The sequence below is a fragment of the Vidua macroura genome, chromosome 1 (genome assembly GCF_024509145.1).
Source record: "Vidua macroura isolate BioBank_ID:100142 chromosome 1, ASM2450914v1, whole genome shotgun sequence".
Lineage (NCBI taxonomy): Eukaryota > Metazoa > Chordata > Aves > Passeriformes > Viduidae > Vidua > Vidua macroura.
Window position 1 is genome coordinate 124,746,161 of NC_071571.1, and position 60,948 is coordinate 124,807,108.

A 60,948-nucleotide genomic window follows, 5' to 3' on the forward strand; every position below is an offset into this window, starting at 1 on the left:
AGAAGAGGGATTGGAAGAAATTTTCCATGACTGAGAACTGAGAACCATTCCCATTTATTTAATGACATAATGCATTGATGGTTAAGCAACAAAGGAAAGTTGATGGCAAATTATTTTTTCACAAATTTAATACACCTTAAGCAACATGTATTTCAACAACAACAACAACAACAACAAAACATAAAGAAATTTATTTTAGCAATATACTCGCAAACTTAATGTAGCTCAATATGACTTTCAAACTTAACATTAATGTGTCAAAAAAAAAAAATACCAACCAAACTCCAAACTCCAAACCAGTATAAAGTAACTGGTTTACTTCTCAAAAAACTATTACAATTATTGTAAGGTTAGAGTCTGAAAGAAGATTGCTTGCATAAGGAACATTTTAATTGAGCGTCAACAGTGTATGAAAATTAGTAAATTAGGAATTTTACTATCTTTATATCAGATTTTCTCAAGTAAACAGTCTTGGGAAGACTGCAGAATCTTGCTAAATATTAATTCTGTTCAGGTTGAATTTCAAACTGATTTCAACTACATATTTATATACTAAATATTTTTGGGGAGTGATGCTTTGAAATACATTAAAACTGGAAACTATTTAAATAGTAATTTGACACATGCTGAATTGTATATATAGGAGCAAGAAAAAATATATTTGAGAGAAAATGTCCTAATAGTCTGAAAACATGGCAGTTTTTTTCCATAATGACCTTTTTAAACATAATCTTCATATTCTTAAATTTTCCTTGTATCTCTGTGCTTTTTCCCCATCTCTCTGGAAGATTCCCTGAGACCTCTGCAAGATCCCAGTAGCTCTCACAGTAATTCCTTACCATGCAGACACAGGTGTTCAGTGTTCCATGAAGGATGAATTAGTCAATGATACATAGTTTCTGCAATATTGTAACTTAGCAAAGTTACTTATAGATCTGGAATCTGATTTTAAACTTTTTTTTTCTTCTTTTATATCATCATCCACCAGCCCATTTGGTTATATGTAATAGTGAAGGGAATTTTCACATAATTATTTATGTCGGAAAAGATCAAGTCCAACCTTTAATCGACTTTACCACAAACAATTCATTGCTCCTTTCAGCCAATACAAAACAACCAATTTGAGTTCAATTTTTCCAAGGTACCATCACTATCAGCTGCAGACTTTCCCTTAGTTTTTTGGCATATGCATAGGCCTCTAACAGCTGCTTTAATATCATGGTTCATTTGATGTCCCAACAGCCATACTATGAATATGAAATTTCTCAATCTTTGAGAAAATTACAGAAGTATAATCTCATATGCTTTCCTACAACAGTGAAGGGGGGCTCCAGGATTGCACTTCTCAACAAAATTGCTGACAATAAAAAGATCTTAAAATGTCAATATGGGCTTAGACCCTGCCAAGTACTTTTGAGTTTATGTATAAATAGGCACTTTTTCTTGTTCCTGACATTATCTTGAGTATACTGTAAATCTTCCATTTTTACTCTCCTTCTTTGAATACTAAAGGCTGCAGACTATCACATCAATCCATTAGTTTCTGCATTAAAAAAACCCAGATCCTGAAAAAAACTATCAGTTCCTGAGAGCAAGAACTGGAGTGTGGGTGAATTCCAACAACTAACCCTGTGCAAACAGCATTTTCACAGCAAGTCAACTATACTGCTCTTGATAAATCTCTTTGCAAAAAATATAATCAAATAGCAACCAAGGTTTGGAGAATCCAAATAAATGTTTCTTACTTCCTGTTACAGATACACAGGCATAAGGACCAGAAGCAGAACTGTAAAGTTAGTATATGAGGATATGTTTCACCACGAAATAATTAATGTTTTTTCTTGTTAATTAATAAATAAAAACAATTAATACCATGTCATATTAACTTCATAACATTTATAAATTTTTATTTAGCACATTTGCAAGCTAACTACTAAGGATGTCTTAGCATCACTTTTACACATTAATGAACTTTGGCTGTGTTCTCTATAATTTTCACATGGCATATATTAGAAAATACCACATGCACATAAACAAAGAAAGACAAAACTAAATTTTATCAACAGATTAAGGATTATTAAATACAGTGCAAGATATATACCTGATGAGTATAGTTTGCAAATATATGCATTAATAATTTACTAGGAATAATTCAAAATTTTGCTGTACTGATGTTATTGTTTCCATGGTCCCTTCTGAGCTGGAGGATTCTCTTTTGTGTATGGTATATAGATATATTCTACTGACTCTTGCACTTGGAACAATCCTTTGTAGTTACACTACCATATTTCAGACATCAGCATTGGATGATCTCATGTTTACCGGTGTGGTTTTGGCAACACAACTTTATGGATTCCAAAATTGGCCTCTGTGTCTTCTTTTTGTTGCAGATTCTATTTTCTGAATTGGAAATTGGCTTGGGGTTTGTTTTGGTTTGCTTTTTTTTTGCTTTTTTTTTTTTTTGTATTCTCTCACGCTGATGCTACCAAGAATTTAACTTTGTTCCGTAAGTTTTCACGTGGGTTGACAAATTTACTTTGCTTGGCAAATTTAAATGACTTTGATAAAAATTAGTTCTTTGTGTTTGAGACCTAGGACAAGTTATAACCTAATCTTTTATAAAACCCCCAGCATTCTTGCATTGTTAGGTCAGCTGTATTCTTTCTTTTACATGAAAGAAATTCTTGCTTTTACACAGTCTTTAAAAAGGTTCAATTCATGTATGCCATTATAGGTTTTCAACTTACTGAAAAAAAAAAGGAAGAAGGAACCAAACCCAAAGTGCGTACAAAATGTTTTGCTGTGCTCATAATAGGCATTTCTAGAAGAGTCAAAACTCAGAGTATCACAGAATGGCTGGGGTTGAAGAGAGCTCTGGAGGTTGTCTGCTCACACTCCCTGCTAAAGCACAGTCACCTGAAGCAGGATTGTAACCAGCCAGGTTTTAGTAACTCCAGAGAAGACCCCACAGCCTCTTTTCTCATTCTCTTTGCTGCTGCTTCTCACTGTGCCCTCTGAAGGACAAGTTGGTGTGACGAAGGCGCCCTCCCTGCAGGAGTGAAGAACACCATGGTTCAAGCACCATCAACCGGTGGGCCTGGACTTGAACCAGCCCTGCTGGGCAGGCTGTGAGTTTTGTGCTGGGCTGCATCTTCTCAGGAACAAAGGAGTCCAGGCCATGTCTCATCAGGAGCCAGAGCTGGGGCTGGACAGAACTAAAACTGCTACAGCCACACAGCTGTGCCTACACCAAGGGAAGAGGCTGCCAGGAGTCAAGCACTTTACTCTAAATCACTGTAAAAATACCAAGTGGCCCACCCAAGCACCACTGCGCTCTCCTGCACCACTCTCCTGCTGGAGGCACAGCAGCCATCTCAACCTTCCGTGAGCAGGGCCACTGCTCAAGGCCCCAGCATCTGATACCTGTAACAAGGTAAGTAACACATCACATTAGGCCTCAAATGTATGCTAAAGTCCTTTACATATATCCAGCTGTGGCTTAATTATTAGAAGTGTGGTAAGTAGCAATGTTTGACTACTGTCTAAATTGTTGTCTAAATCAATGTCTTATCACCATCTAAACTATCATTTCAATGAACCATCATGTAAATAATTCTCTATCCATTTAACATCATGGTTTAATTAACATTAAGCTAATTCTTTATCACCATTTTTCATTCAATCATCAATTAATTACCATTTGATTATCATATGATCATTAATAAAAACTTCTCAGTTATCCACATAATTATGACTACTCTTGATACTTTATTTACAACAGTTAGACTTTTTAATTTTTTAAACAGATGGATAATGCAGCTTTTCTTACTTTACTAGGTGTCCCAGGGAAAAAAAAAAAAATCTTTAGCCATAAAATTCATAAATTCATACCCTGCATTACATGTGTGTGTGTATGTGTGAATTTATAGTGCATGTTTCTCACAGACAACAAGGTCTGTTTTTCACAATTATTTTGCTTCTTCTCCTGAGGCTTAGATATGAAGGTTGCCAATAAAATATAGATTTTGATGCATATAAAAGCTTCAGAATATTAAAGCACTGGATCTAGACACAGACAAGGCATCCACTGTAAAAAATATCCATGCAAAGTGTTCAGACAATGCATATATTGTAAATCAAACAAGGGAGGCAAGAAACAGAGCTGCCCAGTCCATTCTAGGAGAAAAAACATGCCTTTGTTTTCCCATGGCATTGTTAGACACAAAGAATGCTGAATAAGTGATGAACTTAGCTTTTGTGTGATTAAGTGCACAAGCTGTATTTCTGAATTTTAACAGTCAACTAGATGACTTTCAGTAACCTTTTAATTAAACATTAATTCTTCCATGATGTTCTTTCACATAATGTAGATTTGAATAGCCACATCCAGCAGCTACCTATTCCAGAACCAGTGAGAGGTCTCAAATGTTGTGCTGCTTCAAATCAAGATAATTTGAGGTATCAGACATCAATGAAATTGTGCTTACTAAATATGACAAATGAATTCAATGATAAATGAATTCAACATAGTCTAAAAAATACTAGTCCTCTCAATCGCTTTATTTCATATTACTGGCATAATCGAAAGAGGCTAAGTCTTCCCTATCAAATCAATATAAACACCCTTCTCAAAAGACTATTTCTCCAAACACTAAATAAAAAGAGAAATGAAAAAAGAGAAACCAAGCAACATAGGAGAAATAACTTTGTCAGGGAATGCTCCCTACACAAATATGCTTTACAGATTTTTTCACCTATACAAGCACACAAATACTGCATAACATTAATTATATCAAGACTTCTTTTACTTGCTAAGTTTTAGTTTCCTCATCCAAAGTTATTCTGTGACAAAGGAAAAAGACGAAAAAGCTCCCTGGTAGCATGCAGGGAATAACATCTCCTGAAGGGGAAGAATGGCTACATTTAAATAGCTGAAGACATGCTGGTTCCAATGCCTGTTTTTCATGTGCAAGATTAGGACAGAGATTCTTTCACTGTCACCCTCTTACATAAATATTTCCTTCCCTGAGGCTGTATTCAGTTTAGAACTGGAATAACAAAAAGTCAATAGTGGCCTGACAGGGACAGGCACACATGATAAATTTTGGCACTGTCATTATTTTGCATTCAGTGAAGCTTTGAGGAAACGTTAGGAAAAGCTTTAAATTCCTACCTACCCAGAATGGCAAGCTGAAGCAGACTTATTCAGCAGATTCCAAACCTTGCTCAAATTTTAATGTGCTCCATTGGTAAAGAAGAAATGAAAGATTCCTTTTCTCTTTCTTCTACCTCTCTGTGAATTAATGATTCAGACTATAAGATATCTGAGATACACACCCCTATAGACATCATTTATACACTAATACCTTTGTAGAGCTGCAGGAGGTGAGTACTGTGCCATGCTTTTCAGTGACATCAGTGGTGTCAGCACCAGTTAACTGCTCTCCAGGCTGCAAGGCAGGATTACTCAAGGGCTTAAGTAAGCAGGCACAAACTGTAGACTGCATAGGGCTTAGGCAAAAGGCAAGGATTTCCATGCTCAATCTATCCATACCCTCATTATATCCATACCTTAATTTTAGGTATACAAGGAATTTTAAGGGCAGTAAAAGAGATTAAGTATTCTTTGGAGAGTGACTCCAACTTGGACTTGAGGAAAATTTAAATACTGAGAGTCAAGGCAAGGCAGAATCTAGGTGACATGGATGTCATTTTTATCATTATGTGTATGTATAACATCCAAAACACTGTGGAGTCCAGACTTCCTTTGAGAACTTTATTGCATACCAGGGGATGAAAGTACTGGTTTTGTTTCTATAGATTTGCTAGTCCCATTGCCTACTCAGGGTTTTAGACAGTATCTCACAGTTTGCCCAGTACAGTTTCTTCTTGATGAATATGAGCAATAATGACAAATCTATGAATAAACAAGTTGATAGACAAGTCTTTTAATTTTGTCTCTTTTAAGATAGAAACTACAATTAATCAACTAACTTAATGAAGATTCTTGTAGCTGCAAAATTAACCAAAAGGCATTATCTGTGCAGAACATTCACAGATAACCAGCATCAGACACTTAAGGCACAGAAATGTTGCTGTGGCTGTTTGTAAAAGGATTTTCTTTAATGTTTCACTGCCTGATAATTATCTTTGACAGTTCATAAGTATTACTAAGCCCATACTACCAAGGTATGTTACATTTTGGATGTAGTTTTAGAAAAAAATTTTTAGAGTCATTAAATGGAAGATCATAATCCAAAGTCTCTCAGAGACATTTGAAATAAAATAACTGTAAAAATGGAGAATCTATATCCCTATCTAAGGAAAACTTTTAGCTGAAAAGTGCTGCAATATAGAACAATATATCCACTCATATTCTAGAGTAAACAAAAAAAAATGAACAGTATTATTGATTTATGCAGTAGCTGTATTAAAGAACCAAAGGAGGGGAATTTTTATGGGAGGAAGGAAGGGAAAAGCAAGAAAAAACAAGCTTCTGCTCTTTCCTACCACCATTCTACCAAAATCTCAGAACTAGGAGTACTTCCTATTTCCCACTGATTTTTAACCTGTTTATCATGGAATCTTGTCCTTTCTTCATTTGTGTGAAACAGCATCCTTGGTCTCTTCCCAATTCTTTTAGGATGGCCTTCAATGTAGCTTTCTTATCTCCTATCTTTGCCTTCTCAGAGTTCTGTATTTATTCTTCTTCTGTTGTCCTTTCAGATTTTATTTCAGCCATGGTCTGTCTTCAAAACATTTCAACTCCAAAATGTTCCTAGGATTTCTTTTTACTCTTTTGCTATGCAAACAGAAATCTCATTTATGTTCTTATGAACTACCACAATATCCTTTTTTTTTTTGTTTTGCCACATGCCCTACAAAATCATAACACTGTTACAACAATGAACTTTCTATCCCATAACTTTGATTGCAGCATTCATTTCTGTGCATTCCTACATCGTAGTTTCATATGCAAAGGATGATAAAAATTGTTGTTGCTCATAAAACTGAAGTGAATAAAACTGTAACTTTGGGCATCAGCATCAGAGGTCAGATTAGGGGAAAAAAGATATATTTGGCCTACAAATTGAAAGTTACAAGTCTGTGTTAGTCAGCTATTTATCCACTTAATTAATCTTTTATTGCCTTGAGATAAAAGATTAAGTTGGACAGTCTATGCCTGGCATACACTGTCCAACTGCACTTCTCAGGCGGAGCATGCTCTCCTGCTCCACTGTCATGCAATTTGATATTACCTCTGGAAGATACTGCCTGTACAACCAAGGCTCATTTCATATAATTTTATCTGTCTGAGTGTTCATAGCTCTACAAGTACAATGAAATTCCACACATTATAAAATGTCAATGTTCCACTAATAGTACCATTTTATTCCCCTGTTTATCACAATAATAATATCTGAGCTCATTAAAATACCTACTACATCTCTTACAAATTGTTCCTTGGTAATCCTTTCTTTCTTGACTGGAAAAAAATGTCCTTGCAGAAGAATTTTGTGACAATTGTACCTTCCATACAGCTCTTGCTGAAATGGTCTAATTTTCCAGCATCTCTTTTTCCCCCTCATAACACAAAACAATGTCTCATTAACCCATTGTTGAGAAAGTAGTCTCCAAAAGACTATTATTTCTTCTCTTTCATGTCTGACACAATTTTCTCTAGGAACATAAACAGACTCAAAGAAATCCACAAACATAACAGAAGAGTGATTTGAAAGTGGGATTCCTATATAGGCATCAAGCTTGTGAGTGGGCAGGCACAAGTAGCAGTTACAGAATTCTCTAACATACACTTAGAAATGAAATAACAAAATTAAACCAAAACAAATTACAAGTCAATTAGTTTTGATACAATTATGTTTTGGAAAAGAATATTCACTAGCACTGATACAAAAGCACTAGAGTACTTGGTTTGGGAAATAATTATTTTTAAGAAGAAAGACCCAACACCCTAACTGCTTTAGCAAAACCATCATACAGCTTTTGGCACAGCAATTATTAATTAATTTTCTTCTTTTTAATCTATAGGGGAGGAAAAAAAATCACAAAATATATACACCTGTACAACTGAGAGAAGATTTCTCAGGAAACAGGCAGCTGACTTAACTGGTAAAATATATTTCTAATGATGCCTATCAATCAACTTGAACTTCAGATGTCCAATTTTGTCTTGACTGCACTAAAGTCAAGAAGAATTACATTTGTACAAGAAAAGGTAGGAGGAGGGACCTAATCAAAAGTTTCAAAAGATGGTACCCAAAGAATCAACTAAGAACTATAAATGCCTTGAAAACCAGGAGAACTAGATATGTTTAAATGCCACCTACTCACCAACATTTGAAAAACTACAAGCAACCCACAAGCTTCTTTTATTTAGCAAACTAAGATTAGTTACCATCCATAATCATTGGGGTTTTTATTTAATTCTGAACTGATTTTTTTTTTGCTCAAGAATATTTAACAGAAAGGGATACAGAAAGGAAAATGGGAAGCAAACCTAATAAACAGAATGAAAACAGGCATTAAGTTTTAGAAATTGCTTTAGGCAAAGTTTATGTGTGCTGAGACATTACTGGGAAATGGGTTGCGCTAGATCTGGAATTAGGAAAATATACATTTTCTCTGGTCAGATGGACAGGATTCTCATGTTTCTTGGCTGGTTTTTATTGTTTTGGCAGTGAATAATAATCAAAGATACACAGAAACACTGTGACACATTTTTGCTGTCAAATTTTCTGCATCTGCAAAGGCACCGAGTTTTGGTAGCTCTCATGGCCTTTGCTTCTCTCTTCCTTGTTGTGCACTGCAAATTTTGGTAGCAATCTTTTGTTTGTTTGTTTGTTTTGGTGGTTTGTGGGTTTTTTTGTTTGTTTTTTTTTTTGGTTTTTTTTTTTTTTCTGTTTAATTAAAGATATGTGTTGCAAGAGGCTCTCTGCTGCATAGTATATGAAGAGAAGACAATCTTTTGGACACATCTCTTTTTTAAGACTTTTACATAACAATAAGCACCTGGACTCACTGACTCATCTTAAATAGGTTCCTCTACTAAAACAAACGGGTGTAAGAGAAGAAATCTGAAATCAGCATTAAAACTTTACAGAATTTGAAATTTTTATTAATGACAGTCAAGGAAATAGACTGATACAAGAAACCTGCAAATGGGAATTAGGTTGAAGAACCAGTAGGATGCAAAGACAGTGTTAGAAGAGGGTATGCAACAACAAATGTCAGGATTCTCCCATTTTTGTTTTTGTACTGTTGACAAACAGTAATGGAAGCAAAAGATAAAGCACTACACCTTACTTTAATACCATAGAATCACAGAATTGTTTGGGTTGGAATGGACCTTTATAGATCACCTAATCCACACCCCCTGCCATGAGCAGGGACAACTTTACACCAGGTCACTAAATATCCATTCACATAAGTAAACATACTGAAGACATATGTAAGTATCAGAATTGTCACGACAGTATTTTTTTTTCTTTAAAAAATAACAGATTTCACAAACTACTTTGAAAAATGTGAGAAAACAGAGGCTGACAAGTCAAGAAACAAAAAAAATTGTGGCTAATGCCAGAATTGAGATTGCTTAATGTCTTAATTTCTCCCCTTATGGCATATGCATTATAGCAACATTATATTGTTAAAATTTATTTTTCCCACTTGGAGGGATGCTTTGTATTACAATTCTAGTAATGTATTTTTAAGCTATAGAAAATGCTATGATGGGACTATTATTCCTACCAACTTTAGAAAACATATAAGCAAGCAATGAAGCTGACAGTGGAAAATGAGAAAACCCAAGCAGATTTCAATTTAAAGCATTAAGAAATTCAGACTCTTTTGAAATAAGACAATGCTGGAAGCCCCAGGAGAGAAGAAAGGAGAACACATCTGTCCTACTGATGTCAAGGAGGATAAGGGTCAGGCTCTGCCCCTGTGCACACACAACTACCATTACTGTCAGCTGAAGTAACTTGTAACTTAGGGTTCAGCTGAGTCCTGTGCATCGAAGCCAAAAGTTCATGGTATTGTTAAGTGTCATAAATTATTATCAATGCATTTTACTCGTGCCTAACAACGTTGAACAAGCTGAATCTTTGACTGTCCCTGCCTTGAAAATTTGAGTCTAAGAAAATAAGCAACTAGCATTAAGAGGAGGATACTGAGAAACACTGGCAGAGACTGTCTGCATCCAGAGTCTGGTTATTCTAAACTATGTACAAACAAATCATATTACTTCAAATGTCTATTGCTGAAGATTAGAAAATAAGATACTGAATGCGTTTTAATTCATATTCTTTTGTTACTTGTTAAATGATCAACCAGAATTTACTTTAAAAATTATTCCCTTACAAATGGTTTGGAAATTATTGGAGAAATATATCACTACATTAAAAAATGTTTTCTTGATAACAGTTCAGTTATAAAGAAGTCTATTTGAGTATTGCTGACATTGCAGCTCATCTTGCAATATTCTTCATCATAGTACTTTTGAGTCACTGTTTTTGGCATATATATGTTACACCTCAACCAACTGAACAAAATGTGTTAATTTACTTAATTTGCTTAACAGCTTATAAAGCCATAATGGAAAGAAAGAATAAAGAAAGAAAAGAAGAGTGAGAAAGTGAAACAGTGGTCATGGAAAAACAGCTTAATCTACTTGCTTTTAAAAATATCTGCAGACACCATACTTCCAATATCAAGACTTTTAAATATTGTCTTTTCTCAGTAGAAAGCCTATAGCAATTTTTATTTAGTGCATAATTTTATTTGTGGGATCTCAAATTATTTCAAATAGACAGATGGATCAGCTGGATATTAACTTATTAAGGGGTGTAACTAAGGGTTCTTATGGTGCACTCCTACATTGTATTTCAACATGAGTAAGACTGTTTTGATATCTAGTAGGAATATTGCTGTACTTTACTATACTATACTCTATTCTCCATGGGAACCATAAAATAATGCTCAGTATCTTAAACTGCACTGCTGTTGACATGTGACAATTGTTTTTTTCAGTCATTTTTTGAATGTTTATGTAAAAAATTTGCCCACATCTGTTAAAAAATTGGCAAAAATTCATAAGAACTGTTTATTCATTGTCTTGCTTTCATTTAAATGCAGTCTGAGGAGATCCAGAAAAACCCTGTTATTAAAGTGTACAATAGGGTCCTCAGTTTAATATTAAAAGGAAAAAAAAAAAAGCTCATGGCAAACTGACAAATAAACTGGTTATAACAGTTATAATAACTGTTTATAACAGTTGCAATATAATCTATTGCTCTTCAGGAAGCAGCATATTGGCTTGCACTGCAGAGACTCCCAAAGAATCTGAATCTGAATTTTGGAAGGTATGAAAATAACTTACCATAAATAGTTGCCACATAAGCAGGTTCATAAGAAGTAGGCTATTTTAGGCAGGAAAAAAAAGTGGGTGAGAGATTTGAGCTCTTTTTTATAGTCAGTACAACCAATTTTCTCTAGTTTCAGGAGTATAAACTTTAAAGAAGCCTGTGTGCAGTGGTCCTTGTCTCTTCTAATGTTCTTGTACTACAGGCTGTGGTGTTGCATGCTACCACCAACTAGGCAAACTAGTAACTGTAAATTCCTAGGTCTCTTTTTATTTCATAAATACTGGTACTACTTGACAATCTCTAAGAATGGGGCAGCATCTCTGTCTTCACAAATTTAGATGAAGCTTTACTCCTCTGAACACACTCTTGATTTTAATCTCCCTGTGAAAACAGTAACATCCATTTGAATAGATTCATTTATTCCCCTTCATTGTTTTTCTTTTGCTTCACCTTTTACTCCAGTCAGCAGTTATCAGGAAAACCAGTACTCAGTTTGAGTAAGAGAGCCTTGATTTTTCACCCCTTCCTCACTAAAAAAAAAAGAACTCAACTTCTTATTTTCAAGATTTCTTTACATTTTTACAAGTGATGCACCTTTTGCTGTTTATTAATTATTTTAACAATCTAATTTAATTTGAATGTTGGCAAATCTTACCTCATCCTTGTTGTTTCTAACCTCTAAGACACAACTTTCTGCTCCTACTACTTCTGTAATCCTGTTTGAAGTCACACGCTTTGCAAATAAGCAGTCTTCCTCATACAATATTCTCACTTACTAAAGACATTTCCAGACTTTCCCTATATTCAGATATTCAAGAGATCTATTTCCTTTTATTTTCCCTACAGCATACTTTCTAAAGCTGAAATGCTTAGATTTCAATCAATTTATATTGATATTCTTTTTAAACTGATTGAACCCATGATTGCTAAATCAAAGATTATATAAAGTAACATTTAAAGATTATATAAAAGATTACTAAAATAGGCTTTTTGAACGTTGCTAATATCTATATGTTTTTTCTACTAAAATAAAATCCTGTGTGTCTCGTTCATTGCCTTGATTTTTCAATCATGTATATTGAATAATATTTATTAAAACCCTTGGGCCAAGAGCATTTGCTTCTCTTGACTCTGAAATTTACTGCTACCAAAGAAATAATAAAAATTAAATACTAATAATTCCTGCTTTTGCACAGATCTAGGATTTTCTAGTATGCTAATTATTTAGTGAATTCTGTTATGAGTTGCTGAACCATATAGCCCAATAGAAGAGAGGCTGCCATAGCAACGTTTTCCTAGGCCTAGTCAGTAGCAAGTCTGAACACATATTCCTAACAGGCATACACACACAGAAAGTATGTACACACAAATATATATATATATAAGCACAAGTCCAACCACACAGATCAACATAGACAGAAACACTCAATCAAACACAGACAGCATGAACTGTGAAATCCTGTCCTCCCCTCTGGCATGAGTCCCTGTAACCTGAGGTGTGACTTGCTGCTGGCACTTACACCCATGCAGAGGCACACATATAGCACAGGGAGACCTCTCACACAGTAAGGTTTACAAATAGAGTCCAGTCTAGGAGACCAGTCTAGGAGAGACTGTGCTTATCAGGTGCAGGGCATAACCAGACAAGCAGACTGACCAGCAGTTTGTTTACACCAGACCAGACCAGACCTATTTACCTCCTCATCCCACTATTTTCTCTCACATGCTCATTCCCATATCACCTTGATTACTTCTTTTCCCTGTCTTTGGTTCTTGCCCTAAACACCTCATAAATCTTAATCCCAAAATGCTCCATTATCCTTTCTTACAACAGCCCTAGGCAGTAACACCCACACAGAAATTTTTGGTTCACTGCTGGGAGTGTCCCCCACCTCCATGGGAGCTGAGGCTTTCCTGGGAGAGGCTGGCCATGGGCTCCCTTTGCCCAACCTGGCTCCCCCACCTGCCCAAGTGCCCCTGAACTCCTCTCTGGATGTAGAGATGAGTGTTCAATCACCTAACCTAACACACTGACAACTGAGATTAAATAACATTAAACATTAACATCTCAACATTAAATAAATGTTGAGATGCTGCCAGTGCTGCACATTCAGGTCTGCAATGCCAATCAACAGAAGAGGTTCAAGGCAGGGAGTAAACAGGAGCAGCCCAAAATAGAGGAACTGTAGAACTGCACAGGTGAAAAGCCGTACCATAACCACCATAAAAATAAACACAATGAATTTCCAAAAGGGAACTTAGGTTCAGAGTTTTTATATTTTATCTGAGAGACTAAGAACTTTACCTTAATGAGATTTCTCTTTGCTGTTTCCCTCTACCACTACATACAACCTACCTACCTATACCCAGGTAACTGAAGCAGCTCTTCATGTTTCAGACCTTACCACAATGGAGATCGCCAACATTTCCAGCATGGGTCTACTCCAAAACCTTGCTGAGGCACCACTTGACCACCGGGTCAACTGAGCGGGCGCAGCACCTGGGAAACTCCTGTGTGTGTTTTTCCTGGGAGCTCATCCAGCATGGCTTCTCTCAATCAGACACAACCCTGACGTGTCGTAAGATATGAAGAGTTCTCAGACTACAATGATTTGGCATGCACTGGTGACATGCATTATCAATCCAAACTAGACTGATTGGTGTCATTTATGTACCAACATGTGCTTGTTGTGAACATGGGATGGGTCATAGGATTGTAAACCGTGATAGGAATCCAGCCTTCTTTACAAGCCTGTCGGTCACTTAGTATGTGCACAGCACTCCGTAAGTAACAAAAATAGATATGCTGCCTGCTGCTGGGTCTCAGAAATATCAGGACACCCTTGGTAAGGGGGAAGTTTGCCCAGGTGACCTTGAGAACACAACAGTGCCTGTCCTCTGCTCTCCCCTTCCAGGCACAGAACAGGAGACACTGCCAGAGGAGCTCTCCTGCATCCCAGGGATCGCTGCATTTTTTAGGGGCACGAGCTCAGGAGCTCTTAAGCGTCCTGAGGCCGGGAGGTGAGAGTGGGAATAGGGAGCCCACCCATGAGCACGAGTGATTACAGCGAATTTTCCTTCAAACGGCGAGGCCCAAGCACCCAGCTCTCCCCGGGGACGCTCTCCCTTGGCTCCGGCCTTGCAGCGCGGCGGGAGCTGCCCTCCCGCGTTCCCCGCCGCTCAGCGCGGTACGGCCGGGCGGCGCCGGGCACAGGGGTCGGAGCGGGGCGCGCAGCCCCATCAGCCGGGCGGGAGCGCGGTGCTGCCCGCGGCCGCGGAGGGGAGCTCCGGGAGGGCACGGCTGGCGCGGGGCGGAGCGGCCCATCCCGCCGCCGTGCCTGGGGAGGGTCCCCCGGACCGCCACCGCACCCGGGAGACAGTACCGCCCCTCGCAGGCTCCCGGGCAGTTGGGCACGGGTGTTCCTCCGGGAGCGGCGGCCCCTCAGGGGCGGGTGGAGCGCCAGCGCCCCGCGGGGCTCGGGCCGCCGGGCGGCGAGGCCGTCTCCCCCTCCGCGGCGGGAGCGGAGTGCGGCGGCCCGCGGAGGGGGCGGGGAGGATGACTTCATGCCGCCGGAGCGCCGTGAATTTAGGAGCAGCAGCTGCCGCCGCCGGCGGCGGGATGTGGGGGTGAAGTGACAGCGGGAGCTGCCGCCGGCTGAGGGAGGAACAGCGCCGGGCACCCGCCGCGCCCGGGGGCTCTGGGCCGCCACCAGCAGCCGCTGCGGGAGAGAAGGAGGGAGGGAGGAAGGAAGATGCGCTGAGCCGGTCGCTGAAAGGTGAGCGGGAGCTGCCGGGCGCGGGGGCGGGTGGCGAGCGCTGCGGCGCTGCCCGGCCAGAGGAGCGCGGCGCTGCTGCTGCGAGCCCCCCGCTCCGGCTCTGCGGGCTGCCCAGCCCGGGCAGCGTCTGGAGCCGTGCTGGGGCTCATAGCTTCCTTCCCTTTCCCTCTCCTCCCTTCTGCCGTAGTTCCCTCCAAAAGCGGCGAGGCTGCGCTCTCTGAAGCGCCACAGTGTTGCGTTTTATCTTCCATGGCCAGGATGTGCGGTGGCTCGGTGCCAGCTCCTGCTCTCCGTGCCCGCGTCGGGGCACCCTGTCAGTGGCGTAGCACAGGACGGGGGCGAGAGCGGGAGGGCTGCGACAGGTGCGGGACTGCGCCCCGCGCTGCCCGGGCTCTCCCCAGTCCGATGCGTGTTCCTCAACTGACGGGGAAGACATCTTAGGGCAGAAGGGCTTCAGGGGAACAGAAGCAAAAAAAGATGTCATCGCATACACATTCCTTGATTTGGAAGTCGCTTCACAGGAAACTAAAGAGTGTAGAAGTTGGGGAACCGACCCTTACACCAAAATGGATTCTGTCATCTTCTTCCAAGACTTGTGTGATTTTTTTTTTCCCCTTTATTAATTTTTATCATCTAGCCTTGTTCACAACAATCAAAATAGCAGCAAAATTCAAATACATTTGTTTGTTAATGGAAGAATTCGTGAGTTGCTGTTCTATCGTATCACCTGTAGAAGCGGAAAAAACATGAATGTATGCATATTGTAGCTTGGCTGATAACATTGCACATTGTGGTACGTACATAGGTCTCAATATCAAATGAATGATGTTTTGGAATTGAGAAAGGAAAGAAATCTGTCTGACCTATTTCTGTGCCTGATACACTGGTGGTTTTTGTTGGGTTGCTTTTTTTGGTTTGGGGTTTTTTCTATTTTTGTTTTGTTTTTTGTTGATTGGTTTGGTTTTTGTTTTTGTTTTTTTTTTTGACTTTGCACTGCTTTAAAAAAGAAAACTTGCCTTAAAGCAGGTATAGCAATACAGGAGGTTGGCATGCAGAGGCAGCTCATTAGAATATACATTATCTGCATGTGTAACAGTTAATGGCTCTGTGTGGTTTGGAAATGGAAGAAATGACTGTGTCTCTGGGAAATAAAGAATTGGGAATTAATCTGTTCTTAATGAAAAAGGAAGCAGGACACTGGAAGCTGAAGGTTATTTTATTCAATGTCTATTTATCTATATGTTCATCTTCAAGGATGCTGTTACCCAAGGGTTCACAGAAGCTCATACAGTTATGGGATTCTTGGTTGTGGTTGAAGCTTCTCGTCATGGTGCTAGAGTGACACAAGTAATCCTTAGGGAGGTAACAGGGAGGAGTTGCTTTATTTGTTGTCATTATTTCTGGGAAGATATTTAAATGCTGTCAGTACTGTTGCTGGGTGTGCAGAAGGCAAATGACAGCTAAAGAGAGAGAAAATGTGTCTAAAAAACCCAATTGAGGCTTCACAAGGCTGAAACAAAAAGTGAGTGATGAACTGCAGAGTCAGAAATCAGTCCAACAGACAAATCTTTTCTCTGAAGCAGTCCTTAGCTATGATCCTGTACAGGCTTTTTGCTTTAAGTATGTCATGGCACATGCAATGTATGCATTTCAAACTAGGGGGAAAAAAAAAAGTTTTGTCAAACCTGTGTCTTTTATCTACCATACATTTATTTTGTTCCTGTAAACTTTGAAACATTGGTTAGGGCATTTCTGTTGTTTTTTTGCTTTCTAGAATTAAGCATGGCTGGCAGTTTCAGAGTTGCAATGTTTGGCTGATTGCTTCTTTAGTTTTATTTTGTTGGAAAAAGAAACCATGTAGCTGAGTTCAGATGCGTCCCATGTTAGCCCATCCATTCTATGTAAAGACAATTTCTTCACCGGAGTGAAAACATCAAGTGATGGCCCCCCAGCCAGTTGTTGCAAACCTGGGTAGCATGACTACTCACTAATGTTGACACAATGTTATCACAGCATATTTAGCTCTTCATGCTTTCTGGCAAACCTAATTTTTCAAGACTCTTAATTAACTTAAAACAATATGGTAGGAGAGATGAAATAGTGGTCGGATCAAGAACCCCACTGCAAACTTGAATTGCTTTTGTTTTTATCTTGCATACTCTAAAGGCAAATGGTGTAATGTGCATGTGTCCATAGAAGAAAAGGTATATCTAATTATCAATGTGAGTCTAGTTCAATGGTGTAACTGGTGTAAATCTACTTCCTACAGATTTCTTTCCCAGAACTCTTCTTGCTCCTTCTGTTACTGTAACTTCCATACTTCTGCCAGCCAAAGGAAAGCATCTTTGTTGTGGTTGATCTGGGGCAGCAGCACCGCTGACTGGAAGAACAGCCTAGTTGGCCAGCTGGTTGGTGCCAGACAGACTGGGTAGCAGCTGAGATTTAGTTGTCTTTTCCTCGGAGGTTCTGCTATTTTGGAATACTTCATCTGGATTTCTTCTGCACATATGTAAGAGCTTAATTATCTTTGAGGTTTCTAGGCTGCTGTCAGCCTTTGAACTGGCAGGTTCATTTACCCAATTTTATTAGTGGGGACTAGATGGGTATGTTTGCAAAAGACTTGTTTCCTTAGTAGAACAAACTGGAAAACCCAGTGACCTTGAATGCACTTGAAGTTGCAGAGGTTTTAATTTTACTTCTGGTCCTTTCCAAGGGCTGAGATGAAACACTTCAGTTAAATATTTTTTCTATTATTATGAGAATTTTAAAAATGATGTTACCAAATGCTGTTTGAACTAACTGACATAACCATGTCTCAGAGAAAGCAGGTAATTTTTCACTTATGTTGTTACTAGGCTTTCAGTTGGATTATTTTTTCCAATTTAAGAATTCTATTTAAAAAGACTTGAGTAGGATAAAAGGGGACAGATATTACACAATGAATTTAAAACTTTAGCATGTGCAAACAATCAAGAGTATTTCAACAGTAGTGATACCATTTTTATTTTGAAGAAGAAATACATTCACACTTTCCAAATGCATGTCCTTCATGTGCAATAGCTTGTGTTTCTGGGAGAGAAAAAAATAATCTCTGAAAATAAATGCCAGGCACAAACTGAAACTTTGTCTCCTACTATGCAAATGGATTCCATGTTGGACTGTCAATAGAGGATCTTTATGCGAGTGCCCAGTAAATTGCAAAGGTAGCAATCATTAAAGAGAACTAAGAGTTTTATCCATTTGTAGTATATTAGTGGTGGCAACAAGACAGGTATTGATAATCTTATTTTGAATTTGACAAAGTCAAGTGTGCTTCACAACCTGGATAATGAGCCCCTGAGTTTAATATGAAACATGGAGATAGAAATGCAGTTCATGTATGCTTCTTGGAAAAGAAAGCTGGTTGAAGCCTTTCCCTTGAAGGGGACTGCATGTAAACATGTAAACAAAAGCATGGATCTATTTATATGTATTGCTTTCATGATGTGTCAAGAGACTAGCAGTGAGAGAACCTCATTATTGTCTACTCTTGGAAAATTACTTTATTAAGACAACATTATAAAAGAAAGGATCTGATTGTACAAGAACTGTATGTTTCTGGTATATATCCCAGTCTCAAAATATATCAGAGGAGAAAGTAACACAAAATGGACTCCTATAGGACAGTTGGTGCAAATGTCCCAGCCAAATGCCAGATCAAAAAAAAATATTTTATTTTTCCTTTAATTCTTACGGTAGATACAATAAGATATGATAGTGTGTTTTGTCTTCCCTAAAATACTGAAGACACACTGCATTTCTGAGCTGGTCACATTTCTGTGATTGTAAAGTGATTTCAGGGTATCTCTGCTCTTCTTCCCTGGTTGAACTAAGTATAAAACATGAACTGTGAAGAAGAGCTGCAGTAGAAGAATTTCAATGTCAGCTGGGGTGGGGTTCTCTCTAGGAGAATTTGGTTTGTTTTCTAACCTTTATTAAAATGAATTTAAAAATTGGCTACATTGCTGTTCTTTGGCTTTACAGGACTCATGAGGAATTTAACCTGCCTTTATGGCAACTGCCTGGTCTCTGCACAGTTGTGTATCCCTTTCTGCACTCATGTCCCGATGTTTCATCAGATGTTAGAGGCAACTAGGTCTAATGCCAATATAAAGTGTTAGTTTCTCTTACTCTGACTGCTTCTTTTTGTCACATTTTTGTTCTGGGGACTATTCCAAAAGATTCAAAGGTATATCAAAGTTATTTTGGCAGCTGTTAGCTAGCCCATGAAATGTGCTGCAGCTTTAATGAGATCATATAGATCTTAATATATCCATATAATTATATATATTATATAATATATATATTTGCTAACTATTCACTCATTTGCCTTCTACCTCCTACAGTATTTCCACTTACACATATGGTGAGCACATAACTTTGGTGAAACGATCTCACCACCTGTTGTTTTAAAATAGCACAGATGCTTATTAATGGTCCTTCCATGATGCTGTTTATAGTACATGTGGAACCTCACTTAAAATACTGTGGATCATGTTGGTAAAGGATATTATTACTTCAGCAGCAGCCTTAAATTGATTCCTGTTCAGCATCTTGACTTAACTTGTCAGTCATTAGTAGGTAGGAGAGAGGTAAACTCCACAGAAGAGTCAAAATTGTGATGCTCATCAAGTGAACTGTCACTGAATCCTTCACAAGGTGTTCTGTGGAAATGCCTGCTGCCTTTTGGATAACTAGTCAACCCCAAGAGCTGCAAGTATCGTGAGCACGCAGATTATGTACACTCGTAAGTCTTGCACTCAGCTGAAGTGAATTCCTTGAGGCCAAGTTCAAGAGCACTTTCACACTTCAAGGCAAGGAAAAGTAAATGATTGCAGAACTTTAACCTTGAACAAGACTGTTGCCTAATATATATGTATCTTTTCGCCACCAAAAAGTAATTTCTAAACTCACTAAAGTAAGTTTAGGTACATAAATGTTCCATCAATTCCTGTTTCTTTGTTCAATCTCATAAGTAATTTGGATTCTCAGTTTGAATTTCAAAGAATTTCTAGAGTTCTGCCTAATATTTCTGATCTGCAGCTCTCTACATTTGTCTTGGATTTTTTTTTTTTTTGTCTAACACAATCAAAGTGGAAATTAAAAATGTATTTATTCTTTGAAATCATCTATCTGCAGGTAGACCAAGAAAAATTCTTGATGTTAAGGGTCAGTTTGCTGAGGTGTAAATGTGAAAGCTTCTTTCAACCTTCCCAAGGTGCCCACTAGAAGCACAGAAAGTTCTTGATATCTGTATGATGCTAGTAAATTCCAAGACAACACTATTATACACTGAAAAAAATATATAACAAAAAAGAGGAACAGAATATGTTTCGTTCAAGTTTAGTGAAAACTCATCATAACTAGTAGTATGAGTAGCTCTGAATTTTTTGTGATTTTTTTTTTAATGAAATATGAAAACTTCTTTCCTGTGGTACATGACAGATTGCATTGATTGTTTGAGTTTAGTGTTGCTAATAAATTAAAGAAATAGTTGCTCACACTAGAACGGTGACTGTCAGATGCCAGTTCCATTCCTATAGGATGGGCAAAAAGCTCTTCTTGTTCAATAAAAAAAAACCAAAACTCTGTGGCATATTACAATGTAGCTTGTAAGAATGTAAGTCTGTTATTAAAATAAGATGGCTGGCAAGATTCCAGTAAAGGATGCTTAGGGAAGTAATGACTAAATTAGGTGGAGTAATCATCTTTTGATACAGTCTCCCCACGTTTGGTGCTCAGCATTGATTAGGAGTTCTCTGGGCACAAAGCAATGTTTGCACTATTATGTTTAATTGAAGGAGACATCATGTCCTTGCTGCATGTGTTTGGTTGGTCTGATTTCTGTTCACAGGCTCCACAGTATCCTTTGGCATGATTCAGAGCATGTGGAGTGTAAGGAAGAAAGTCTCTTTGTTTTCCCTCAGAATTTGTTGCCTAGTGGTTTAATTGGGCGCCTTTTTAATTGACACGATGTGCGTAATGTTAAACAATTGCTTCCTTTTCAGTTTCTCACGAGTCAAGATTTTCTGTCACATTCTTTTTCCTCAAAACCAGAGTTGTCTTCCTGTATGCACTCTTTCTGTATGTATGGAGTCTATTTCGTATTTTATTTATTCTTTGACACTTCCTGAAAATTTATTTCTGACGTGCAGGATTTAGAAACTCTATTTAATAGTACAATAATTCCATATTTATGTCCCTTTTCTTTCCCACTTTTTTTACTATGCATATTTTTTCCAGTTACTCATTACGTTTCAATTGTGTCCCTATGAGGTTCTTTTTTATTGTAGGATCAATACAATACAATACAATACAATACAATATGTTTGCATGACATAAGGTACTGGTGCCATTAGCAGGAGACATAAAAGTTGATAGCTGGATATCAAAAATGCATTTTAAATGTAGGAAAGAACAAACTGTAGTGTGTAGCATTACAGAGAAATTCAGTCATAAACCCTTCCTTTGTTTTAAAGTAGTTGGATGATGGCAGCTTTACTGGATTGGGCTAATGTTTTTGAGCTTAGGCATGGGAAACAGAAAATAACTGAATAGGATTTGTTAATGCATATAAGAATTAGAGCATGTGAAAATAATTCAGACTCTAAAAGGCAGGCATAATGTGAAACACTTTATATTAAAAACTCCAAAAACAAACCACACAAAACCAAAAATAGACTGCTGCATTTTAAGTAACTGTTATTTGTAAGGTCTCGTGGAGTCAAAGCGTGATAAGAGATGTGAATGGAGTCTGCATAAATATAGAAACTGTATGACTTGAGAAAGAGACATAACTTATCAAAATGATTACAGCATGCCTTTAAAGCCTAAGGGAACTACAGCTTTTTGTCAGTGAAATAAGCCTGTTTTATCATATACTTGTTTATATACAAGCTAATAATGTTTACAATCACCAAAACCTTTTCCATTTGGCCTGAATAGGGAGTTCTCTTAAGTTATTCTGAATAGCTTTAGGCTTTATGGAACACTTCCCCCTCCCCCTCCCCTTTTCCTATATGTTTATTTGCTTGCAGGGACTACAGGTGCTGATTTCTTGAATGGCAGCTATAATATTATATGATAGTAAGAATTGTATTGATGCTAGCGTCATTCATGCTAAGTGACAGTATGCAAAAATAATACCACCACTGCTACATGTCCTTTTAAAGTCTAATTTTTCTGTCTATACCTAATGTGGTACTACTTGACTGGGCCTGACTGGGGCAATGGCAATATTCTCTTCAGTTTTACAAAAGCAAAATCCCTGCTGCATGGTGAAAAACAGGTGCAAAGCCTTCAGTCATCCCCAACTTGTGCACAAAGCATCCCCAGAACAGATAAAGTTTGAATGGGTATTTATAGAAGATGAACATGATAGCCTGCACCCGGAGGAACACGGATACTGTGTAAGAAATTTAAGCATGTAATATCACTTCCTCACTGATACTTTAGCATTTGTTACATGTTCATGTAACAGTAGGCTTTTAATATTAGCTAATAATGGGGAATGACTTCATTAGCATTTGAGGAAGGAATTGAAAGTGTTTTGCATGGTATAATTCATTAGCTAATTGTCACTCTACATGATACTTTTCAGCTGTACACTTTGCACACTTAGGGAATTGCTGCACAGACCAAAGAGCAAGAAGAAACATATTTTTGTTATCCTCTTTTTCTCAGATACTGGAGAAATGTATTATTTATGTGACCCCTTTCATCATGGAAGATCTCAAAATGCTTTTCAACACTTCCATTTTCATTGACAATATTTGTAAATAAGGGATGAAAGCTGTTATTTAAATGTTGTTTTCCCCCAGTTGTATAGCCAATAAGGCTGCAGATCAGGGAGTTACTTATGCAAGTCTCCAGAAAAAGGTACTGATTTCTGATGACTGCTGCAGCACGCTGACCTGTGCTGTTTCCTTCCAGGCAGAAAATTCTTTCCTTTCACTTTTGTGCCTCATAGAAGCAATTTTCAAAGACCATTCATCCATTACAGACTGCTGCTCTGGTTGTTAAGCAGTGTTTCCAGTGGGATAACATGCCATGCAAATATATTTTGTGTAAGCTTTCTAGGTCTTCCAAGTCCACTCTTAATTTGCATTTCTGTTTCTCCATCTCCTTCTAGCATTCTTGGTTTGGCTAAGGCGGGGACTGGTACTCGTTTTGCAAGTATATTTATCTACTGAATTTTTTTGTGTAAAATTTTTGAGTTTAAAGTTTTGTCCCTCTTGGTAGCACCATATTTCTTAACTACTGTCTTGAACATTTATTTGAAGACTAACAGTTTGCACACCTTAAATAACTGTATATGATTTCTTAAGCCAACTACAAGGCAGAATAGAAAGATAACTTTAGCAGTGTCCTAAGGTCAGTCATTTGGATTCTCAGTTTGAATTTCAAAGAATTTCTAGAGTTCTGCCTAATATTTCTGATCTGCAGCTCTCTACATTTGTTTTGGATTTTTTTTTTTTTTTTTTTTTTTTTTTTTGTCTAACACAGTCAAAGTTAGAAATGTATTTCTTTGAAATCAAACAAATGCCTATCTTCCTGTGGTGGTTTGTTGCTTTAATTTCCTACTGCAGTGGGAGAAAAAAGTGCCAGAAACATCCTAAGTTTCCTCTACTTTCCAGACTCTGTAATCTGGACGTTGTGTATTTTTTGAGCCCAAGGCAGCACCTGAGCACTTCATTTTGGTGTCCAAGCATGGTTCTGGCAAGTGAGCTCTTTTATGCAACTCCTCTTGAGAGGAGCAGTTGCCTGTGTCTCTGTGCTTGGTAGCAATTCATTACATTCTTAGGGCTGCTCTTCAGTGTCATCTTTCATAATTCTATTCTTGTATGAATTTTGGTGGCAAGTATGGAGTTTCTGAGTTTGGGTGGGTTTTTTTTTTTTTTGTTGTTGTTGTTTTGTTGTGGTTTTTTGTTTTTTTTTTTTGTTTTGGTTTTTTTTTTTTTTTTTTTTTGTATGGCATGGCTATCAGCAGGATCAGAGTGGCACTCTTTGTTCTAAGATAACGTCTCTGAATTCTGCTGAGGACTAGGACAGTTTCATGACTATTAAACTGTTGTCAAGGCTTTTTGTTCATTTTTGACTTATGTCAGCTTGTTCTTCCGAACAAGGCAAAACTTGTTTTTGGAGCTGTTGTGGGTTAGATGCCATTTCCCAGTAGATTATTTGAATGTTGTTTAGAAAATAAATTCTCCTTTTAGAAGCCTCTTAGTTTACCTGTCTCTCCTTTGATGTGGCTGCTGTTGAAGCAGGCCAGATTTTTAGCTAATTTGTCTGGCTTTTCTCTGTTCAAATTGCTGAAAACAGAAGAAGCTTTCTATGCATCCTGTGATAACTGTCTTTCAGCTAATGTTGTTTCTGTGACATTCTTCTTGAACACGTAATCATATCTGCTGTTCTGTTGAAGAAATTTCACCTTCCCATCCCCCTTTCTGAAGTACTCCTCCTCTCCTCATGGAGCAGTAATTTCAGTAAAATGTTCTACCTTATCTCTATTTTTGAGCATATTTGAAAGCCTTCTTCAGAAAAGCAGAAATATTTTGCAGTATCATAGCTTTCATAGTAACAGGTGTAGATACTTTCAGTAGTTTTACTTTCTACATGTGGGGTTTTTTCTGAGTGATGTGAAAATCCAAGTCATAATTTAGCACCTTAAATTTCTGGATTATCCCTATATAGTGCTAATTTATAATCTAATTAACATTCTGATAACCATGGCCAAAATACTAGACTTTTATTTTGTCACAAAGACTCCACTGTTGTAAGAGATCCTTTTGTAAGTAAGGACATAGATGTGGAAATGTTGGAAAATTCCTAATAGCAGTTAAATGTCACCAGAAGACGGGGAGAGTGGATCTAGTGCATGTCCTTCTGGATAAGTCAAAAACATAAGAGCTAAAAACTTAATTGTATACACATAGTAATGTTGATGTGGCAATTGTTTGTTCAGTGGCTGACTTTTTCTCTCTTCTTCCATATGAAGTGCCATCTCTATGGAACTAACAGCTGTGAGCCCAATATGAGTGAAGGAGTAGTTCCTTTCACAAAGATTATTAATAGCAAAATTTGAGTAACCCAAAGTAAAGGTAGCCGTGATCTTCACTCTGAACTTTTCCTCTCCTTTTTTTCTTTTCTGCATGTATATGTATTTGGGTATTAGTAAGGTGCTTCTATTTACAGTTTGGGCATAAAGACCTCTTACAAGCTAAGGAACAAAGGTTTGTGTTGGGTTTTCTTACAGGTTTCTACTATTCTCTCCAACTAGCCAGCTCATTGAAAGTCAAAATCTTATATTTGGTTTGGAGGCTGTTTATATCTAACCCAGCTGATGTATCACTAAAGGAAAAGGTATTCAAAGAAGCATGAAAAGCTTCAGTAGGATTAAATAGCAAAGCATAAGGATTTATTCCATGCAGGAGCAGCCTTTGAAAACTAAAATCAAGCTAAAGAAAGAGGCATAAATTGTGGGAAGTTAATGTAAAATAGGAATCAGAAAAGATGATTTTTCAAATCCTTTCAGCTACTCAAAGCATTGAATCAATGTCTTAGGTTTACAAGTGATAAAGTATAAAGAGAGATAGAAAAGAAGGCTATTAGGGATAAAGTAAAATTGTTGAAGTGGCTGTTACATACCTGCTCACAATCAGCCGAGTGTAAAAGAGAGTCTCTTCTCTCCTACCCTTGAGGATGGTTTTAGACACATTTGATCAGAATTATTGGTTATTTAAGGTGGCATGAACGACATCTGAGAGTGAGCCAGTGTTGAAGTCAGTATCCATGTGGTTCTATAAATAAAGAAGGTTGCATGCAAGGCCTTGCTGAATGCTGGCTTGTCTGTTAACTGAAAGGGCTAACTCTCACCAGTTTAATTCAAGTTGTATTCCTTCAAGTGCTTGGTTGTTCAAAACCTAACCAAAGCAAAACACCTGCTACTTTCTTTCTGTACTTCTCCTTCCCTATTTACTGATTGCTTCCAGAGCTTCATGTCAAACTTGATGAAAACATAATTCTTCCTTTTGTAGTTATTTGCTTGATTTCACTTGGGAAATCTGCCCACAACTATATCTGACAATAACCAGTTACTCCTGAAGGATCCTTTGTGGTCCTCTGAAAATCCTTTTGTCTCTGGACACCAGAGGAATAAATAAAGACTGGAATAAGCTCTGAAGTGCCAACTGAGTGCCTCACCATGTGCACCTGGGTAGTCCACAGCATACTTACTTGGACTGTGCACACGTGTGTGTCCTTTCCATGGAAGCTGGAATGAGGGTGCAGAGAATGGGAATGCTTAGGTCTCATCCTGACATTTAATCATGACAAATCTGAGAATTAATTGTGAAACATGCAACTTTATTGTTTGGTCTTACTGACTGTCACATTTTGCTGCTTTTTCTACAGGCAGACTTTTTTTTCATGGCAATTTCTTAATTTTTTTAAAATGACAAAAGCCAGTCTGCTGCTTGCACTGAGTAATACTTCAAACCTTTCATTTGCTGGAGCAGATCTAGAAAGATCTCTCAGAAAGTGTGGTTTAGCCCTAGTTTAATGATGAAAATACCTGTTTTGGCAAGTATTTTCTATTTCCACAATTGCTTGGAAATGGATGTACTTGATGCTTTCCCATCTATCTGAAGCTGAATAAAAAGTACATGTTTACAGTTCCAAGACTTATCTCAACATGCAAACTTTCTGCCAGGTGCTTTGAGGGAGCTAAAATTGTGTTCCTTCAAGTAAACCATTTCAAAAAGAAAGTAGTTAACCAAATTATTATTTGTAGTTTTTACTACTCAAAGTGTCTTTTTTAAAAGATACTTCACCTAATAACTGAAGTAATTTTTACTCCTTCCTCATGCTTCCTGGGAGAAGACATAGGCAAGAGAGCTTTATATTCAAGGGAGGTTTTTCTACAAGCCTTTTATGACACCCGCTTATTTCTATGGAATTTTTGTGGTATTCTTCTCATCTTCAGATGGCATTTGTGACCAATTTCATAGTCTTTTTCTCTTACTATGTGTATATAAGCTACCAAAAAGAGTGGAATTTATTTGTCCCACATTGTTAGATGAACTTGCTTAAAAAAACCTGACAGTGTCACTCAAATTTAAATTAAACTGTTCACCATTCCTTCTTCCATGCTAATGTACTCTTCACTTAATTTTTTTTTTGGAATAGCAGGAAAATTACAGAAGTCAAAAGTAAGGTAATCTAAGATCTTCAACAAAAAAAGGTGAATATAATGACTTAGTTACCAAGGTCTGTTGACCTGATGAATCCCAGACAAAACAGTAGGAAAAGCAAAGCTGTAAGTGTAAAGTATATTGAAAGATAGGATTATCATTAATGCAAATCACATATGGTTAAAGAAAAAAAGATCCTGTCAAAGAGACCCTGACATGCTGGCTTTGCATATTTTGGAGGTTACAGGAAATACACTATTAAGCCTATGTTACTCAATGAAAACTGATGTTGATGTTATTTCCCCTATGCCAGGCAAACACAGTGGTAGTTTCAGCGCTGTTCAGCATTCAGATGTGTTCAATTCATACCTATGAATTACCTACTGCAGCTTTTTTTGTACCTGTCCTATATCCTATATGTGTGATAACTTCCCAAAAAATACTTCACAGTGCTGTTTAGATTGGTACTGGCCCAGAGTGTAAGCAGCTCCTTCTGTGTCCACTGTGAAAAGATTCCTAAAAGATGAAGAGTCTTGCCCCCTCAGAAAATACCAATGACTATCTATTTGAAGCCAAATGCCTGGTTTTCTCTTTTTTGCTCTGTCTCTGCAATGGTTTGCAAAATTTGTGAGTATTCCCTTACCTTTCTGTCTCTTCCCTGACTACCACCCCCTCCCTCACCTGCCCTGTCAAGAAATAAAAGCAAGAGGGAAGTTTTTCCTACAGCAGAGAGTAGAAACAGAATTCAGAAGTACTCAAAAGAGCTGTGAATATCTGGAGAGCTGCATGATGTCATTCAGCTTCTGTTTTGTACCAGTTGGAACGAATTGTTTTCCTACTGATAACTTAACTTGACACAAATCTTTCTTTTGAAATAAAACTCTGAAACCAAAGAAATGCATACTAAGTTTACTTATTCAAAAGTGTTGGTACTCAGAATATATACGTATAGCAAATTTCCCAACAGTATATTAAAAATACCTCTCCCTAAGGCTCACTAAGAATGCTTGTTAGATGAATTCAAAAGCAGCACAAAGCAGATTAAGAGTTCTGCCAGACCATGTAAAAAACCTGCATGACTAGTGCAATTTTGTCTGTTTACATGTAATGCATCTGTGATCTTGTGCGGCTTTGCGTTCTCCCTGGGCGGGGGCAGCTCCGGAGCCCGGCTAAAGGCGCTGCTTCTCGGCCAGACCGGGGTGCCGTGTGCTCCAGGCGCTCTGGCTTAGCGCACTGGTGTGGGCTGGCCACGCTCTGTAACCATGCTGGGAGGAGACTAAGAGGTGAAGGAATGACCACCCTGCCCTGCGGTTGGCTGGAGAGGGTTTATTGCCGTGTGGTGCTGCGATGGAGAGCAGCGACCGCTCCCGGCACCCGCGTGGACAAGATGGCAGCGAACAAAGGAACACATGGGGGTTTTATAGGGGGCGGGCAGACATGGGCGGAGGGCCCCTCGCCCAATGGGGACAGGCAACGGGGGAGCGACGTTGACCATGGCAACCAATGGGGACACAAGAGGGGTGTGTACAGGGTTCCGGGATGAACAGGAACACGGGCATGGGGTAACAGACACAGAACTCTCAGGAATGGACTGGGGTGTGGCCACAAGACTGACATGGGGATGCTCCAATGGTAAGTGACCCAGAGTGGACCATAGTGCAGGGGAAATGGGGGTACACAGGACCAGCTAACTAACATTTATCAGAACCCCTAATCTGAGCCCACCCCGGGATGCAACAATCTTGTTCATTGCAAACTTATGTATTAAATCCACTAAAATGGTCCCTTTCTTGCTGTAAAATTGACAAACTGTTGAGACACTGAAACAGGACATCTCTGTTTCTTTCTGTGTGACTCATCACTTTGTTTGCCTCATTTAAATGTTTTGCACCTCATTAATTTCTTGTCATTATTTTGTGTGTCTTGGTTCTTTCTACTTTGTTTGTACTGGACAATAAGAACTTAGTTTTATTTGTCTTTTTGCATTTTAAAGTTTGGTACAAGCTGTGCTCCATTACAGCTCCTTGTTCCATCTACTACAGGGTAAGATTCTTCCAGACATCAGCATATTGTCTAAAAACCAAGGGAGTGTTTTTAACGTCCCACTATCTTTGCTATTCCTCTTGTAGGAGATGTAATGAAATCTTGACTGCTGTGAAAACAGCAGACTGCTAGCTGTGTCTTATGCATGTTATCTAGTAGCATGAAGAGAACCTCTTGTGTCTGTTGCAGTCAGAGCATGCTGACTGGGTCTTTCAAATCAGTTATTGAAACTGGCATATGAAACACAAGATTAAGAAATGCAAAGAAAAAGCTCATCAGTTATAATGAACAAGATCTTTCAAGAAGTCTCTGATAAGCAGCTTAAAAAAAAAAAAAAAAAAAAAAAAAAAGAAAACCACTAAAAATACCCAAACACCAAACAAAAAGTCCCCAGGCCCTCCCAGTTTAGAAAATATGTATTTTGCAGTGCTGTGTCCAGAACACCATATGGGAGTTGCTTTTGAAGAATCCTTTGTTTTCAGCCTCTAGCAGTTCCAGATCACTCTGTGTTTGTATCCCTCCCCTTTCTTCTTGTTTTCTCTCTAAGAGCAAATATGAAGATCATCTCTGAGCTCAATCCATATGTTTGAGTGATTGTTTTGTACTTTATAGCTACTGTATTTTTTCCTAGCTTCCTTCACAAATTCCTAGTTTGAAAACAACGGCTTTGAAAGTTCATAATTGAAATATGCTAATGAGGAAACCTCTACAAAACTGCATAATTAAGTCATTTTTTTCCAGATGCTGTTAACAGATACAATTTTTTACTATTTTTTTTTTATATCACTACTTCAAAAATTCTTTTAAAAAGACAACCTTATTTCAGTGCCTGCTTGCCCAGTATGTTCCAAAGGCTCACTTGTGGGCCAGTTCATAAATGAGATCATTGTTCTGCCTCTTGTACTATGCTACTGAGCTTGTAGGTATAGTATATATGTAAGACTTTATATGATAGAATAGTATATCTATTAAAAGAAAAATGCATAACAGCCTTTAAGCTATCATCAAGCTGAAGGCCAGAGAATGTGTATTCTTGCAAGTTTAGGAATTAAGTATGCAAAAACTCATCTTCTCTTCAGAAATTACATATCTTTGGCTTTATTGGTAGAATCTGATGAGAATTCAGCCAGTGATAATACTCCAGCAAAGTTAATTAAGGGTGGTATCCTGAGAACACTTTGCATTAATTTTGTATCAGATTATACTTCTACTTTCTGCAACCTTAATTAATCAAATTTTAATGGTTACTCATTCTATGGCACAGTTTGGGGCTTAAAAATATCAAGGGATATGTTCCTAATTGAATACTGTTATGTGGGAGGGGAGGGATACGTAGATATTGGTTCCCTTTTCTAAAGGGGAAATAGATTCTGAGCAGAAGGCAAAGAAAGATGAAAAGGGCAGCTGGTCCTTCAGGACAAGAAATGGCCTCAGAAGAGACGCAGCAGAGAGGCAGCAAAGTAATTAACAGGTCTTTCTCCACATGAGAAGGTGGCCTTTACTGTGCCTAATTACACAGACAGTAATTTAAAGCATGCTGTCTTGTCTCACAGTTGGATCTTTCAGAGCCTGGTTCATGCAGGCAGCCTCCTGGAGTCTCAGGCCTGTAAGCAGAAACCCAGGTAGTCTTTGCATGAGACCACAAGCTGAGAGGACAGGTTTCTTGTGTAGAGTTAGAACTCTCATCCTTTGTGGATTAATGTTGTCGTTTAATCCTTTGTAGATTAATGGCCTGTAATGTTGCTGTCTTGCATTGTACCAGGATTCAAAGGAGTATCAGCTTCAGTGTAAACCTGGGCTTCAGTAAGCAGAAAGCTAAAATCTGATTTTACAAACGCTGTGCAATTGTGTGATTAAACAGAAAATATTTAGTTACTTGTACTGTATGTCAAGAACGAGCAAGTCTGGACCTGGCTGTACTAATGTGAGGGAATCGTCTTGCTAAAACACAGTTGTGTGTCTAAGCTGAGGGCTGTATTTCACTTATGACATGGTGATAACTTTTAAAACTCACTGATCGTGGATTAACCAGTGTTCCTGTACCCTTCACTTCTCCAGTGCTTTTAATGAGACTGGACTCTTGAGCCAAGAAAATATATGAAAACTACATACAGCCTTTAGGAAACTGAATTCAAGACTCTAATCTTTCCTATTTTACTTAAAACCAGTAAGTATCTAGAACTGCTGGCCAGACTCTTTGTATTTGCGTGCCTTTGTATTTGTGTCACCTAAGATCTGGTAACGAGGACTCTCTGATCTTGAACTTGCTAAAAGTCACCAGTGTGCCATCACAGTCATTTGGACAGCTGCTACAACAGGGATATATTGACATGCCTACTCAAGTTTAGTAGAGGCTACAGAAAACATGAGGCTGGAGCACATGATGTACAAGCAGGGGCTGTGGGAACTGGGCTTGTCCAGCATGAAAAGGACACTACAAGATGTAACAGCGTTACCCAAGGAGGCATTGTGGAGATGTTACAGACTTTTCTTGGAGTTTGGCAACAAAAGGATAAGTGGCAATAGCCACAAGTTGCAATAAGAAATTCCAATCACATGGAAGGAAAATATTTCACTTAGAAAATGGCATAGCACTGGTACATCCTGGCATAATGCCTGGGGAAACTCCAGCCTTGGAGATACTCAAAATTCTTCTGAGTCCCTGAGCAGCCAGAATGAAGTTTCAGGTTAGCCTACCTAACCTTAAGTGGTTGTTGGACTTGATGGCCTCCCTTCCAAAGCTTTTCTGTGATTCAAAGAGTGGTGGTTTACTCAGTGTGCCCATACAAACCTATCAATCCTGACTCGGGGTTCAAGTTTAACTCAAAAACCTGTGTGGAGGTAGGGAAGAAGTAAATCTCACTGCTCATCTTCCACATAATATCTTCATTTTATGGAAGGAGAAGACTTGGAATCCAGACTGTCCTCAGTCTCAAGGAACCCATGGACAGAACCATCAGTATAAAAGGTATGTTGAAACTGGTGTATCAGTTACAAGCACAATTGTTTTCCTCCCGGTCCTGTGCCTTTTTGCAGATGAGGATGCCTAACTCTGTAGCCTTATAATTTGTGTGGTGAAGACCAGGAAACCTCCACTTCTGGATCATGCTCCTTAGATTAAGTACATTGATTTTAATGGTCTCTGGAGTAAAATATATGACCAGCTCTGGAAGTCCTCTTAGCTTTTGTTGTTATGCTTAAGACAAGCTTTTCCATCACACAGTGCTTATTTGACAGGAATAAGCTGATCAAGGATCATGCAAGAGACAGAGCTTCAGTTACACCCGAGAGTGTCCAAATGCAGCAGAGCAATGCTCAAGAGCCAAGATGAAATGGGTCTCAAACTCCTGTGTGTAGAAGAGAGTGGTGGGAAGCTGCTTTTCTCCTGAACCTGCAAGACATGACCACAGTCTTTTTTGTGAAGAGATGACTTCTGTTTTACATATGAAGTTCCTACTAAGACAATGAGAGCTGAACAAAATAAGCAATTCCATATTTAGGTATTAATGACTTTGTCATTGTTTAATGTACCTTACTCTGGTGCAGAAAAACACAGATATGTGACAACAGGCCTTGCAAACTAAATTTATCCTTCTATAAAATCCACCCACATAGAAGATATTCAAGAAAAGCTCCATCACATGCTGAAATCTGTGAAACATAAAAGAACCCTGGAAGTAAATTAATTTAAATTAATAACAGTATATTGTACTGGGAGGGAATGTCACAAGAAACCACAGAAATCCATTAAAGAGCATGGAATTTCAAGACTATTTGGGGTTTTTCTTGTGTTTTGGTTTTTTGGTTTGATTTTTTAATTGTTAATTGTGAATATTTTCAACATTATTCTATGAGATCCTGTAGCTTCTTCTCCTGAAGTGTATTCACTTTATACAATTGCCAAACTCTTTCTGCACAGATCTGTTAAGGAAAGGTAGTAAGAAATATTCATTCTGGATAGAGAAAACACTTTTTCCCAGTTCTCAGGAAAAAAAGTGTATTTGGTAGTAACATTCCTAGTGGCATAATATGAAATAAACCACTTTGTGTAGAGCATGGGGTTTTTTTTATTTATGCATGCTGCATTATTATAGTTTATACTTTGTTTTTTCCTATTTGTAATTTTTGCTTTCTTAAAACAAAACTATCATTGGATTGTATTTTCTAAATTCTGTCCTGATCTATTTGGTTTTAACCATGATCAGCACAGTATTTTCCAGTCTTCTTCAACGCAAACAGAAATACCCTTGTGACATAGCATGTTTCTGGCTCTGTGTGTTTTAAGAAAAAAGATACTCAGCCTCATAATGGCATAATGAGAGTGATTTTCTTAATGAAGCATATGAGCTGACTTGAAGTACTTATTCTTCTAGATGTACCTCATCACAATTTGTTATTAAGAACTTCTTATCTAGTATCAGGCACAGTTCTGTCTCTGGACCTCCTCTGCTCTATTACTGTTGTTTTAGCATGCCCAAGATTAGTAGGAAGAATGCAGAAAAAAGAACGTAATATGAAGCTGAACAGAGCAAAAACTACCTGAGTCTCGTATGGTTTTGCTTTAGAAGACCTGGTTGTTACTGTTATAACATCTAAAATATATGATGCTGTGCTACTTCATTAAAACTTCATGCAGTAACATTAGAGCTCTATGGAATCTTTGATTACCTGCTTAACAATCAGACTAAACCAGTTTGCTTTTGTTGACAGTGTAATCATAATCTGTATTTAATCAAATTACAGCTGGTGGTTTGTTTTGTTTAGCTCCTCTGGGTTATTTTTTCTTCAGGCTGTCATTTAACCAGAAAGTTAACTGGTTAAAATTGTTCCAGCTAAACTTCATTGGGTAAGAAGCATTTGTTTGGTCTTGTATGTGATGAGTGGAAGAAGTGTGCTTGTGTTTCATGAAATTATAAAGGGTTGATTTGATTTTTAACAATAAACACCCCTCCCCCCTTCTTTATGCTTATATTCCTAGAGCCAATATGGTCAATGCATTTTCCTGTTCTACTGTTTTTATTGAAGATGGCATAGCACTTAAATTATTTTTGTCTTCATATAATATCCTCTTCTGATTGTAAGACTCGTAGGATCTGTGCACGTTACATGTTCTCAGCAGTCTAGTTGTATCCTTTTTAAGAAAAGGAAAATAATCCTTCAGTATTTCTTTTTTGTGGGGAAATTTTGTTTAAGTTTGATAGTTGAACCCATTAACTTTTGAAGTCTCTTAACTGGCATCCTGAAGTAGGCCAAACAAGAGAAGAACTTATGAAAAATATCTTTAGTGAACCTAAGAATCATCATGTTCTGTAGTATGATAGATGTGGAGTTTCAGGCAATAACCAAATTTGACTTCACAGATAAGTTTGCTTCATTTGGCATGCAAGTCAAATGGATAAAAGACTTGTAGTGATTCCCAAAAAACATCTTGTCACACATAGATCATTGCTGTCTGGTTACAAATATGTTAATCCTGTAATGGCATCATGAAGAATAGCTCTGTGGAAAAGAGGGGACACATGTCAAGACATGTGGATCCAGCACAGAAATGTAGTGCCCAGAGTTTGCAAGTCTTTACCCAAAAGTCACCTCGAGGGAAATAATTTTCTATTGCAGTTAGCCTTCCAGATTAGTGATATATATTCTTTTCTTGAGTGCTTTGCATGTTTAACTTTTTATATTTCATAATTCACAACATGTTTTTTGTAATTTAATTGATTCTAATATTTGAGTGCTAACGTTTGAATAGTCCTTACAAGGGGTTGAGCCAAGTGGCAAAATACAAAAGGGAGAAAATATTGTTTAATAGTGAAAGTTCTATTTAAAGATATTCCCCACAAAGGGTTAACAAGCAAATTACTTAGGGGGGTTAGAAGCATTTTGTGAGGAAAGATTTAAAAGACTTGGAGGCTGAGCATGATATAGTTGTGTCTTATCAGAATGTTATTTCATTCAGACTGCTGAAAAGCTTTTCTGAACTGAAGATACATCGCCTTTCCATTTTTAGCTTGGCTCTGAATTCACTGGAGTCTGATAAAAACAAATATGGAATATTATCTGTTGTGCAAATATCAGTTCTATTTGTTTGAAAATACTGGCAGTGTTTCTACTGGATCATGAAGAGGTAGTTATAAGGTATGTAGTAGCAATGGAAGATTTTGATAAAGGGGAAGGTAAAAAAGATGATTCGTGGTGGTTGAGATAGCAAATTTCAAATGTATTGCACTAAAAGTTAAAATTTGCTTACCTAAAGGATACCTGTGGAGTACATATTCAGTGAAACTTTTAATTCAGTTGTATATAGGCAGGTTAGAAAATGTGGGCATTAATTGGTTAGTAGTAGAAAAAAAAAGGTCTTTGCCTTGTCTCTCCTGCCCCCCCTGTATTTCTTCCCTTAATGATTTTTACAGTCTGGATGAACTTCTGACTGAGCTGAAATCTAAGTGGGGTTTTTCTTCATCAATGTTTGGTCTTGAAATTTGCATTTTATCTTCAAATTTCATTGGTGGTGCCCTACATTTCAACGTTACATTAAGTCAAATTTTCAGAAGTGATAAAAGGCCTTGCATTTGATAGTTTATTTTACTGCTTAACCCTAAATACTTTTACAAAGGTCAGTTCATACTAATTTCTGAGTCATAAGGCTCCTTGTAGTATCCCACATTGGTCGCCTGAAACAGAGAATATGAGTCTATTCTAATATACTCTTAATTATTCACGCAAACTTGGCATATGGACAAGTGTTGTCTTTTTACCTATTGCTCTTTTGGAATGTTTACTTTATGAACAAGCTAATCAATGCTTAGAGTAGACCCAAAAACAAACATGTTGTCTCTTGCATGTGTATTTGCATTCTTGGCACTTCTGGCTCTTCTGACAGGCATTAGTTCAATTGAATAATATGGTGTGATCTTGAAAAAAACTTGTAATTTAGTTTCTATAGTGAATGCTTTCTTGGGAGTTGCCATTAAGTTTGAAAAGCTGGTATATACTCCTCTTTTGCCTTGGTACAGAAACTTAAAAATGTCAAAGATAATCTTGTATTAATATTATTTAAAATAACAGGAAAATTCATTGTCCTCTTTCATGTAAAACAGGACTACAGTTTTGAGAAAAACACATTGATTCTGAGTCACAGCTACAGTGATCTTGAACACTGAGATTTTCTTGGTCTGTGATGGTAGAAGCTGGTGAGTAGAGAATAGTGCCTTACTGCCTATCTCTCATGGTGTCAATGTGCTTATCTACATAGCCTGTGCTTGGAAAGAGGCTGCCTCCTATCAGCTGTGAGATACCAGGGATGAGATCCTCACATGGTTATGATTTCTCAGTCTTAAGTGAAGGAAAGTGACAGAAGGGCAGTCTCAGCAATTAGTAGAGTTTAAGGAAGACACTGGAAAGCAAAGTAAGTACTTATGGTCATTTATAGCCACTGAGTATCTTCTGAGAGATAGAAATTCTGTTGTTGGGTAGGTGTTGGTGGTGAGGTGCCTTAGGGGCAGCCTCTGTTAGGAAAGGCCAGGGCTGCCCCATGCTGGACACGGAATCACGTCAGCTCCATGGATTTACTGCAGGATGCAGTTGAGCCTCTCAGCCAGGACAGTGGTGTCTCTGGGAAAACGTATTTAAGCAAGGGAATAAAAAAAGCCTAAACACACAGGTAGAAGAGAAACAAACAAAGATAGTGAGACACAGCGCAGGGAACACAAAGGTTGAAGGAAAAGGAAGAAGTGGATGTGTTTCTCCAGGCCCCTGGAGGAGACCACAGTGGAGTAGATATAGAAATAGGTATTTGCCTGCCAGTGTGTGCCACACCAGAGCTCCCTGGTGTTTCCTGAAAGAGCTCCAGCCCACACTGGAGCCTGTGGGAACAGCCCATGGGAAGAACCATGCTGGAGCAGGGGAAAAGCATGAGGAGGAAGGAGCAGCAGAGAGGAACTGTTAGGGAGCGATGTGACTGCACATTCCATTCCCCCATCCCCTTGGGCTGCTGCTGGGTGCTGGGGAAGGGCTAGAGTAGTAAGAAACTACAGAAGTTAAGCTGAACCTTGGCAGAGGGGGGTGAGGCAGGGTAGGGGACTGATGTGGAGGGAAGGTGTTGGTTTAACTTGTCTTTGTTTCTCACTATCCAAACCTGTTTTAATTGGCAGTAAGTTAGTTTTCCCCAAGTCGAGTCTGTTTTGCTAGTGCTGATAATTACTACAATATTTCCTTGTTTTCATCTCAACCCACTGGTTCTTTACTCTTTCATTTTACCATTGTCTCCCTTGTACCCCTGTTGAGGTGGAATGAGAAAGCAGGGTGAACATCAGCCAAGATCAACCCACAAGTGATTCTTTAAAGCTAATTATTTCACAAGTAAATAGACAAAGGTTTGGGATGTAAGGCAGTTCTCTTACAGCTTATGGGAAATATACTAAGCTTACAGACTCTACTACTAAATATGTCTAGATGAAAGTAGTTATGCAGATGGAGTGAATATTTAATGATATCCATCTCAGCAGGTATACATACATATATTTACATGGGTAGATAAAGTCATATTCAAAGTTCTCTATCCCTGAACACTCAAACTGTGGCATAGGGACATTACTGATTTCTACCAGTTTTCTCTGGTGTTACAGTCCTTCATGTTTTTCTAGGTATAAAGGTGGAGGGTTGTACTTGGGATGGGATAGAGGCTTGCAGATAGCTGTCAGCATCCCCAGATTTTTGCCAGGAGGAATGACAACTATAAAATAAATAAAAATCAAATAAGTCTGATCTCTGTCAGGAGACACTTGAAGTTGATTTTCTTCCTGCTCAGTCTGAGAGTCCATTTGGATTTGTTTTCATGCACTTTTTTACCGTGCTCTACCCATATGTCTTTTCATTGTCTCCCAATTACTTAATTATTTTATTCTCTTTATTGCTAAAGTTTAGCTTTTACTCAAACAAGACACTTCCTTAGTGACTATGAGATGTGGGTTTCGTGGCCTCAGATTTTGAGAAACTTTTTTTATATTTTTACCTTCTTCCTCTGAATTTATACCTGCAGCTTGCCTTTTATGTGGAATATGGTATCCAGGAATTCACATCTGTGGGTGCTTCTTGCTCTTGAAAGGTTTTTCCCTGTGCCAGGATTTAAGAATTGGAAGTCTTAAGAAGTATTCTGCCCACATATGCATTCTTACTGTAAGCAGACAGCTGGTACTTCATTATCCACCAGCAGGTAGTAAAAAGTAGGAAATCTGCAATTTTCATGGCCCTGAAGCTCAAGTAAGCTATTCAAATACAGATGGATTTGTGTAGTCTGACAACATGAATTCCTCTCAGGAATTTTGTAAGTGTTTCTGTAAGTTCTCCTGTTTCTGCTTATACCTGTGTGTTTATGCTCATAACCAGAAAACATGGCTTACACTTTATTATATTTTATTGAGTTTATGCATGTGGCAGGAACTGTATGTTCAGATTCTTCTTAGGCTTTTCTAACATTTCTTAGTGTCCATAAACTTCTGTGAAAGGGAGAGTTGCAAGGTAGAATTAAGAACTTGACCTGCAGGAAATATGTGTTTGGATGGATAACTTTTCTTGGCATGAATATAAAATGTCTTCTGTATGTGGTTTTTAATAGGCCGTCTTTTAAAGTGATTGAGCAATTTGTTAGGGTTGGCTGAAATCAATGAGCTGTGTGAGTCCAGAAAATTCTACTTCATTTATATGCTTCCATCACTGGCTTGTAAATTGCCCAAATTGGCATTTTCTTTTTGTAGATGAAGAATTGGGACATTAGATGAATATGAGTTAAGTATTTCAGCTTTAATTTCAGTTCAAATTGGGGCAAAGAGAAATATTTGACCATCAGGTTTGAAGCTGTAACAGTGATTTTAAGTAGCTGTGGTTTGCAGAATGTTCCTCAACAGTGGTTGAGTACTGTGTTTGTCAGGGTACCTGGGTTTGCATCTAGAAATGCATCTTAAATCTGAGTATCATGGACAGATTGTGTAATGCAGCACAATTGCTAATTAAATATTAGTCTGTGTAAGCCAATTATTTTTTTTAATTTCTGTCTAGTTCCAGCACATAGAAACTTATCAGAAAAGTACTCTATAGTGCATAGTTTTCAATACAAAGTGTATAAAATGATCCTAGGTGACAAAGGATTATTTAGCAAGAGACTTGAAGTTTCTTTCGCTTTTTTCCTCTTTGTTAAATTAATTTTTTTTTAAATGTGGACATGCAAAAGAGGTTGCTAAGGTTCCTATCTTCAAGCATTTTGTGGAAAATATAAGGGATTTCTTTTGGCTACATTAGAAATTATTTGGCCTGTCTTTGAAATGCCCATAAATACTATAAATCCAAAGTATAAAATACAAACTGTACATAATAACAACAGATTGCACCATTATAGAGTTCTTTATTAATGCTTTCTTCTCCTCCACCTGATTATGGGTAATTTTTGAGGTTTCAAACTGGTTATTTGCCACAAAGGAGATCCTTCCAATTGTTGCTGCTCTTCAGGTCTTGATAACTTTGCTTTTAAAACAGTATCATTACAGATTTGAGTCTGAGCTGTGCTGCTTCTGTGGTTTTAAAGAGTAGAGACTTGAAGTCTGGGAGAGTCCCACTCACTAAACCTTGCTGACTCATATTCTTGGATAGCTTGGCTATTATGCATGTATGTGGTTATGCATATGAATATGGAAAATTACCCCTTTACGCCACCTCCTGCATTTGGTTTTGAGAAGCCTAGCACCGTCCACTCTGTTTAAGAAAAAGTCATCTTTAAGACTTAGGATCTTGCAAACAGTATAAAATTGCTGCTCTCTTCGCCCTCTTCCTTTAAAAGACTGCAGGTGGACTTGCCTCTGCAGGGACCTTAATTTAAACCTTGCTCTTATTTTCTCTGACCCTGACAAACATCTTTCTTGTTATCACAATTCTGGACTGACACGCTGCTTTCTGTAGATGCAACTGCTGCTGAACATGCTAAGGTGAACAAGAGAGAAAAAAGAATAAGAGGTAAAATATTTCCTTTCATTAAAATATTCTGTACTGTTAGACCTCCTTGCTTTGATCCCTCAGCCTGGTGTATTGTAAGATGTTTGGCTCTCTGGAATTAATCAATGCTTTATTTTTAGAGACTTGTATTATGTATTTTTACAGAGATTAATTAACTTAAGATTCCCAATTATGCCAGCTGTAAGAAACAGAAGATATTTTTCCACTCTTGAAGCAGGAGCACTAGAAGGTTGTAACAAGAAAAATGCTGTTGAAGGCTGGAAGGATTGAAGGTTTCATGGGACAGTTTCTGAGGGGCTGCTTGAAGATACCTCAAAAAGCAAATCCAGTTTGTGGCATCCATAGTGTGATTTTAAAAATTTGGAACCTTGTCCTAAAGAATTCTAACATCAATTTATTTGATAATGAATTGCAATAAAGAATATTTGCATATGTGTTCATTCTGTTGAGATTATTACATTTCTAATAGACTTTATATAAAGAGGGTTAATTTTTCCTGAGTGGGGGGTGACATACTCTAAGTAGAGGACTTTTCTTTTCCCTTGAATGAAATAGTGAAACAAAGAACAATTAAGAATTTTTTTTCCTCTGATAAATATGTGGCTCTCATACACAGGAATAACATCTGGAAAAAATATAGGGATATTTGTGATATTTACCTCCCTGTGAAAATGCAGCAGGTATGTCCAGAATTTTGCAAGCAGTAACATTTTTTTTTTTTTTAAATCGTGAGTAGCTACCAATACTTCCCAGATGACCACTGTCTAACATTGTGGTAATATCAGTGGTCCATTATAAAGAATCTGTAAAGTATTCCTGCTGGAAACAAGTCTAAAAAAAGCACATTTGAGACAATTATTTCAGGAAGCCCTAAGTAGGCTATGCTGTTGCATAGCAACAGAGCCAGGCAGTCCTTAGTCTCTAAAGTAGTCAGTGTACACATGGGAACAGAATGCAAAAATGATGGAAACCTTGAGAAATGTAAGGCTGAGAATAGAAGAAACCAAAGTGAAATTACATACAGTATAAAATGTGAATCTATTTTGTGAGGTGTAATAAATTGAACTGCTTTTAAGTTAAAAAACTGAAATGCTGTTAGCCAAATTGTTCGCTTTTTTTTTTTTTTTCAGCTCCTAGATAGTAATTAAAAGGCAGAATGTCTGATGGCAGAGAAAACTAATTCAAATGTAAAGTAGGTTTTTAATGCCTGCCACAGGACAAAAAAAAGGATCTGAAAGGCAATTGGTTATTAACAAATCAAAAAACTGACCAGATAAACCAGGAATGTGAATGTCTTTGTGCCACAATACATTAATCAGTATTTTATAAATTGCCTTTTTTTCTTTTTTTTTTTCCTGTGCCAAGCATTGAAAATATACTTTAGATGCCTCATGTTCACAGGTCTTCAGGCTAGCCCAGTGGTATTTATCTTTGCAAATACTGAAAAATGTGATGTCATTTGGTGTATTATTGGAAACTCCAAGCTTGCACGTGAAATGTGAGATCTTCACAGAAGCAAATTATCCTATAGCAGTTTTATTTTTTGTGAGAGGTAATTGATTTTATTAAAAGAAGTAGGAACCAATATTTAATATTTAGAAATACATGGTTTTGGTTGATCTTGCTATCAAAAAAGGGCAAATCCTTTCCTTTCAGTACAGTGTTTGCCACTGCCCAAGAAGAAACAGTAATAAGCTCAAGCTTTTCTGTTCTGGATGCTGCAACACATACTTTCTTGATGAGTCATGACTGCATGATTTTAAAAGGTAATCACATGGCAACAGTTGAGCTATTTCACCAGAAATTGCTGAAAAGATATGTAATACAACAAATTCTGCTTCTTACATTACCCAAATGTAGCTTACATTACCCTAAAGATTTGAGAAAAAGTGCCTTGGAGGGGGGACAGCTGTTTGTTTTAATAATAAGGAAGAGTTTAAAGACAACATAACTGTAGAGCATTTAGATAGCTTGAATATTTGATAGCCAGACTAGACATTGTACTGGAACATTGAAAAATACTAGCAAATAGGTGTGGAAGGAACCCTATGAAAATGGTGGAGCATCCTCCTGTTAGAAAAGCTAAGTTATAAATGCTGTCATGATACTGTTATCTAGACATTTTCTTCTTGCTGTTCTAACTGTATGCTTTCCCTTCCAAAGGCTTTGTTACCTGCAAACGGCTGTTGTAGATGCTGTAAACATATCAGTCAAATTGACAGAATGCTGAACATCACAAAATGCAAACTTCAGCTAACTTGGGAATGGGAGCAACCCATTGCAATGGGACAGCCAAGCCCTGCATTCAAGTCAGTGGCCCTGTGTCAAGTCCTTGAGTCAAGTTATCCCACTGGGAGCTTTTTGGTAGAGCAGCTGGAAGAGTCCACAGTGTTCCTTTTTGGTTATAATCTGGTTTCTCTAACTGAACTCTTGAATTATCTAAGGCAATTGCTGCTTCCTCCCCATCTCCATATGCCTTTTTCTTCATTTCTGGTCCTGTTCTGAAGACAGACTACCCTTTCTGGATGCTACCACCCCACCTGAAATCTGATTATTCACATCCATATTGTGTTTCAAAATGCCATCATATTCCCCTAGCCTAGCATATGCATACATAAATCCTGGTGATGCTAGTTAATATCTTCTTGCTAGCCATTACTTTTACTGATATTTTAAAACAATGAAGAACAAGCTCTTACCCTTTGCATAACAAAGCTGTATTTTGCATAACAAAGTATTTTACCAGATTGGGCATAAGTTAACACAGAAAAGGTGGGCTACATTTCTTGGCTTGTAACAAAAGAGCATGAATCTTCATGTTAGTTTCATGGCTTGCTGTTAGGAGTTGCAACAACTGTAATGATTTAGGAATGTTTAGCCATTCAAATCTATAGTTCAGCTGAGTATTTGAGCCTTTATAAAGAAATGGAGGCTGCCTTGTGCTATGGAGCTATTTTTTGGAAAACACAGCTGGTTCCCATTTAAATGGAGAAGTGCACCACAATGTACTGCATACAGTCTTTATGCCATTTCTTGTTTGTTTGTTGGATTTTTTTGGTGGTGTGGTTTTTTGTTTTGCTGGGGAGGTTTGTTTTTTGGTTTTTTGCTTGATTTTTTAAATTTTTTTTTAATGAGAACGAAGGCTTTTTCTTTTGTTTGTTTGGGTTTTGTATTGTTTTGTTTTGTTTTTTTGGAGGGGGGTTGTTGGTGCTATTGTTTTGACCTCAAAAGCCAGAGTACTGGTAAAATAATATCTAACAAAATCTATAACTGCAAAGTAAAAAAAAAAAAAAAAAAAAGAGATAGTGAGGGAAATAGATCTTATGAATAAGCATTTTATGGATGTTGAATTAGAAAATTCAATGGACCAAAATCCTTTTAGGGCATCTAGAGTTAGGATTCATAGAATCATATGATACCAGGTTAGAAGGGGACTTCAAGGATCTTCTAGTCCAACCTCTCTTGGCAAAAGCATCTCTAGACAAGATGAGATGGCCCAGCACCCTGTTCAGCTGAATCTTATAGGTATCTAATACTAGGGAATCCACAACTGCACTAGAGAGATTATTCCAATGGATGAGGGCTCTGATTGTGAAAAATGTTCCTCTTGTGTCCAACTGGAGTCTCTCCAGTAGTAACTTGTACTAATCACCCCTCATTTTTTCCATGTGACCTGTAAAAAGGGAGTCTCCATTTTCTTTTTAGCCACCCTTTAGATACTGAAAGATGGTGATAAGTTGTCCCCTAAAACCTTCTTTCCTCAAGATTGAACAAATGCAGTTCTCATGGTCTAAAGTTCTCATTCTTAGCCCCTTCCACAGCATTAAACTTCTGCCAAAAACTGGAAATCTGTTTCATAGAAAACTTTTTACCTGAGTGACTTCCACATCACTGCCTATGTACCTTTCATTGGAAGGCTCATATGTGTCTGTGGGTAATTCATAGAACTATCTTGCTATCAGAGCTTCAGTTAAAAGTTTGCTAAACCTGTATTTTTGGTTTTTTCAGTAGAAAGTTGTCTGTAAGGAAGACAGTGGCTCACAGCAGTCTGGCCCAAAATATTTGCAGGTTACTGATCATGACTGTTCAATGTTTTGGAGTTTTTCTCCTCCATGTAGCCATATACAGCCTGTTGTATGTAGCAATGACTAAAGGAGACAAGAATAGTCACTACAGTGCTTATATCAAGTTCTCTGAGGAACAGAATTTCACCTAATGAGACCTGTGTTGATCAATGCCTTTAAATCACTGGCTGTGAATGTTGGCACTACTGACAGAAGCGTCTGAAAGAATAAACTTGATTACAGCACGAATCCTGAATTAAAGGCAAGGTTAGGAGCTTCATGAGCAAAGCCCACACAAATTTCCCTCCCCCCTAATCCCCATCCCCTCTACTAAACATCCTGATCCTAAGCAGACATCAGCTTCACATTTCTACAGCAATTATTGTCTTTCCTGCACGGAGTGTTTCCAAGCTGCCAGTCAGTTATGAATTCTCAACAGACTGGTCTTTTCCAGTAACCCAGCAGTTGAGGAAGAGCACGTTTTTGTTGTTGGGGGGTGATTTTTGTGTTGTAGTCTTCATGGGCTTATTTCATCTCACTGTTCTTTAAGTGCTTCTGAATTGCCATATAAAGACTGCAATAGACAGGATTTCTCCAAAGGCTGAAACCAGTCCTTTTGAACAAACACTGTATTTATTCAGTGTACTGTTCTGCCTGTGGTCCTTGGTTCAGAGCACCACAGCATTCTAAGGTGCTGCATACGTGGCTTCATCCTCCTAGAACCTTAAAACATGGATCTCCTTTCAGCTCAGATAGATGTGTGAGTGCTCAGCAGGGCTGCCAGGTGTGTGTCATGTGAGGAGCTAAAATGCTCTCACCTGGCTTGAGGCCTTTATCTATCTCTGTGATTATAAGGTGCTTGTAATGGATTTAGTTGTTCATAGAGAGTATCAGAGTGTCCTGAAAAGTAGTGCTTTAACTTGCTCCTTCCCTTCACAAACCAAGAGGTTCATTGACAAACTGCAAGTAAAAAGTCATACAGAAGTGATGCTTTTTCTCACAAATACATATTGCCTTCTATTAGTATTCCTTAGGTTAGGCAGTGAACAGTGATGGCAGATTCTAGGTCACCCTCTTCTGCTCCCTAACATAAGAGTCCATATGTAATATTTAAATGTTGTGGTTAGTTTCTTCCATAGGGTGTTAATTTCAAAATATCAAAACATTTATTGTTATTTTAAAATTATTCCACAAACCATCAGTGACATCTGCACTGTATCTTTCTAAAGAACCAAGGTCTCTGTAATATTACTTCATTGGTTATGTTTGCTTTTTTTTTTTTTGCTTTTTTTTTAATTTGTTACTGCTATTTCACTACCCAGTTTTATGGAACAGTGGAAGCTAAAGCTAAATTTGTGAACTCAGATTAAGTGGTAAATGAAAGACCAAATTCTTTTGGTCATGGGCATAATGAAATTTGCCTGAGAAAGGACATGGTAAGAATTGTAACTATTTGGCTTTTAGTTTTGTAGATCTCTTTAAGAAGACTGCAACTTGGATAACATAGAAGGAAAACCTATTAACTGTCTTTGTGAATGATCTCCCGGTGTAGGTTGTGAGCTGAAGGATATCTAACTTCATTGTGCTTTTTTATGCAGGTTTAAACAAACTTTTTTTTTTCTGAAAAAAATCTCAGGTGGTGATTTTCTTTGTTCTGTTTTATTGTTTAACCAGTTTAATTGCCTGCTAATTTCTATTAAGATCTTAGTAGCACTATGATTGCTATGTATAGAATGTGCACCCTAAAAGTATGCTAATTCTCAAATGGAAATGACCTGTATTGCATTACTAGTTCAAGCAGCTGGTCACTTCAGAAACATCAGACAGAAAAAACTGCATGAATTGGATTTTCAAAATGCAGATTAAAATACTGCCCAGCTTGGTATCTTGCATTGTTATTAATATTTTCTTTAATTGGCTTTCAAGAGTTAATGCTATTTTCCTGTTCATCTGTGTCTGTGCAAAAGCACATTGTTGTGTAACACAATGATACAATCTCTGTGGAAGAAAAATGCTTTTGTTAAATTATTCCTCTGGTTTTGCTTTCAGCTTAGAAGACCGTGCATAAGGTAGAAATCTAGGTGCAGATTGCTGTGGAATAGATCTGTATCTTCACTGGAAAGAGCCCTGTAGCCCTGTCTCTTAGTCTCTTAGGCTAGATTTGGAACCAAAATTTATTTTAAAAACATAATTATACACCTTCTCTAAATCAGACATGCTATTAAATGACAAATTCTCTCTTTTTTTTTTTGTTCCATTGTGAAAGCTGAATATAGATAATCACATTTAAATAATGTGCTGATCGTGATACAACATTTAGCAGCCAAAGCCTGGGAGATTTTTATTTGAAAATCTTTTATTTGATGCTGCCCTTAAGCATAGATGGAGAAAGAGCAGGAGCGTACATTGAAGGATTTTACCTCTTAGCCTTACACTGCAGGTTTGCCAAGAAAATGGCAGCTCTCTGGTGCTTGCCAGCAGCATGTGCCAAATTCATAGACAAGCCGTATATATGTTAAGTGCCCGCTCTTGTTCTGTCTTCCTTTTGAAATAATAATGAATACCAATTAGCACAGGTACTTCAGATTCCCTTGGGCTTCTTTTAGGTATCTAGTCCCTTAAACAGACTTAAGTTCAACAACCCTAGGCACCTCTAGCCCATAAGCAGTAAGACACTGATTTTTAATTCATGCTGGTATACCACATAATTAATGTATTTTTCCTCCCAAACCCTTGAGAGCAGTGGCACTGTGTAATACTGGGCTTCACTGAATGATTATGGAACACAGTCAAATTTGGATTACATTTGTGAACTCATCAGTAAATTTTTAGGATTTTTTTTCAATTACAGGGATTTGAAAGTTACCTTCAGACACTTGTGGGATAACATTTACTATATATAGTGTGGAAATGGAAAATTTAACATAAATTGGATTGTGGAGTTAAAGTATTCTAGTAAATTTCCGAAAACACACATACTGATTCTTTCTGTACCTGTTAAATTATAATGTTCTCATCATAGAATCATTAAGGTTGGAAAAGGTCTCTAAGATGATCAATCCAACCATTAAACAAACATTACCATGTTAATCATTAAAATATGGCCCTAAGTGACATGTCTACACATCTTTCAAACTTTTCCAGGGATAGTGATTGACCACTTCCCTGGACAGCCTGTTCCAATGCCTGACCACCCTTTCAGTGAAAAATCTATTTCTAATATCCTACCTAAACTGTCCCTCTTGCAAGTTGAGACCATTTCCTCTCATCCTGTCACTTGTTACTTGGGAGTAGAGACCTATCGCTGCCTGGCTACATCCTACTTTTAGGCAGTTTAGAGTGATAACCCTAACCCTAAAACCCTAAACCCTAACCCCTGAGCCTCCTTTTCTCCAGGCTAAACATCATCGGCTCCCTCAGCCACTCCTCATAGGACTTGTGCTCCAGACTCTGCCCCAGCTCCGTTGCCCTTCTCTGGACACTCTCCAGCACCTCAGTGCCTAGATGTGAGGGGCCCAGAACTGAACACAGGATTCGGGTGCAGCTCTACCAGTGCCGAGGACACGGTGACAATCACCACCCTGGTCCTGCTGGCCACAATATTTCTGATACAGGCCAGGATGTCACTGGCCTTATTGGCCACCCTGGGCACTCTCTGGATCATGTTCAACAGATACTGACCAGCATCTCCTGGTCCTTTTCCACTGAGCAGCTTTCCAGCCACTTTTCCTCCAGCCTGTAGCATGGCTTGGAGTTGTTCTGATGCAAATTAAGAACCCAGTACTTGGCCTTGTTGAACATATTCTTGGCATCCTTCTTTTCTCCTTCTGCATTCTTGGATACTTATTCTACCCCTTATGTTCAATACAGAATATTCATTAACAATACAAGCATGTCTTGCTAGACTGGCTAAAATTCAAGGTAACAAGTCTACCATTCTCATCCTCTGTAATTTCTTAAGTAAATAATTTTCAGCACAACTTTTTGTGAGGAAGGAGCTGGGAAGGGAAAGAGAAAAAAATCTAAGATACCCACATTTCAAGATGTTTATGAAATTGAGAATCTGAAGAAATAAAAGATGCTGTATGAAAATCCCCTGGCCTGTGATGCAAACTCTAACCCATTATCAGGCTTAGTGACTCTACATGGGAGGAAAGGTAAAGCACAGCTGGGGGGGATTTCTGATGGGATAGGATCTTATCAGTTGCCAAGGAATCCAATCTTCCAACAGCAGGTTTCATTAATCCTTATTCTCTCAGAGCCTCTTTCTTCAGTTTGTTGGTTCAGTTGGCAGAAACAGTGAGGTTTGCAGCCCTCTTGTTTCAATTTAATTTCACATAGCAGAGTACTTCAAAAAAGTTTTGCAACTTTTTGAAAAATTTCAGTTTGTAGAACTAGCAGGACTGTGACCACAATCTTTAATGCAGGAGAACCTGTTAATGCAATTATTTAGGAAATTCAAATTATGTTTCACAGACTTGTTAGCAAATTCCACTCCTTCCACAGAGACTGAAGGGGGAAAAAAGATTTTTTTGAAGTGAATGTTAATTCCTTAATGACTGGTTCAGTGAATAAGTACAAACTGCTGGGCACTGAGCCATTCATTGGAAGGGGAGCTCTTGGGTGATATCAGTGGAGTTCCATATTTATGCAGTAATGTCTCAAGATAATGCCAATACAAAACAGAATGGTATTTGTTATTTAGGAGGAGACACAGACAGGAAAATTTGGAAGTGTCATAAATGTATGTTTGATAACATTATTTTTTGATCAGAATGTTGTTAGTAATCCCATATTGAGTATACAGAAATGAACATTTAAAAACAAATTCTCTACAAGCACATTTTTCCATGACTTTATAGCTTGTTTTGTAGCTGAAACTAAATAAGGTTGAGATTTCCCCTGGTGTTCTCCATTTTTATGGAATGTTTCAAGAGCAGTATAATCTTACAGAAGCATATTCTGTGGAGTGCAGTTTGTACATCCAGGGAATTTCTCATGGAGTACAACCTGGATTATTTTGCAAGTCTTACAGTCCTGCAGCTTGTTCCACCTCAGTTATAGTTTTCTCTAGTTATTCTGGGCCTGATGCACTCATGTGCACCTTTCAAAGAAGAAAAGAAAACAACTCTGGTAGTTTTTTCTATGCTAAAAAATAAATTAATGTCTTCACAGGGGTGATAGCTACGGTGACTTTGGACTGGTCCTACACTAACATGAAATCTAAGCCTGTAATACTATTGATTGCTTTCATGGTTTGCACTTCCTTTTCTACAAGTCACTTGCAATAGAAAGCATGAACAAATATAAGTGAATTCTGCTTAAAATCTTTTAGTCTCTGATTTGGTGAATGCTATTCAGTGAGTGGGTCAGATAAGTCTGAAAACTTGTGCTGTTTTCTTATAAAAATTGTCCTCATTGTTTTGCCTCGCCTTTGCAAGTTACATGCTGCTACATGGTTGATATATTTGGCATTGCAGTGTCTGCACCTTGGGCAAAGAACAAATGGTAGACTTCTCACTTGCTTCAATATTCTTGCAGTGTTTCAATAAGAGGGCAGTTCAGAGGAAGAAATGGATGTGGTCTCATTCTCATAAAAGCTTTTGTTATTAAACAGAGGCACTGTGCTCTTTTGTGTGTCAGGCAGTCTTTCAGTCAATTCAGTCTTTTCCCTCCCTAGGTGGTGTTGCTAGGTTTTGTGGGTTGAATTTTTTTTTTTTTTTTTTTTGGTTGTTGGTTTATTGGAGTTTTTGTTTCTTTGTTGGTTTGATTTTTTAAAGCAGTTTCCTGTATCATAGTGGTTGATCTTAAGAGTAAAATTAGACTGTCAGCCATTTAGTGTTTGGCATGGGACACCAAAGCTTGATAGCAGTGAACTTCTTTTCAAGTCAGTCAGTCTTGCAATGATACTTGATGTAGTTATATTTAGACTAAATAAAATATGGTGTAGAATCCTTTTCTTGGCTTCTCACACGCATCATATGTACACCCTCATACAGCTGACTGAATCTGGGGAGGTGAGGAATGGAATGAAGATGAGGAGTGAACAGGGTTTGTAAAGTTATTCAGAGGTGAGGGTGGAGAAGGATTGTTTGTTGACTTTTTTGTATACATTTTTAAAATAAAAAGTGTTTCTAAAAAATGAGGGATTTATTTGAAGAGAGAAAGCTGAACCTTTTGCTACTGTTAATGTTTGTGATGACTTCCAAAGCCACTTCAGCGTCCAGCACCTGCAATAGGAACCAATTAAAAAGATTTGTCCATTCTATGCAAATGTGAAATTTTGGCTACTTTGGTAATAACAGCTAAAGCTTCTCACTGTAGGCAGCTGTGAGTTGCTGCCTGTATGGCCATGTCCTCTGTCTGCAGTCTGCAAAACCAGAGAAATTCCGCTTAGAAATGAAGGAAACCTACAACTGGGGGGAGCTGCTTTGGTTTAGTAGTTCTGTAGTGGTTTTTTTTTCTTTAAAGTACTCCTCTAGCAGAAAGCGTCTCTGATTCCCCTAAGACATGGAAACATAAAACATGAGGAAAGCATGGTTGCCTAGCATTTTGCAGGAAACCTTAGACACGTACACATGAAACTACATGTGATCAGCGAGAGAAAGTGCTCCTTGCTCCTCCCCGTACTCTTTAACATTTTATAAATTAAGAAAATAAAATTCTACTAGCTTAGGTCTGTAGTATATATTGCAGCAGAGAGGCAATTCTTTCTCTTACAAGACTGAAATAGCATATTGTATTTCCTGTATCTTTGTCAGATCTTGCATTAATGAACATCATCACATTATTCCATAATGACACAATAAATAATTTCTAATGAAAAGAAGTTCTGAGTTTATACCTAGCTTACAGATCACTGCTTTCAAACCTCTGCATTCTATTCTGCTTGCTCTGGTAGCATATCTCCACTCATTTTGGGAGCATTATGGTAATGCATTTACATTAGGAAAACTACCACACCAAAATAAATTAGTTGAGCCTGAAGAGGTCTGTATACAATCCCAAAACTAATACTAACAGGAAAGAAAATATATAAAACATAACTGTGTCTTGTGTATGAGCACAGGGTTCTGCACACAAAAGCATTATCGATTTGTACTTTCTTACTCGTTACACTCTGCTTTTTGTAGAAAAGAACTTTGTTCCACCCCCTGCCTACCTCCTACATCTCAGCTAATATTAAAAGCAGAGACAACTCTGTAAAGAAATTATGTTGCTGAGGTCATTGCTTTTATAAAGTACTCACTATCACTTTATGAAGCATGGAAAATGAGGTTGGTTAAAATACTGTTGAATACAGATGGCATAAAATACACACGGTATTTTTGCTTTCTACTCTGTATCTTCTCTAATTTCTCCAAATTTTGAGACTGGCTATCCAGTAAAAGAAGATGTATCAATCTTCATTACTCTGTAATGAGAGCTTCTAGTTCTATTCCTAATCCATTAAGTCATCTGGTTTTCTGGTGGACTAAGTGGTGGTTTTTGTTTTTCTTTTTTTCCTCCCATCCAGGTACTGCTATGTGGATATTTGTTAGCAATGACTGATGTGGAATCAACATATGCAGACTTTATTGCTTCAGGAAGAACAGGTAGAAGAAATGCATTACATGACATCCTTGTGTCCTCTCCGGGTGGGAACTCCAGTGAACTAGCCTTAAAGTTATCAGAGCTTGATATAAACAAAGCAGGTGAGTATGTTTTGGGATTTTATTATATTTATTTAAAACTAAAATGAGAACTGGTACACAAAGCATGGTTTATGTGCCCACATTATTCCCTTGTTCCTCAGCAGAAGAAATATTTTTTTTTCTAATCAACATGGGTTGCCTGCAGTAAGAATCACAGATTTCATAAATGGAAAGGGTGGTTATTTGCAAGTACAACACATCCCTGAATAAAGAAAAGTTGTTCTGCTGTGAGTGCCTGGTGGCAGGGTCCAAATCAGGATAAATTTTATGAAAATTAGAGTATAAGGAAGAAAATAAGGAAGTCTGTATTAAAACCCTAGTCTGCATAATATCCTTTAATGGATGTCTCTGATTTGAAGCCTGTAGGAGAAGCCATGTATCTGCTGAAAGGTTGTTGTGAAATTAACGTTTTTTCAGCTGCCAAAGGACAGAGCAATAGGAATGTATTATCGTTTGTTTTACCTGGATCTTTGTTTCTGAGTAAATTGTCTCTTTCTCTTTTCTGCTGATACTTGTCCTTCTTTTAAGGTAATAAGCAGTAATGCAATCCTAAATCTTCAATATTACCAACATTTTTAAATACTTCTGCATATTCAGTTGAGAGGAGGGAGACAAAGTGGACCTTACATGAAATAAAAATAGTAATATGACTAGGTATTTATTTTTATGTTAGGTGAGTAGCAGCTAATGAACGGATCTTACAGATATTGGAGAACTCTTTTCAGATGTTAGGGAAGGTGTGGTTTTACTTATTTTAATAATAGCAGAAGAAAATAAATGCAGCAAAGAAGAAACTCTTGATAAGCAGCTGCCCTGTTCATGCACATACTTTTCTCAGAGATAAAGACTGGAGTTCTGAGAGGCAGTCTCTTCACAGGACAGGCACATGTGGGCAGCATGGTGTTAGAGGTGGTTGTAGTGCTGTTTTGAAGGAAGGCTTTTTTTGACTTCTGGACTAATGTACATCCTAAGTCATTCCTTTTGCCAGTATGGGACCTAGAGATTCTATATGTATGCAATTCTATCTGGGCAGGGCCTTTTGTTTATTTCTAATTATAAAAATGCTCTATAAGTATGTGTGTAGGTGTGTCTTTTTATTTTAGTGGGGACAGGTGTAAAATGTTGGAAAATAAAAAGTAGATGCCATTTGAAAGGCATAATACCAATGTTCAGCCTCAGATTTACCCTTATCAAAATAGTCTTTGATCTTGTCCATTTAGAAGATTAAAAAATCCCTATTTTTAAGTTAAACAGTGGAGTTCTTATAAGCCAGAATTGTATTTTCAGGAGTTTCTTTAGTTCTTCTTGGTGATCCCTTTTGAAGCCCGGGTAACTTAATCAATGCAGAAAAACATACAGAGCTGTTCATAAAATTACCTTAGATAGTAGAAACACAGAAATGTCTACATATATCTTCAGAAGGTTATTCAGTTTCCATTAGATAAAATGAAAATACATTTAAACTCTGTTTTATTAATACAACTAGGGGCCAAGTAAAAGCCTCCAAACAAAAAATACTGGAAAAGGCATTGTCTTACCTAGCATTCATGTGAGTATTAGTGTATTATATGTCATGTCATTCCAAATCAAGAGAGGCTGAAAAATATTTTGCATGTAAAATCCCAGTTCAGAATATATTAATGCTTGTAGGATGCATATGTGCATCACCTCTGACAGGATTAAGAAGAAAACACGTTTGGGGGCTATATCTTATTTCTTTCAAGGTGCATGTCAAACAATTTACACTAAGTACAACTTAATTATATAAATATAGACATCAAGTTTCAATTCTTTCCTTTTATTCCTATTACAGCTGCATTTTCTTGCAAAACTGCGAGTGTGTTTGCTTTCAACTGGAGTAATGGCAGAGTAGGATAATGCAGATGTTAAAGGAAAAAAAAGGTGGTTATAAAATATACGTAAATAAAACTACCCAAGCATATTTAGTACATTCACTTTGAAAAGCCTGCAGATACGTTTCCTGTAAAAAAACAGAACAGTTTTTAACAGCACTAGACTTGTTCAAAGACAATGTATTTTTCTGTTACTCAGTAGCTGATACCTGAAGTGAGTGTTGGTTAATCCCCTCATCAATGAGCCAACAACAGATAATCAAGAGTTTACTGCATAATTATGTATAATAAGTATAATTACTGTATGGTACTCTCCCTTCAAAACACCTGTCCCAGTTTTCTTTGTCCATAGCACACTAACAACCTGTTATTATCTATGGAATGGGTATTTTTACCAAACACCAAAACACAGGTTCCAAGGACTGTGTCAACACATTTTATATAAAGTAAAAGCAAAACTAAGTACATCTGATAGATAAAAAACTGGAAGAGAAATCATAAGACAGAAGCAAAAGAAAGATTTTTAGCAGGGACATCAGCAGGTAACTCTCCTGCTCAACACTCTAAAGGTAACCAATGCAATCCAAGAAACTTGATCTTGCAGGTTGTTGCTAAATGAAATAGTGAGGTAAAAGTACAATGAAGAATGAGGACAAGACTCTGCAGATCTAATCTCTAAAACAAACTGGTGCTTTTCTAGGTGCTATAGAACACAGAAAAGGACATTTCCTTGTAAAAGTTGTAGTGGTCCAAGTGTGTACAAATAATGGGGGTAATAGGGTGTTAAAGACCTACATAACTGGAATGAAGAACTGACTGTAGAAATTAGTGAGTGAAAGTAATTTATTTTAGTCCATGGCAGAAATGTCTTGGGTGTAAGCAGGGAGAATAGTGATAGACACTGTAGAGTCAGTAATGTTACAAGAAGAAAAATGAGTTAAAAGCTGTACATGAACAGCACTGGTAACTCTAGCCAGCTGACCTACTCACACAACTGTATTGTGGCTTAGAGTATTGTATTATTTAGTTTTGTTTCTTTTTTTAATACTGCCTGATGGTTTCAAACAGCTGTGTAAAAATTGCAATTTTGCTTTTGAGAGTTTCTAACCATCAGGTTTTAAAGGAAGAACAGCAATGTGCTTAGCAGTTTTGGGATTCTCAGAACTACATCTAAAATCTCGTAGCAGTTCGGGATTCTCAGAATAAAAGCAGATTTATCTCTGTAAATATATTTTAAAGCATTTAATAGGAGAGCTCTGCCAGTAGAAAGAAAAAGCTGGTACCAAGATAGTGTATTATAGACTAAATAGATTTAGATTAGTGATTTTTTCAGCAAGTTGAGAAGAACATTTCAGGAAGTGGTATATTAGAACCTTAGTGCTCTTTCCCTGGATCTCTGTACTCTGTGTTTAACACTAAGGTAGTGAAATGTTTAGGCTTTTTGTCTAGGAGTGATTTTTTCTTTTAAACACAAATATCTTACAAGAGTGGTTTTTGCGCTTCAGTTTTGGGATTTTTTTTCCTATTCTTTTTGTTAATAAGATTTCCACCAGAAAAGTTTGGCTTGCCCGTGTAGTAGTAGTCAGAATAAATGGAGGGCAGAGCAGGCAAAAAATAAATAAACCCCTGAAATTACACTCATTGCATCTTCTGCAGTATTAGAAAAAATGTAGAAGGTTTGGAGAAAGTGTGTGGACAGCTAAGGCAAAAGAGATTTCTGCCCAATAGTAAATAATCACATGTAGATCCATCCTGATGGAATCCTTTCTAATTTGAGAGGTGAAAGTGAAGAAGAGTTTTCTGGGAAAGTGCCTTGCAAAACCATTGTGTGTTTACTACTCAACCCATAATGAACAAAACAAGCCTCACTCTTCAATAGGTAATCGACTTTCCATGCAACTTTTCATCAGGTTGAATGTGATAATTCACAGTATCCTTTGAGGCATTTTCCTGCCTACTCTGTGCATGCATAAAACACAGCTGTCATGTCTAAGTTGTTTGCAATGTTCTTTGCAAGGCAAAGAACTTTTTCCCCTACCAGTGTGCCCTTTCTTCTACACAGAAAAGAGAAGGCGTTTATGATGCTTACTTCTATAAACAGAAATAAATCTGCAGATGCACCACGTGATCTGAAATGAGGAAACAATAAATATCTGCATTGAGAACCCTGCCTTCATTCTAAAGATCTATAGATTAAAATTAACAGGCACTGCTACATCTGTTTAAACCTCCTTACAGCCTACCTATGGAATTTTCTTCCCTTTACTTATCAAGCCATTTCAGTAGAAATTACTCAGAATCCTTGCAACATACAAGAGACAATGTATGTCTTAACATTATTCATTGTTGTGTGTCTGTAGCTGATCAGTCCAGTGTTCAGGGACTTGTGTCTCACTTGCACTCACCTTCCTGTTGCCTGAACCTGTGAGGTCTTTAATTGCTATGTAAAATACAATACTTTGCATATAGATAGTAAAAGCATTTGGTAATGCTTTTCTTAGCCTTCCTTTGACAGACTGTGAGTTGCCTGCTCACTGTGCCTCTGTAGGATGTGGTCTGTTCCTCAGGTGGTTCTGTGGTTTGCAGTGAAACAGCTGGACTGAACACTGTGGACATGATGCTGAAAACGGATACACAGAACTAAAGCAGCTTTAACAAATTATTGTTTTTATTGAAGTTGCATCTCTTCGTAGCAAACTCTGTTCAGATTGGTGCAACGTGGTTTTTTTTTCCTCTTTTACTGATATAGCATCATAGTGAAGAATTTTTCAAAAATACTCTACTGTTTTTGTTAAATTCATTAATTTTAAGTACCTTTGGTATTTATTTAAAGTGATACTTGTGATTGCAGCTAGGAATTTGCATCTTAAGAGACAGTTTCTAAAACAAAGTATAGCTATCTTGGTAGTAAAGAGTTTCATATTTCACTTTCAATTTCTTTTTACTTTGTTTTTTAAACTGATGGATGAACAATCAGGGTTCTCTTTATTTTAGGGTGGATTACTCAACCTTTTTTCCTGTCTTATAGAAGGAGAAGGAGATGCACAACGAAATCCAAGTGAGCAAACCGGGGAGGCTCAAGGGGAGGCAGCAAAGCAAGAAAGCTGACATCCAACTTTGACCGAGTGGAGCAGCTGCTGGATGTTTTCAGGCTACAGGAGTGTGCTGGAACAAATTTGTTTCCACGAGCAAGCTGGTAGAAAAGAAAGTGCATGTGTCTTCACTGCTGGAATCCACTCAACACAATGCTAAAATTCTGGGTACAAGCTGTGACAGAAGACAGAATTTTCTCTACCTCTGTCATTAGCAATGGTTGAACATGTATTGATTTTCTGGGATAGTGTCATCAGATGGATCCCTTCATAATGACTACTCGATGGGAACACTTTTAGAAAGTAGAACAGGTAAATCTTGTAGCAAATGGCCTTTGAAGCATCAGAGGATCTAATTGTGTATCTTAAGCAAAGGCTTTTGTGATCCTCAGAGTTTAAAATTCTCTGGCCAAAGTGTTTGCCCATTATAAGAACTGTAAAGAAAACACTGTTTTTAGAACTTTGCATCTGTTTTACAGCTCTGTTATTTACAATGGTTTTTGTATTGTACAACTTAGATGCTCCACACTGCCCCTTCTCAACTGCTTATGAAGAATATTTCTGTTACTGTGAATTTTTCTACCACACGTTTTGAAAGGGCTGGTTTTTTTGCATAAGGTGGTGATGTGCACATGATAGATCTAAACGTCAACCGCTAAATTGATTATGCCTAAACCTAAATGACTCAGCAACACTCTAATTTGTTACTAGATGAGCCTTCAAAACGATTTATTAATGTGAATACTTGAGCGTGTGTTGTGTCCTTGGTACAGTTTTGCCACTCGCCTGTAGTTAGTTACACATCAGAGACTCAAATTGGATCTTTTATGTTATTCTTGCCCATTTTTCTAATTTTGGTCCCAATTTCTTAATCTTTCTCTGAGATATTTTTTTAAAATGTTATTCCGAGTATTTTATTGTTATGGTAGTTTTAAGGATACAATTATAACCTTATATGGGTTAAAATTCAAACGAATTCCATGGTGCTAGAGGTTTTCCTGATTCACATTGTAAAAGATAGGCCTTGTTTACACATGGGAAAATAACTGGCATAGGTTATTGCCAATTATGTATTCTGAAATGAGTTTTAGAATGCAGTATAGTCCAATGAGTGGCTCCTGGGCTGGATCCAGCAAGGGGCTGGATTTTTACTATTCCTTGCCTTTGCCTCAGTTGACCAGGCTGCTGAGTTTGCACAGCCAGTAGCCTGCTACTGATGCACCAGAACAGCCAAGTGCTAGAATCTGCTACAGTAGCCTTGTGGCTTGGAGTTGGAAAGGGAGGTGAGAGACTTGGCATCTAGCACCCAAAGACTAAGATTTTTTTCCCATTTCATCTATTCCAAAATGACAGTCCAAACTGGGCCTTCATCAAAATACCAGGATAGCTTGTCCATCCAGGACATCACTTAAAATATCTACAAATTAATAACCTGTTCTGCAGTAGCTATTGCTGATTGATTTGTTTTTCCCCCTCGTCCTGCCCCAATACACAAGGCCATACATGAGGCTGAATGCTGCAAAATGGGGCAGCCACACCTCTGTGTGACTAAGGTGAGTGAAGAGAGTGACTGATAGTAAACCATGGCAATCACACAAGCACCAATCACAAGGTCAGAAGATTTGTTTTCTTTTATTAATAGGAGGTGATGTCACTTTATATATAGTATATATATATATTATATATATTTTTGTGTTGTTGGTTTCAAATGTTATGCACTTTTTAATGTTTGTAAACTTTTACTAATGAATAGTGTGATTGCTTCCTGAATATATTAATCATCAGTTAACAAAACATCTTTGTGGCCACAGCTGTTTGTTTCTACCATATGTATCATAGTACTTGTCACCTGAAAATTTTTTGTGAGATATGTGGAGGAAAAAAACCCACTTCTGATCAGTATTATGAGATCATTTATTAGTGTTAATAAAAACAAGCCAGCCGTATGCTTGTGGCTCATGCGTGTAATATTAACTCTCACCTTCTAGTGTTTGGAAGCTGAATGCCTTGCTGTCTTATTAGCTGTCAAATGCCCTCTCTTCTTGGTAAGAGAAGTAGTCCAATTGCTTTGGAAATACTGTTATCCTTAAACAATTCTTATTCATTTGTTTCACTTGGTGTTCTTTTCAAACTTAACACATTATTATTGACCTTTTTTAAAATTATTTCTCCCCCTTTTGCTCTTGCATCAAGTCTTCAAGCTGAACTGGCTGCCCTTTGTCGTGGACTAGTTACTGTCAATCTAGCACAAATGCCAGAAGGAAATAGGATTCTAGAGTTTTTTTATAGTGTTACTATATTGATGATCCATGAAACATCATCAGTAAATGTTGCAGAAAAATGCAATAGTGAAATAAATATTTACAGTATATTAAAGTGATGGTTTTCCTTATTTTCCTTCACTGCTTTTCTTTATTTTAGTATACTTTCCTTCTTAATTATTTTGTGTTGTTAAATAAAATTAATTTCAGCCTTTCCTCTCTGTTTTGTACCTGTTTCTTCTGTTTCTCATCTTTTTTTGTTTCTTGTTTTTCAACAAATTATGGAGGCTTTTGCTGGTTTTTGAAACCCATTTCTTTGTGATGGAAAATAGCGCTGTTAATTTTAGTGGAGTAAAAGGCTATTTATGTTCCTCTTCCCCCAAAAGTGTATAAGTGCTTGATTTATCACTTGAACTGTACTTGCTGTCTTAATTTTGGATATTTCTGTATCATCTATAAGCTAGCCTCACTTAATGTAAACATGTGGTTAGTCTGTGCCAAGTCACAGCACTGTATCTTGAGTATTATTGTTACTAAAGCAATTACAGAAGAGCTACTTTAAATATATTCACACCTTTGCTTCTGTGTAATTGCATCATATACCAGGGACACTGATGGCAGAACCAGACGTTGACTGGGTTGTTTTTGCTTTTGTTAGTTATCTTTTTCAGTTCACCTGATACTCTGGCTTCTCTTCCAGTATCTTCTTTCTATTTTATTGTGTTCATGATAGTTAAATGTCTGTTTAACCCATGCTTATCTTAGAAAGATCTTCACAAAAAGCTATATAAACACAATAAAGCCAGGTCTGGAATATCAGCATAATATAATACTACTTATCCTTAAAAGGTTTGGCTTTGGTGGGATGGTGGTGGGTTTGTTGTTTCATTTTTCAGGGTTTTTTTACAGTCTCTTTAGATAGATGTTTTCAGTGCTTTGGTCACTCTGAAGGACCATCTCTTAAAAAGTCTCTGTATTCATGTTCTTCAATGACTATATTCATTGAACTTGTAGAGTTCAGGTTCCCTGTCCACTTGAAACAAACAGAACTTTTAGCACTATAATTGGACAGAGATACTGGCATTTCTCTCTTCAGCTTATTTCCATTGATGTTGGCCATGTTCTTCAAAAAGCATGTGTTAAAAGACAGAAGCAAGCACACACATTTGTTACTTCATCAAACCATCATTTTACAGCCAAAAGTTCACCATGACCTTTGATAACACAACTGCTGAATGTGAAAAAATGTCAGTATACTTTGTCCTCATCTGTGTAATTTCTCTTGCATTTATATCCCAAAATTTTGAAATGGGAAGAGATTTATCCTCATAGGAGGGCAAATGGATAATTAATTATCTGGTTCGCTGAAGGAGCAACTACCAAAGGGGTTAACATGGAATTTCTACAGTAAAATTGGAGAATTTTAGGTGTTCTTAATGTTTGTATTTTATGTTTCAGAAACATCACTGAATTTTGTTCAGAGGAAAGACCGAGAGCTGCTATTGAGACTGAGCACAGTGTAGTAACCTCAGCTTTGACAGAGTTTGCCT

The 60,948-nt window shown here is 37.6% G+C and overlaps 1 protein-coding gene across 4 annotated transcripts; it reads left to right on the top strand.

Annotated features, from left to right (window-relative positions):
- The first annotated feature begins 14,864 nt into the window (after positions 1-14,864).
- PKIA (cAMP-dependent protein kinase inhibitor alpha) lies at positions 14,865-60,217 on the top strand. Of its 4 annotated transcripts, XM_053993034.1 has the most exons (4): positions 14,865-15,160; positions 15,348-15,953; positions 52,015-52,192; positions 57,074-60,217. In XM_053993034.1, exons 2-4 carry the CDS (start codon positions 15,915-15,917, stop codon positions 57,151-57,153), a joined length of 297 nt encoding a protein of 98 aa, XP_053849009.1. In that variant the 5' UTR covers positions 14,865-15,160; positions 15,348-15,914; the 3' UTR covers positions 57,154-60,217. The 4 variants fall into 4 exon arrangements, with proteins under 4 accessions (XP_053849009.1, XP_053849018.1, XP_053849026.1 ...); XM_053993043.1 differs by lacking the exon at positions 15,348-15,953; XM_053993051.1 differs by lacking the exons at positions 14,865-15,160; positions 15,348-15,953 and adding an exon at positions 40,346-40,434.
- Positions 60,218-60,948: the final 731 nt, after the last annotated feature.

Excerpts from the sequence above, each read along its gene's own strand:
- PKIA (XM_053993034.1), top strand. The coding sequence starts at position 15,915 with ATGCATATTGTAGCTTGGCTGATAACATTGCACATTGTG. Across the intron at positions 15,954-52,014 it reads TGATAACATTGCACATTGTG|GTACTGCTATGTGGATATTT; the intron begins GTACGTACATAG and ends CCTCCCATCCAG. Across the intron at positions 52,193-57,073 it reads GCTTGATATAAACAAAGCAG|AAGGAGAAGGAGATGCACAA; the intron begins GTGAGTATGTTT and ends CCTGTCTTATAG.